This window comes from Saccoglossus kowalevskii, chromosome 5 (genome assembly GCF_978046115.1).
Source record: "Saccoglossus kowalevskii chromosome 5, keSacKowa6.1, whole genome shotgun sequence".
Classification (NCBI taxonomy): Eukaryota; Metazoa; Hemichordata; class Enteropneusta; family Harrimaniidae; genus Saccoglossus; species Saccoglossus kowalevskii.
This window is the reverse complement of record NC_140645.1, coordinates 29,136,056-29,201,637: the sequence shown is the minus strand read 5'-3', so window position 1 is coordinate 29,201,637 and position 65,582 is coordinate 29,136,056. Positions and strand designations below refer to the sequence as shown.

General features: G+C 33.6%; 2 protein-coding genes and 1 long non-coding RNA gene across 3 annotated transcripts; all 3 read right to left on the bottom strand.

Moving 5' to 3' along the window:
* Positions 1–7,958: 7,958 nt before the first annotated feature.
* Positions 7,959–14,084, bottom strand: LOC144348258 (neural cell adhesion molecule 2-like). The gene is made up of 6 exons (XM_085498875.1): positions 14,072–14,084; positions 13,830–14,030; positions 11,021–11,332; positions 9,916–10,242; positions 8,975–9,205; positions 7,959–8,242 (listed from the first exon to the last, which is right to left on the bottom strand). Exons 1-6 carry the CDS (start codon positions 14,082–14,084, stop codon positions 7,959–7,961), a joined length of 1,368 nt encoding a protein of 455 aa, XP_085355001.1.
* Positions 14,085–20,497: 6,413 nt separating this feature from the next.
* On the bottom strand, positions 20,498–21,171 carry LOC146745996 (uncharacterized). The gene is made up of 3 exons (XR_014929557.1): positions 21,080–21,171; positions 20,857–20,955; positions 20,498–20,754 (listed from the first exon to the last, which is right to left on the bottom strand). It is a non-coding gene; the product is annotated as an uncharacterized LOC146745996 (long non-coding RNA).
* A 78-nt stretch (positions 21,172–21,249) lies between these two features.
* Positions 21,250–50,375, bottom strand: LOC102809598 (neural cell adhesion molecule 2-like). Its single transcript, XM_085498874.1, has 9 exons — positions 50,007–50,375; positions 36,320–36,566; positions 27,704–27,982; positions 26,738–27,016; positions 23,416–23,697; positions 22,789–23,055; positions 22,241–22,537; positions 21,783–22,043; positions 21,250–21,416 (listed from the first exon to the last, which is right to left on the bottom strand). The coding sequence occupies exons 1-9, from the start codon at positions 50,373–50,375 to the stop codon at positions 21,250–21,252; spliced, it is 2,448 nt and encodes an 815-aa protein (XP_085355000.1).
* Positions 50,376–65,582: the final 15,207 nt, after the last annotated feature.

The window sequence follows — 65,582 nt, the reverse complement described above, 5'->3', positions numbered from 1 at the left end:
TATGCGTAGGTTTCACCACCGTTTTAGTTAAACCCATGAAGTTTGATGAACATTAAAATCCGAAATTATGACATACAACACTGATTTGACCAGGTGCTATGTCCAACTTATTAAAAGATTATGTGTTTATTATTATTTCAGTCATAAATCAATAATTAATAGAATATTTATTTGGAAAATAGAAAGATGTACCATGTCTCATCGCTTTCCCACATATTTCAATTCATTCGAACTGTTCATCATCATCCGTAGTATTACTAAAAAACAGTGATTAAATTAGATTTATGTAAATGTAAGCCGAGTCATGATAATCTGGAATGAAATAAATTAAATAAATAAACGTATTGTGACACGAACACAGGAATATTTACACGGTGTCGCAAATATACGAAAACTAATAAAGTGAATCTGGTCAGCTGATGTTTTGAGTGTACGTTTCTGATGACATAAGTGTGTATAATCTATATAAGTGTTCTTGAAACTCATTAACATATTTTAGTCGGCAAACATTGTGACATACAAATGAGATATATATTCATATATCAGAGGCTACTTGTTTATTCAATTGTTACTGTTCAATGCTTGAAAAAAATAATTGTAAATCTAAATTATTTTTTTGATAATTACTGATATTTCACTCAGTTATAATTCGTTTAAATCTAAAAAAGTATATCGTATATCATCGAAAATTGCGCTTCTATATGAGATCATCTCAATATGTGAAGCGAATACAATAAACGGAAATGAGCGATAACTTCACAATGTGAATGCAATAAATGTTTTTGACTGATTGGGCGAAAGTTATACTATATCAGAGTTTATTAGTCTCTTTGTATTTAACAATTATGTCATTGGCTTGTTTTGTTAAGAGCATTTTTCACATCAACCATGCGTGTATAAAGTAAAGCTACAAATAAACTTGAAACTCAATAATGATTTGTTTCATTCATTAAAGTGGGAAACTGACCCTAAACTAACAATTGAGTTGACAATGACCTCAATATTTTACTTATTGTATTGTTAACAATCGTGATCCCGCCAGACTATACGAACAATTTAAATTATGTATTTTATTAAAATGATGTCAATATAACAGCATTTCTCCCATAGCATCATTACATGCATTTGATATCGTCACGTGATATTGCGTAATTTACTCTATATGCATTGAAATATGTATGCAGCTTTCGTTCAATCTTTGCTCAGCAGTAAATTAGTAACGTAACTTCAGCTATGTAGTTATCAGGCGTTGATTTAAAATCAATACGAATAACAAAATAATCTTCTTGATTCGAATACAGATTATTCTCCTTAAATTTGTAATACAAACTCAATAATTATATGTCATTTTTACTAACTGGGTTCAATGTCAACGGATTGCCCATAACTCTCTATTCTGATCACGGTTTGATACACAAATTAAACAATTACTGGATGGCGTATTATGACTAATACAAATGTTTCATTTACGTTGAGATAAAACATGGAACATAATTTAAGTTCAAATGCATCTGGGTTGATTTATACAACAAAAATCAATTTGACAGTTCTCAATATGACCTGTGATTATATTCGCCATAAGATAAGTGTATTATTACCATCATATAATCGTATCATATATTAGTGTTGACTAATTTCACGTAGAAAGTACGCATTTAGAATTCACTTAACAAATGCTTTCAACCAATGCAATTGCCATGGATTGGTATTCTACACAATCTCAATTGAATCCATATTACTTGCATAATGCATTCATTTAGATTATTCCCACAATCAGAAAAAAATGTTCTCCTTGTCTACTTTTAAAATCTTCTTGTTTCGAATACAAATTATTATTAAACATCTGTCATAACGCTCATCCAAAATGGCATCCTCGCGGTTTGATATGTTGGTAGGCTTATGTTATCAAGTGGCTAAGAAATATAAGCTGTTATCAATAATCTTGTACTGATATTCTTCCTTAAGTTATTTCAATAATAAAAAGAATGTCACATGACCTCATCCCGAATTGTCGAGTGTAGAAGCTATCTCCATGAGTGATGTTCAACATCACATTTTTTTTTACTTTTTCTGTAACCAACAAATGTTTTTTTATTTCTTGACATACAACATCATCAGAATAGGTTAATCCATGCGAGCTGCGTCCTTCACAATCGGCTATTATCGACATTGCATCTTTGAGCAGAAACAAACGTAAATACAAAAAACGATCGATTGATGTAGCAGCAGACAATAAAATATGACATATATCATGTGCAGGTCTACGACTTGACCTAACTTTCACTACATAATCCTACTCACATATAAAAAATGCAGTACTGTGAATTTATTCAAATTGTTACACATTTTATATAGTCTTTGTCTGAGGTGCGTTGTATTAAAACCAACTTTCAAAATGCGAAAATGTGAACCTTTAGACACTAGTGTGTATCTTGGTCTTGTTATTTCTTCACAGATTTGATTATTTAATCCTATCGTGATCGTCTATATCAGCTCAGGAAATAGTGGTATCGAACCCTGAAGTTGCTTTAACACATTGTATACTATATATAACACTTGTTATTGTATTTATTACCATGGAACATTTTAAATCATTTCAGTAGAACATATATCCTAAAATAGTTCAGCACTAGAGCTGACCGGAATCAAAGATCGTGAAGTCTAATCCCCAAAATCAAACATAATTTAAATTGCTGCATTCACTCATGGTCACTTTATTTAATTTTAGAGACTTCCAAATTCGTTTTCAGGATTATGTGGCATAGGATCCGTACACATCCTTTATGATGCGAACATGGATCAGTGAGGTGATTCCAGTAGATCATAGAAAGTGAGAATGCAACCTAAACTCACAAATGATGATATATGCTCAGTGTAAACCGTCAACTCACTATCCTGATAACAGCAATACTACTTCAACCACGAAATTATACGATTATGACTCAAACTGCCCATAGTCGTGGCATTTCAAATGGGTTATCAATTACTTAGTGCACGATTAAGTTCTGAACCGACTGGGAATTAGCAAACTACATAAATCTATGATAAACAGTATGCCATTCTATTGTGTTTGTGGTACACATGTAAGATGCATATACGTTTTCTAGGTCATGTATTCATGAAGTAGAGACTGGCAACAATGATCCATGTCCTTAATACCTTTGATATATCAATTGAATTCCTCAACGTGTGCTCTAGGTGAGCAAAGTTTCCATTGTTTCCAACATCAAATAATTTGTATTTATATTTCAAATTTGCATACGGGGGTTTTACCCAATATATATATATATATATATATATATATATATATATATATATATATATATATATATATATATATATACAGTCATGGTGTTAGCATGTCTCACCATTTGGACAATTAAATTGGTGTTTAACTGGCAAAAAGCAAGGTGTCACTTCAGTTTAATGATAGAAAAGTCAATACTAGTCTTGTAATTAATGTTTAATTTAAATAGCGTATCGGACATGCTGTAGATGGCGTTAAATTTAACTATCTTCTCAATTTGTCATTATAATTATTATGTTTTTAAAAAATCTAGTAATTTGAATGTTTTAATAACCGTTACTCTCCCAGCCATTTCATCTTGAATGTTCCGGCGAAGCACTCCACTATCACCTTGAAGTATTTCATTTGGACTATGTGTATGTGACAATGCCCCCACAGTTTAGAATCAGTTTAACAACAGCCAATCATATAACTTCTTTCTTCAACGCGCTTGGCCAAGCTATCAAAATCTTCGAGGCGGAGCTAAGTCACTAAACGCTCCACGTTGCTATTTAAGACGCACCACTCTACCATGTATTTCTATGGACTCTGGGCGAGCTGCTGTGCACTGATCAAAAAGCCGGTGAAAATAGCTAAAATCGAGAAAACAGCACAAACTTAACTTTGAAGAAATCCAACCAAATTTAAATATGTTGCATATGTAGGGGGTGACAACAACCATCCCAAAATACCGTTTTCTGACAATTTATTGGCCTTTTTTTCACCATGATGGTTGCCAGGCGGTGAAAATGCCTGACCCGAGAATAAAGGGCTAATCTGCACTGGCTCGGAAGGTTGTAAATGATTAGCTAGTTTGAATTTGCATAACAATACTGACAATGAACGTGCATTCAACGCCACAAGTTTTTTGTTTTTTTTAGCCAATCAGAATTCATCTTCCGAGCCAGTGCAGATCAGCCGAGAATAAATGTCGCTGAGCACAGCTAAAGCTGTGTTGGCTTGGATGACGAGGCGACAATATCCATACATCACTCACTGATATTCAGACCAAAGCTATTCAAGCTTTACTTAATAATAGTGGTAATAGTGTTGTCACCACTATTGACTATTATAGAAGAGTAGGTGTTATACCCCAAAGCTCGTGATATCACTGCAACACATATCGGCAGTAATGAAGCCGAAAACATCAGAAATGCAGAGCTCCGAGTGCTTTCTGGCAGTCTTTGTAACAAAGCTTTCTATTGGTCGGTAAACTTTTTATCGCGCAACCACGTGACGTACACGGTTATGAATGGTATTACCGCACGGTGTTGTAGAGGGAGGAATGTCCGAACGGAACAACACCGTGCAGGCGGACGATGAGCCATTTAAAAATTTAAAAATAGCATTGTATTCGGATGACATGTACACACATGACTAGTATGACGCCCTCTGTGTCCACCATTTAAGATGATAAAGAATAAACAATTTTTAAATTGTGGTTGGAAATTAAGTAAACGAATTCAGATTTTGAGCGGCAGATTAACACATGAATAGTGCGCATAAGGCAAGTCAGGTCAAATGTAGTCAGAGTTGTAGATTTGGAATATTTATTTATATTATAATGTACCAAGTAGCATTTTCATGATCAATATTTTATAAATTTACACAGAGTCAAAGTTCAACCATTTTACTTCAATATCCACAACTTCTGGTATTCATAATTGTTATAGGTTTCTAAATTATTCTTTATCACTATTATATATTATATAAGAAGATAATTCATTACATTGTAAATTTACAAAATGTGTATATACATAATTGTAATAAAAAAAAAACAGATAGAAGAAAAAATTCAACGAAGTTAAAACATTGATTTACATGTTTGCAATATAAATCGAGATGTAACTACTGTACAAATTAAAAACACTTTTTTATGAGTCTTTTGATTTACATGAGATACATACTATAATTTAATATTATTGTCTCGTCATTCAACAGTTACTTTCTCGTAGTGCTGTTAGGAGATGTGATCTTTTGTGCATTATATCTTTTCTTTATGGCAACATCAACTTTCTTGTTAATGTTTCTAGTTGTGAATATTCTGTAAAAAAGATTGTAAGCAAAGAACATAAATGAGACTTATTATATATACAGAGGTGAAACATAAAAAAACGTTTCATATCGAAGTCTGCGAAATCCAAATATACTATTATGTCAAATCAGTGTTATTATTTTGCGATCACCAGTATATGTTTAAATTAACTTAATAACATGAATAAAATAAACTTGTTATTAAGGCCAGACTTTTATTATCCCTTGTTTCGCGAACCCGCCGAATATACATGAGCCGAAAATTAAATAAAAATAATATTTTATTTCAGCGTAATTTCTCACGCCCGCCGACTTGTAAGGGCAAACAATTTCTAAAAAAATATTATTTTTATCTTGAATTCTTTACCGCCCGCCTCATACCAAATCCAAGTTGCATTTTCGTGAGAGTACCGAATTCTCGCGCAGATGAGAAACAATGTTATACATGGAATAAAATTTTATTTCATTTCTTCTCTTCTATCAATGATCTCACTTACAAATTTTTAAGAATCACACAAATCCAATGGAAAAAAAGAATTTTATTTTTTTTCGCCCTCCTCAAAAAAATTGCCTTATGGAAACTCAAGAAACAAGGAATAAAAAAAGTCTGGCCTAATCTGTGAATAAAAATCTTCTCATATATTGATATAATACAATATCACTTCCTGACTGTAAATGAGTTTCAAATCATACCGTGTTGACACCCTTTAGATTTGGTAATTCATATTCTGAAGCAGGTTCCATTGTCTCTGGTGAAAGTGTCGTATAAGTATGGCCAACTGCAACACGAGGCTGTGTGATTTGAAAGGAACATATATAAAATGGAATACATTGAATATGTCTATATTCAATACTATTTGATTCGTGGAAATTTACAAGGTTAACACGTGTATCATTTAATACATTACTATAATACCTTAGATGACACTGACATCGGTATCTCATATCCAGTCTCACTTCTAATTTCAGAACTCATGGTGTACTCTCTATCTTCTTTTGGGGTCTGAAACATAGAATAGGATGATAACACATCTTATGCAAATATAAATATGAAGATTAATGCATATGTTACAGTTTGAGCTTATACATGGAATAAGAATGCCGATACTGAGTATTGTTAATACAATTAATTTGCTTTACCTGTGTTGTCGTTTTGTTCGTAACCCGCTTAATCAGGATAAAGCCGATTAAGAAACCAATTACGCAACCACCAAGTAAAGATACGAGTACACTTATACTAATTGCAGCAGTTTTAGAACATTCTACACAATCTACAATAATGAATTTATGGAATGATAATTGAAACATAGGACACACATAAGTTAGGCACGAATGTTTAGAGCTAAACGTTCTTAGCACGTTGAAATAGTTAAGCTATTAGCTACTTCCTCAACTAGTACGAATTATAAATATATATATCGATCCCATTGATTCGACTGAATAATTCCCATAACATGTCTGAATATATGTCACATTAAGCGAATCCTAGGCATAGGTGATTTAAAATGCTAAGGATCTGAAAACAATGAGCTAATTTTGAAGTATATTTGCTGCTTTTTCAAACAACATACCAATACAATTGTTCAACGTCAAACTAGAATAATACGATGATTGTTTGGAAGTGATTTCTCAATGACAGTGTCTTTCAATAACAAATAGGATGTATTATGGTCGTGAAACATTGTTTTCGCACCTGCATTTTGATATTCAGTGTTTTTTATTGCTTTAAAATGATGTCCCTCACATGTATAACCATGTGTACAATACGTCACTCTATATTCCGCGTTGCTATCTTTCACTGTATACTCCAACACATCTCTGTCTAAACAATTCTCCTCTATACTCCAATTGTCATCTCTGTTCAATTTTTCTATTTTCACACATTGATATTTCATATCTTCGTGACGTGACCAGTTTATTATACCAGTCTGGTCATTTAAATTAACTATTGGTTCACCTGTGTTAGTTTGAAAATACAGTAAATATGTCATTATTGTTGAATGAGATTTAAGTATGTATAACGCGGACTCGAATAAATACTTAATATATTCTTCTTGTACATCGCAGAAAGTATTGCCACTCCAAATTCAGTGTCATATTTTAAATATACATAGTATGAGTGCTTTCATGGCATAATTGTACTTACGATAAGTAACAAATACATATGTAGTAGAAAACTGCCCGATTCCATATATGTTGCCTGTCTTTGCTTTTATTTCATAAGCCGTGGACGGCTGTAACTGCATAATCCATATAGTGGTATTCTATGTTCCCATTCCGTCAGATGGCCAAGACTGGAATGACGCTTGTAATGCCGAACGATATTCAAAGTAATGTACTATGTCACTACTTTCTCCTCCATCATACCCAGGTGACAGATATATTGGTAAACTATCATAAGAACGGTCATTTAAAGTCATGGCTGTAGGTATTTTTGGCACACCTGTCAACAATAATTACAACATGATTACAATACACCTCGGCCAACCAAATCAATGTATGAAATCTGAAAAGTCAAAAAGTATATAGTATCTGAGTTTTATTATCTTGTATAAAATCGTTAAATCAGTTGTAAATTATCAAACAATTATTTTTATGTCTTAATAATGCTAGGTATATGTACTTTCACAACCAGATATCAAACGTTGCGCTCACCTTCACGATATAATTCTACCTGAAGTGTAACTCTACCAATGTCATTACGTGCAGTAATATTATATAAGCCAAAATGCAGTTTCGTGACTTCGTCGATAAATACCGTACTCGTGGAGATTGTATCTATTTTGTCCGTTAGAACTACGTCATCATTTATCCAATCACCAAACGTCACACGTAATGGGTTTGCATTTACAGATACATTCATTGATATTGATTCACCAATTCCACAAAAGTATTCTGTAGTACCAGTGATCACAGGTGCGTCTAGAATTAAACAATAGTGATTGCGAAAGCAACACTGTTTATTAACATTACATCCGTATTGCCCTATACCATTGCTAGCATAACATGTGTATATACCGTCATCTTCTCCTACAATATTACTAAATAACTTTCAATACACTACACATACATCAGTACTTACAATATGCAGTAACTGTAGCTGATGCACTATCTGGTTGTCCTGCACCATTACTAGCATAACATGTATATATATACCGTCATCTTCTTTTACAATATTACTAACACTAAATAACTCTCAATACACTACACATACATCAGTACTTGCAATATACAGTAACTGTAGCTGATGTGCTATCTGGTTGTCCTATACCATTACTAGCATAACATGTATATATATACCATCATCTTTTCTTACAATATTACTAACACTAAATAACTCTCAATACACTACACATACATCAGTACTTCCAATATACAGTAACTGTAGCTGATGCACTATCTGGATGTCCTATGCCATTACTAGCATAACATGTATATATACCATCATCTTCTTTTACAATATTACTAACACTAAATAACTCTCAATTCACTACACGTACATCAGTACTTACAATATACAGTAACTGTAGCTGATGCACTATCTGGTTGTCCTATACCATTACTAGCATAACATGTATATATACCATCATCTTCTTTTACAATATTACTAACACTAACTAACTCATAATACACTACACATACATCAGTACTTACAATATACGGTAACTGTTGCTGATGCACTATCTGGTTGTCCTACACCATTACTAGCATAACATGTATATACACCGTCATCTTCTCTTACAATATTATAAATATTCAATGGTCCATCATTCAGAATGTATCTACCGCTTATTTGGATGTCCCTGTTGGCTTTTCGCCACGTATATGTAACAATATCTGGTATCCCGGTAGCTTCACAATACAACGTTATTGTACTGGATTGTTCTGTCACGATTGCGTCAGACGGAAATGTGATTATGTAAGCTGAAACTAAGGGTTATTTAACAAGCGTTGGCAGATAAGTACAGTTAGTCGAAAATGAAATGGATCGAGACGACATGTTTCAATAATATGTGCTGATTATTAATTATACATCATTTATAGCTAGCTTATTGCAAGCTTGTGATGTTTTTACTATAATCAATAGTCGGTACAAACAAATAATCCCCACCCACTTCACCTACTTAATTATTAATATTAGGAATCATCTTTGTTTGTTTTGTCACATTTAACACAAAATGCAATTTGAAATAGCTTCAACACTCTTTGTTCGACTTTGTTAAATATTAAAAATATTAATTACCTTGTTTTTCTTCTCAGAAAATGTTCCATATTTCGTAACAACAGTACAAAAAAACGTAAAACGTACGCAAATTTGAAATTTTAATTTACAGACAATTTATTTGAATTTCTGGTTGTATCATAAACTGCCATTCACCAAATAATTAAATACTGGTGTTTGGGTTATGAAATGGGACAAATTTAAAATTAAATTAATTCATAATCCGTTAGTTCATTTAAACAGTGTTTTTCAAAATTTTTATTTTTAGCTGTGTAAATAATTGTAAATAGAATTTGCAATTTTTGAGGAAAAGTTTTTCTTCAGTACATTCAGTTCATCAATGTACATTTCCGCATAAATGAACAATGCTCACCATAGACATCAAGTACAATATGAGATTCTTTATATGGATCTGTGACGTCATTGCCAGCTGTACATTTTAACTGCTCATTATGATTGCTCCGTTCAGGTGTAAATGTCAATGACCTTATTGTTGTCTTCAATTTCCCATTGGAGGTTGTAGTGGGTGCGTTCGCATTCATTGGAGTACTCCCTAAATACCATGTTATAGTTGATTCAGGTCTTGATTCACCAGCAGTACATGTAAATGTATAGGATTCGCCAGATGTAACAATAACAGTAGAACCAGTAAGATAGTCATTCGTAGTGTCTGAGATAAGAGGATTGTCCGGCACGGGAACTATAGTGAAATATTTATTTTATGTAAGTATCATATACAGAAAGTTTTATAAATTATTGACAGTCTATTTTGTGAATATCTTTTCATGATATTACAGACCAGTGTAACATATAGAAGAAAGTTTTCCACCTTATTACAAAAGGCAATATCAAGTTTATCGGTTGTGTACATGTTGTTGTTTTTTCGAATACATACATCTGTATTAACATAAAATCAAAAATATAGAGGCGGTAAACAAATTGAATACTTATTTAGCAATTATTGCTCTATATGTAATCACTTGCGAATATATTTATGTATGAAACTATACCTAATAGTTGGTGATAATTATGTTATCATGTTATGCTATAGTGAGATAATGTTTACGTGACATTTCGATCATTTAGGCAATAGTTGTAAAGGAAAAATGGCATGCTACAATGCACATCATATCTTATCTCTACATAAAATTTTCTTCGCCGCGAGTCAAATTCAGGAAATATGGAAACAGCTTATGGTGGTATATAAAGGTATTTAGATATACTTTATTTTATGAAGTTATTTCCTTCAAGAGTATATGTTTGAAGTTGTGATTTGAAGATGACCAGGAAGTGATGTTATATCTCGTGAAAACAAACAAACCAATTATAAAAGGTGCGATATCCGAGGTCTGATTTAGAAAATGTAACGTGCAATTAGCATAACACATGTTATAAAATACAATAGACATATAAACGCTAAAAAATATTCCGATATTAAATTGCGAGTTGAGGTTCAATAAACCTTAGCTTAAAGTTACCTTTTACATATAACTTGACATGTGTCATCACTGGTGACCTTTCATCGGTATTACTAGCTTTGCACTGTAGTTGTTTATTATCATCATTGTCTAGGTTTGGTGTAAATGTAAACACACTTGTAGTATCACGTAGTTTACCGTCATTCTCTACACTTAGTGTGCCCTGATATAATTGTGTTCCTATAAACCAGTATATATCAGCTGATGGTTTGGTGCCTATAACACTACATGTAAATGCAGACACTGACCCGTCTACTACATATGCTGTATTACCATTTAAATGTCCAACGATATTGACGGATCTCACAGGCACTGAAATAAATTACACATGTTTTTGTGATACTATGATGTCCGAACTGTAGAATATTTGGTTATAAGAGCTAAGGCCCTTGGACGACCCATCGAAGGCCAAATCATTTGATGATAAGTAAACATCTGAATTTATTGCTAATAAAAGTATTTCTTGGGTATCAAAATATATGCCTGTTTTGACATGTTTGGACCGCCTGTAAAATGTAAAAATAATGGTTTAAAATTAAAATTATATATATTATATTATATAGTACACGACGTTAAGTTAATATGCATATATATAAGTAATTGGTTACTATTATAACATATTATAGCTCTATTTTACAATATATTACAGTAACGACAATCATAGTATTGTTTGATAGATATTAACGCTAGCCTCTCATACGAAAGTATTTCTTGCCTCTTAATACTAATAATAATAATAATAATAATAATAATAATAATAATAATAATAATAATAATAATAATAATAACAATATGAGGTTATTACGAGAATACTTCAAAATATGCACGAAGACAGTATAGCTGGAGTATGGACCGACGCGCAACAGAGGTCGGTGAGCGGCGTACTGTCTGAGTATGTATCTTTTCCTTCCAAGGATACATCATGGGAATGCCGAAATCAAACAAAAGCAAACTTTTTTTGTGGTCTGGTCAAACCCCGATGGCAGCCATGTTTCTTTTTATTATTAGAGGACGCATACACGCGTAATCATTCCATATTTGAAATTCGCATTTCCTTATATTGTAGGGTGAAAATACCTCGTAAAATATCGCAAAGTTACGGCAGCTGTAACTTATGGCGTTACGGTGACAGATGTATAACAATACACTTTATTTACCTTATCTTCCCTATTGTCCTAAAAAAAATAATACACAACTAGAGGAAGTAATTAAAATGATAAACTATATACAAATGTGATCTAAAATTGAATGTGGTTAAAATGTATTTAATAATTTCGTTAAATGTCTTTGTTTAAAAATATTCATTCTATCCGATTTACCTAATTTCCAGCTCTGATTCCACACACATGCTCCCGCAATATCTTTAGTACATGTGAACACATATAGAGGTGCTAAATTATTAAGCGACTTAGAAACTATAGTTGCTTTCCGAAAATCTACAAAATCTTACACTGTTAACCAACGAAGAGATCTAAAAAAAACTTTATGTTAGTCTCTTCCTAGAAATCAATAATCAGGCGAACTGCAAGTTCTTTTAACCGTAATAATTTTGATATACCTGAAGACAAGCCGCAAAATCCGTACAAATATGAAACAAGGGGTCAAATAAAAGTGTTGTAATATGTAATACTAGTTGGAAACGACAAATATTTATTTATGTGCCAAAGTAGCTCAATATTCTTAATTAGCACTAGACTTTCTGCAACATTTCCTAATTTGATTTGTTTTCACAATAACACCAAGAAACATTTCAGATGCTGTGTTCTTGACTGGTTTCCCCTTAATTGTGACATTGAGATCTCGACGAGAAGAAGATAAATCTCTCAACATCTGGGAGGTTGTAATCAACATAGATTTAGTTTTGTCAGTGTTTATAACCATTTTGTTTTCATCACACCACTGAATATGATATTGAAATCGTCAGTAAGCTTACAATTCATCTCAGATACAGTTTTGGACTGTGTAGTCGACCGCATAAATATAAATTTCTGCGTCACGAACTTCAAGTGACAGGTCATTATTTTAAACTGAATAGGAAATAGTAAAAGACCTAGAATGAACGCCTAAAGGGCCAAGTAGTCACAGTTCTATTTTAAGAATGGGCAACCTTGAAATTTGCAAACTAGTATCTATCTGCTAAGTATGATGTGAGGAAAGTAATAGCTTTGACATCATATTGATATAATGTTAATTTTTGACAACTTTTCTCAAACATTTAGACTCTGTTGTCGTTGTAGTCATCTACGAATTCTGCAATGCATATAATTTTAACTTTTAACTTTAATCATTGACATGTACGTTAATTTCTATTTTATAGTCATAAATTGTGTCATGTGTCATAATAAATAATGTTTTAGCTCTATAGATGAATCTAGGGGTTATATTTATACAGATATTCATAAAATATCTACATCTATGTAGAAATCTAATATATCTATACATTTTCTATAAAGCTTTATAAAGTCCCTGTGAAACACCTCGGAGGAATCTTATATAATCTTATAAACTTTTATAATTTGTTTATAAAAATATAGAATAGCTAAAAAATAAATCTTATAAGAGTCATAATATAATGGTCCAAAAACTTCACAAAATCGTATATAAGATGTCCTATACATTTTCTATATGATCGAATATATATAAAAACAAATTATAGAAATCTTGAAGAAACTTATTCAAATTTCTATAAAAAAATATTTTTGTAAGAATTGGTATAAGCTACGTGTTGTTACCCGGAACTGTTAGTGCAGCATAATATCCTAACACAGTTCTTGGAGTCTTCAATGTAGTACAAGATATGTGTTCTTACCTGTTATGCCCAGTACAGCATAATGTCCTGGTACAGTTCCCGGAGACTCTAAGGTGGAGCCACAATTGTATGTTCCTTCGTCTTCAACATTAACATTTGGAATCTTCAAATCGAAATGATTTGTCCTTGATGTGATAATAGTCCAACCATCATGTATAACATCGTCATAATCAGAGCTGTATGACCAACTACCTGTATCGTCTATTGTAAATAAGCGTAGTGGTGGTTCAGTAACTACTGACCATGCGCCAGCATATGGTGAGACAATATCAGTGATAATACAATCTAGTGTAGCGTCTTCGCCATCTACAACCGTAGTATCTGACGGTCCCACAATTTGGATAGTAATACCTGGGAAAGCATATAGACATAAAACATTCAATTCAATTATTCGTGTAATTCAATATTGAAATACAATTTGGAACTAACCGTGGCCTGGTCGATGTGGCTTCCATGCAACAAGGCAGTGTATAGACGTTTGTTTCAACCGTATATACGCATTTACAACACGCAATTGTTATACATTCACGGATTATACACAGCACGCATTATTAGATTATACTCTATCTATCATTTAAACAAAATAACTAGTTCGGGTGTAATTTGTATGAATATATTTAGTACGATATTTATATTCTCTCATTATTCCGCCACATCGTATCAATCACAGATCTAAGCTAACGGACGTGTGAATTCAGATTCAGTCACTTTGAAAAAGAAAACAACGGCATGCAAAAATGTTTCTCCGGCGAGTGGTTCGAAAACCTACGCTTTCAAATTTATAATGTTATATTTACTAATCAATACCTGCTTATATCACTCTCTACTGAAAGTTATTTAATATATAAAATATTCAGCGAGCAATGTAAGTAAAAATTTTAAATTAAATAATGTATTATATATTTGCTGTCTGTCCCGAGCTGGTATTCATGGCCACAACATCGACGACGCTCTCCCTTTCGATTCTGACATCAGAAATATTATGAGCGTGATAACCATCGCCTTCGTTTGAAATAAATCGTGTTGGTGCGTCTTCCTACACTGAAATTAACAATAACCATCTCCCGCCATCATATGGTGCAGTTTGTTACACAATCATGTACCCATATCGTTACCATCCGTTATATGCTTTTATTTATCACAAAAATCAAATTGGACAGGCAGGCATACTAAAAATAAAATAATGCATACTTACTGTCGGCAGTTTGTTTACAGAACATCTTGAAATTAATAGTTGTTATTTACATAACATTTTGACAGGCAAATCTTTTCAAACTAAAGAGAATTTAGTGCACCAATGTACATAGTATCGCCAATACGTATATGGTGTAGTTTCCTGTCAACACACAGGACAGAATAAATGGTAGCCATATTGAAATTACAAATCAATTATTCAAATATATATATATAATTTGCCTATCCCGCATCGTTACTGCTGATCACAACTAAACAACTCAATGTCATTTCGCAACGAATTAGGCATTCAGCAATACTAAAAAATACCGAAATAGACAAATTATACAAATATGTACCCGCATACACAGGCATCTCTACAATCCCAATAGTTACCATCCATGGCATATGTAACACACTTTTTTTGTGACCTTAGTATTTTTAGAACATGAATCATCGTATGGGATAATTCTTCAAAAGTATACAGACATGAGAGGTCGCTAAATTTAGTAAATAAACAAAGGATATAATATATTTTTTTTTCAAATTGAGGGTTTTAAATTCACCTTCACGTGAATTATTGTAGAGGGCGTTGTTACCTTTACCAAGTGACGTGTCGTTTTTTTTTTTTTTTTTTTTTTTGCTCAACTCACTAAGAAATGTTTACTTTTATTCGATTATTACGGCTCATTAACATATACTGACGTATTGCTATTCGATTATAAGTTTATTAACGTATGCTGACGTATTGCAGACATTATTCAAAAGAATATTTTGACCACTCCAGGCTCGCACAAGAACGAAGTTTAAATCAATCCTGACCTGTCCATACAAACATATAACACAGTACGGCGGCATTATATTATCTTGTTACTTGTTTGACCTTCTTTACAATAGCAATTGCTTGATTAGAGTAATCCTGGTCCACGAAATAGTACAGCAATGTACAATCTAAATCGTTGTTTAGTTTGAACATGCAATCAAAAACTACAAACAATACATTTATTCCCAGTATTTAGGTCACAAGTCTCTGGGCTATACACAAGTAAGGGAACAGTTACTGGTTAAACTCTGATAACATGGTTATTGTATCAAAGTCAAATGTTTGTAATCAAGTCACCATGTATGATCCATAATAACTGTGTTAATAGTCAATGATATTACGACTTACCAGTGGAAATAAGTGAAATATTAACGACAACACTGAACCAGGACGCGGTATGCGATAGTACAGGCATTGTTGTATCTTATTTCCTGGTTCATGACCTCGTACTGGTATTGAGCTGTGTAGCTGGGAAACAGCTGATAGACGTACTTAATGGTACGATTACTGACCACTTCATTCGACAGTATAGATCATTATATATAATGCTCTTTAAAAATGTTCAGGGAGCAAAGTTTCTGTTTTACTATTAATAACTGATTAGTTTTTATTAAAGCCAGAATTTATATCAGTATTTGGGTACACAAATGACGTAATTCTGCAAATCGCTTGATATTCGTTCGATATTTTAATGTAAAATTGAAATTTATATTCAAAATTATAGATAAAATTAGTAATTGTTGGGTCAAAAAGGTAATTATGTCATTTATTCATATCATATACCAAGATGAATCATATCGCTTCCTCGCAATCTGAAGTCTATGCGAAATGTCTATCATACATCCACAGTAATACTAAAACAATGAATTGACATTGATTTAGTTGCTAATTATATTGATAACAAACATGATCCTGCCAGACTGTACGAGCAATTTATATTATTATGATGTCCATATAACAGTATTTGCAACCATTTGAACTAGTCACGTTGCATTGCGTGATTCACACTGTATGAATTGAATTTGTCGATCTTGTGTATTCGGGATTGTGTACAGCTTGTGTAAGACCTTTGTACAGCAGTAAATTTGTAACACCTCTTCAGCTATGTAGTTATCAGGCGTTGATTTAAAATCAATACGAGTAACAAAATAATCGTCTTGATACATAGTCAAACTCTATATTTGGATTAAAGTTTTTACTAAATAAGACAAATGCCAACGGATGACCCATTACTTTCTATTCTGATCACAATTTGATAACGTGAAATCGTTTATACAATGACAATAGCATATATCAGAATTACTTATTATGATTAATACAAACGTTTCCTTTACGTTGAGATAAACAATGGAAAATAATAAAAATGTTTAAGTGTATATGGATTGATTCATACAAATAAAATATATTCGACAGTTTTCAGTATGGCCTGTGATTATATTCGCAATACAATAAGTGTATCATTACTATCATATATGCGTATCATATATTAATGCTGACTAATGTGATGTTATGTAGATTTCATGTATAAAGTATGCATTTAGATATTATTTAATACATGCTGTCAACCAATGCAATTGCTACTTATTGGTATTATACACAATCTCAATTAAAACCATATTACTTGCGTAATACATTCATTCAGATTACATCCACAGTCACAACACATTGTTATCCTTATCTACTTTTAAAATGAGTTGTTCATTTTGTATGGCAGCTGATCACAAAGTTAGACACGAAGACATCACAGTTTAAAGATGTAGTAGACTTTCGTTGGGCAAAACAGAAAAAAGCTTGCAAAAATAATAATAATGATTAATGACTAACAATTTTTACATGTCTGTCCAAAATGTCAAAATTAATTACGTCACGTGAACAAAATAAACCAAATCGATTGTTCTGATATGTTTACTGCTACTAGAAAATGAAAAAAAGTTAGCCAACACATTTTTATGAGAAAAGGAAGCCTGCAATGTTCTCAACAATAATTCTGTAATAAATTAGATTGCTCTGTTTTCACGGGTCAATTAGTAATAAAATATTACTGATATTTGAAAAATATTTTAGATTTTGATTTCAATTCCTCTTGAGTTCAATCTCTGAAAATATCAATAAAATCGGACTAGAACTGTTTGCGTAAAACGTCATCAGAGCAGAACTACATAATGAGATGCGAGTACTCGTAAAGCTACGCTTTACTAAATACCGGCGATGAAACTTTTGTTGCTGAATATCAATTAAAAATCGTAATTGAAGAAAAATGTGCCTACTATTTGCTGACTGAATACGCTTGGTAGCAAGTCAGTCAAGCTTGCCGACTGCACTGTCGTGAATTACAGGTCATCGTTTTTGCTCTATAACTTGTTACAATCGGAGTTAGTTTAGTTCAGTTTTGTCGACTTGCAGTACGATTGTTATACAATTATTACCAGCACAAAACAGTTTTCATTTCCAAGAGCTAAGAATGTACGTGTAACTGCTTTTTCTACGAACCACCGATGCGTCACTCAAATTTGAAAGTCAGTCTGCCGTCCCACATGACGCAATGGACCTGATTAGTCTATTTTTGACTACCCCAATCCGCGTGCATGTGTCATGTTCGAAAGACCAAATGTGCACCGGAGACTAAAGTGAGATTCCCAGCCATAACGTGATTCTTCATGGAAATTTATTTTTCCAGTTTTACACCGAGAACATTTACAGTGGTCAGCCAGATTCGAAATCAATTTATCCAGGTCGACGAGCCTCGTGTTATTCGCTTTACCGCAAGCGTTGCCAGATACTGCATACTTCGCTGGCAATATTTTTCATTTTTCTTTTCATTTTTGACATCACGGTGGCGTCTTCAGTCACCAGTGCGTCTGTCCCAATTTCTCAGGATAAACGTTCCAAGGTCGTTTTGTTTACTACAAGGAAATGGCCTTTAGAAGCATTTCTTGTTAAAATTTCCATTCCACAAAAAAGCAGCAAATAGTGTTACTGAAGCTCAGAATTTGCATGTTTTTCCCTCCAGCCATTCACGCAAACTACAAATCAAGTCATTTACTGCACTCAAAGTTGTTGACAGCCGCCATGATACACCTTGCATTTTTGCCATATTTACCATTATTTAATCCAGATTCCATGATATTTATTATTTAAAACTAAACTTCATTTCACAAGCACTCTAGGTTTCACTTTACCAAAATAATTTTACTGATCAAAAGACTTTTCACTCTTATCATGCTATCTCCCATAGTACTTCCGCAGACACAGCGGCGATCGCCAACATACTACAAATAACCTCGCTCCCAGGAGCTGAGGAATAACTCATATTCTCTTGAGATTATTATTCGAGATTTGGTAGTTAAGGCCCAGTCACTCACGAGGTTTTCGATGACTCCTATTCCAGTAATTTTCAAACAATAAAGTGGTTTTTACTTAACTGGCGACATATGCAAATGTGCGTGAAGCAAATGAACAAGTGGTTGACATCTTAAAATGCACAAAATGCTGAAGTAATTTAAAAACCGTATCGTAATTATACATAATTATTTCAACATTATGTATTGGATTTTATTCTTGACCATCAAAACAAAACACGACATATAAAATATGGCGACACAATAAACAAACTTTATTTTTGCATTGGTTTATAATGTATCTGTTTGTATCATTACATATAATTTATTCACGCACTTCCATGTCGTATGTCATGGTGTACTAAAACAGTTTACACAAATCACTACATACAAAACTGTGCGTTAAACTCTTTACAATAAATGCAAATAAGCGTTAAATACAACGGAATGTGGTGAAAAAACAAATCAACAAAAAGTACCTTCGTGAATGAGGTAGAAACTAGTAACCGAGGTGCATGTCCTCATAACCTTTCATATGTAAATTGAAATTCTACAACGTGTTTTAGGTGAGCAAAATGTCTAGTGGCTCCACAATAAAATAATTTTTATTTAAACCATAAATTTGCATACAGGGGTATAACCGAAGATATGTATTATATGCAGTAATATTGTTAGCATTGAATCTACATTTGATGATTGCAATTGTCGCACCATTTGGACAATTAAATTGTTGTTTCAACGGCGGAGCGCAATCAAAAATAGAAAAGTCAATAATTGTAGTGTAATTAGGATTTTAATTCAAATGCATGTCGGCCATGCTTTTGCTGGTGTTACATTTAACTGTCATCTCAATTTGCTGTTATAATTAATATAATTATATATTTAGTGTTTTTGTTTGTTTTTTAAATTCAGTCTGAATATTTTATTGACCGTATTGTAAAATGCCAAAATAGCATTGTTTTGGGATTTTTTTACAGACGACTAACATGGCGCCTTCAGTATTCACCATTTTAGACGATAAATAATAATGAATGTGATTGTAAACTAAGTAAATAAAATAAGATTCTGAAAACATCAATAGAGGGTAAGTCAGGATAAATTTCACAACATTGCAAGTACTAAGTGTGATTCGGAATATTTTATGTCGTGCTAAATGTACCAAGTCAGAAATGACATTCCTATAATTAATATTTTCTCCAATCACAAAAGTCAATATTCAAAAAATTCATTATATTGTACGTCTGTGATTCAATTATAAAATTCGCACAATTATTTTCGAGGTTCGTATGCATATGCTTATAATAAACACAGAAGATAATAATTCAGTTAGAGCGTTGATATACATGTTACCTCATTAGTCAAGATGAAAATACTATATAATGTAAAAACACTTTCTTTATATAAGTTTGTTATTGACACAACAGGCATAATACAATTCATTATTATTGTCCAGCCATTCAACAGTTACTATTTCGTAGTGTTGCTGATAAATGCGATCCTTTATGTAATATTCTAGTAATTTATTTTTAGTAATTTATTTTCCCTTCTCGAAACATCAAGTTCTTTGTTAATGTTGCTAGTTGCGAATAATCTGCAAGAAAAAGCAAGACAAAATAAATGAGTCGTATTATGTCGAATATACACAAAGATTAACAATTTTACTTCGTGAACGTATATTAGTTTCAAAACATACCGTATTTACACGCTTTAGATTTGGTAACTCATATTCTGAGGTAGGTTCCATTGTCTCTTGTGAAAGTGTCGTATACGTATGGTCAACTTCAACAGGTCGCTGTGCGATTCAAAAGAGAATATATATAGAATGGAACACATTGTACATGTCTATATTCAATACTATTCGATTCGTGAAATTTACCAGATTAACAGTTGTTTCTTTTAATACATTACGTTAGTACCTCAGATGCCACTGACATAGGTATCTCATATGTATGTCCAGTTTTGCTTCTATTCGCAGATTGCGTAGTGTAATTGCTGCCTACATTTGGGGTCTGAAATAATGATAGGATTATAACGTATCTTATGCAATTAAAAATATAATGAGTAATACATGTGTTGCTGTTAGACCTTATACATGCAATAAGAATGTCGATACTAAGTTTACCTGTTTTGTCTTATTTTTGGTAACCCGCTTCATCAGAATAAAGCCGATTAAGAAACCAATTACGCCACCACCAAGTAGAGATACCAACACACTAATACTAATGGCAGCAGTGTAAGAACATTCCACACAATCTACAATAATGAATATTTTGAATGATAATTGAAACATGGGATACACATAATTCAGGCACGAATATTTAGAACCAAACGTTTCTAACACGTTGAAATAGTAAGACATTATCTACTTCCTGAACTAGTACGAAGTTATGAATATATATCGATCTCATTGATTCGAATAGATTATTCCCAATGCATATCTGAATTTATATCACATGCAGCGATTCCAAGGTATGGTTAATTTAACATACTCGGAATTTGAAAAAAAAATGAGCTAATTATGAAGTTATTGTTACTTTTTAAAACAAAATGAGTTGATTGTATAAATTTTTCCACAATAAATAGGATATATTATGACCGCGGGACATTTTTTGTTCCTACCTAAATTGTGATAGTCGTTGTTTTGGATTGCTTTAAAATGACGTCTGTCGCATGTATTACGTGTACAATACGTAACTCTATATTCCACTTTGCTGTCTTTCACGATATACTCCACCACATCTCTTTCTAAACAATTCTCTTCTAGAATCCAATTGTCATCTATTTCCTGTTTTTCTATTTTCACACATTCATATTTCATATCTTCGTGACGTGACCATTTTATTATACCAGTCTGGCCATTCAAATTAACTATTGGTTCACCTGTGTAAGTTTGTAAATATAGAGAGGTAGTGGTGACTGCCAAACATGGTACTATTTTTCAGCTTTCACTATGCCAATGAACTCATTATTGAAAGACACATTATAAATGCAATTCACGTATCTATAGTGGTCACTAATGCATTATCATGTTTGAAGTACACATAATATGAATTGTTTCATCGGGATATCATACTTACGATAAGTAAAAAACACATATGTAGTAGAAAACTGTCCGATTCCATACATGTTGCCTGTCTTTGCTTTTATTTCATAAGCAGTTGACGGCTGTAACTGCATAATCAATATAGTGGTATTTCTTGTTCCCATTCCGTCAGATGGCAAGGACTGGAATGACGCTTCTAATGCCGAACGATATTCAATGTAATGTACTATGTCTCTACCATCTCCTCCATCATATCCAGGCGAGAGTAATATTGATAAACTATTATAAGAACGATGAATTATATTCATGGATGTAGGTGCGTCGGGTACGCCTGTTAACAAGAAAATGTGGCTTCACCATTACAATATATGTCGCATGTCCCATTCATGAATCCATGAACATGAATTACGAGAAGCTAAAAAGTATATAGTTTTGTAGTATAGGTTTAAATGTTAATTTACCATCATTAAATATGTATTGTATTGTAAATAATAAACATTTTCTAATTCATGAGAATGCAAGATTTATGAACTTTTTTTGTCAGAATTGAAAATAGAACACGGTTTCAAATATTACCCTTACCTGCATGATGTAAATTGACCTGAAGTACAACACTTCCAATGTCATTATGTGCGGTGATATTATATACGCCGAAATGGAGTTCCCTGACTTCGTTGATAAATACAGTACTCGTAGACAATGTATCTACTTTGTCAGTTAAAACTACGTCGTAATTTTTCCAATCGCCAAACGTAACAAGTAATGGGTTGGCCTTGACAGATACGTTCATGGATATCGAATCACCGATTCCACTATAGAAGTCTGTAATACCATTTGTCACAGGTACATCTATATAAGAAATTAGTGCGCTAACCCATTAAAGACTCTTCCATAGATTGTGAACGCATTATATTATAACATTACCTTCACGAATGCAAAGTTGCAATACTAACATTTGTATATACAAATATATATATATAATCATCTTCTTTTACAATATTACTGACTCTAAATAACTCTCAATACACTACACATAAAAAAGGACTTGCAATACACAGTAACTGTAGCTGATTGCAGTTGTTGTTGATTACTGGTTGCCCTATACCATTACTAGCATAAAATGTATATATATATAATCATCTTCTCTTACAATATTACTAACACTAAATAACTCTCAATACAATACACTACACATACAACATTACTTACAATATACAATAACTCTAGCTGATGCATTATCTGGTTGTCCTACACCATTACTAGCATAACATGTATATATACCATCATCTTCTCTTACAATATTACTGATAGTCAATGATCCACCATTGAGACTGTATCTACCACCTATAATGATATCACCATCGTCTTTCCTCCATGTATATGTAATGAATGTAGCTGGTTTACCATCAGTGGCTGTACATTGTAATGTCAATGAGATGCTGCCTTCAGTCACTGTCTCATCGGATGGTAAAGTGGTGATAGTTGGTGGATCTGTAATAAAGTACACATCATGCCTGTTTATTTTATTTTCACGTGTTATGAACGTTCTGGCGGATTAATGTAGGTTGTATTGTTATTTGTCTGGTTTATTGTAATCATGCCTAAAAATATCAGAAAATGAAAAAAATTAATAAGACACAAGTCTGACAAATTGAACTCATATCATTCCCCAATTTATTAAACGAGTTTAATTAGACAATATTATATGGAAGACTGGTGCAGCTAGCGACTTCAGTAGTAGTAAAATATCGTGTGTCACGGCTACGGCTATCTTTATTGAATGGAATGATTCAAAGAGGCAATAAATAAGATATGAATTTATTGATTTTATTGAATAATTATCCAACTCGCGCTTAATTATTTGTGTTTACTAGTATGTAATCCACCGAATTGTGATGCGTATTAGCGTGGGTTGATTTAACTTACAGTTCGAATACACCACATTAAATTATCACATTCTGTTCTTGATATAAATAACATTACATAGAATGTCCAATAACCTGTAGATGATACACTATCTGGCTGTCCCATATCATTACTAGCATAGCATGTGTGGTAGACGTGGTTTGGCTGTCTAGGCTAGGATTTCAAAATGATCACTGAAGTAGTCGGGAAGGCAAGATGGAACTTTTATAGGGGCAGACTGGCATAATAAAGCACAATACACATTCGAATAAAATGATAACAACTGGATTTATTACTAAATATCCCTATCACAATAAATATGCTAGCATATAAAGAGATCAGCTTAGTGAAAATGGTAATAAAGAGTCAGTGTCAAACTTTAGTGATGATCACGTGATGAAAGTCAAGCCCACTGTGTATACATTGTAGTGCTTCCACACAATGGAGACGAGGAGAGTAGATGTGCGCAGTTGAGTAAAGTTATTGTAGCAAGTTCAGATCGGGAGCTCAATGCGGTAGCGGACAGCAAGTAGTCAAGCAGTGACACAACGGTACTGGCAAAGATCAGGAATAGGTAGTCTCCATAGTGTATGTTCCATCATTGGACACATAATCATTTTTAACCCCTATAGTCTGTGGCCTTTCCAGCTATCGTTGACTGTATGTACAACGTACAGTGTCATCTTACAGGAGCCTCATACTTAAGCTGTTGACTGCTGAAAGTTTCACCGAGACTTACTAAACGTTAGTTTAGCAGCTGTTGGTCAAGGTCAATGCAACAATAAACACATATTTTCCCATGTGTATCTGTTTACGTAAGATGGGCAGTTTTAATTACTTTATAGGCAAACTACCCTAGAACTTGACATAATCTTGTGATATAGAATCACAGTTGTTATCTTAGTACTTGACAGTTCCCACGGCTAAAGTTGGGCCCAAAAGTGATAGAATGTAACTTAAACTAAAAGAGTGTCTTATATTAAGTTTACTCAGTACACTATCAAAGGCCTGTTTTACACATGTATATATGCCATCATCTTCTCTACAATATACAGTAACTGTAGCTGATGCACTATCTGGTTGTCCTACACCATTACTAGCATAACATGTATATATACCATCATCTTATCTTACAATATTACTAACACTAAATAACTCTCAATACACTACACATACATCATTACTTACAATGTACAGTAACTGTAGCTGATACACTATCTGGTTGTACTATACCATTACTAACAAAGCATGTATATACGCCATCATCTTCTCTTACAATATTACTAACCCTAAATAACTCCCAATACACTACATATGCAACATTACTTACAATATACAATAACTCTAGCAGATGGACTATCTGGTTGTCCTACACCATTACTAGCATAACATGTAAATATACCATCATCTTCTTTTACAATATTACTAACACTAAATAACTCTCAATACACTACACATACAACAGTACTTACAATATACAGTAACTGTAGCTGATGCACTATCTGGTTGTCCTATACCATTACTAGCATAATATGTAAATGTAAATATACCATCATCTTCTTTTACAATATTACTAACACTAAATAACTCTCAATACACTACACATACATCATTACTTACAATGTACAGTAACTGTAGCTGATACACTATCTGGCTGTCCTATACCATTACTAACATAACACGTATATACACCATCATCTTCTCTTACAATATTACTAACACTCCATAACTCTCAATACACTACACATACAACAGTACTTACAATATACAGTAACTGTAGCTGATGCACTATCTGGTTGTCCTATACCATTACTAGCATAACATGTAAATGTAAATATACCATCATCTTCTTTTACAATATTACTAACACTAAATAACTCTCAATACACTACACATACAACAGTACTTACAATATACAGTAACTGTAGCTGATGCACTATCTGGTTGTCCTATACCATTACTAGCATAATATGTAAATGTAAATATACCATCATCTTCTTTTACAATATTACTAACACTAAATAACTCTCAATACACTACACATACATCATTACTTACAATGTACAGTAACTGTAGCTGATACACTATCTGGCTGTCCTATACCATTACTAACATAACACGTATATACACCATCATCTTCTCTTACAATATTACTAACACTGCATAACTCTCAATACACTACACATAAAACAGTACTTACAATATACAGTAACTGTAGCTGATGCACTATCTTGTTGTCCTACACCATTACTAGCATAACATGTATATATACCATCATCTTCCCTTACAATATTACTAACACTAAATAACTCTCAATACACTAGACATACAACATTACTTACAATATACAGTAACTGTAGCTGATGCACTATCTAGTTGTCCTACACCATTACTAGCATAACATGTATATATACCATCATCTTATATTACAATATTACTAACACTGAATAACTCTCAATACACTACACATACAACATTACTTACAATATACAGTAACTGTAGCTGATGCACTATCTGGTTGTCCTACACCATTACTAGCATAACATGTTAATATACCATCATCTTCTTTTACAATATTACTAAAACTAAATAACACTCAATACACTACACATACAACAGTACTTACAATATACAGTAACTGTAGCTGATGCAATATCTGGTTGTCCTATACCATTACTAGCATAACATGTATATATACCATCATCTTCTTTTACAATGTTACTAATAGTCAGTGATCCGCTATTCAGACTGTATCTACCACCTATGATGATATAAGCACTGCCTTTCTTCCACGTGTACGTAATAGTAGTAGGTTTACCAGTTGTGGCTGTACACTGTAATGTTACTTGATCTGTGTATTCTGTTGCTGCCTGATCTGATGGGGAAGTGGTGATAGTTGGTGGATCTAAAGTAAAATACACATATTACTTTAATTTACAGTACGGACAAATTAATTATTACTCTGCAAATGCTATTGAAGAAACATAATATGTTATGATAGTATTAATATTGAAGATGTAATCGATGTAATTAATATGTGCATTGACATTAATTTGCAAAAACGTAGGTGGAACATGTGTGTCAAAGAAATGTTTACTCATATACAAGACAAATAAAACATTCTGGCATTTTGCAGATTTAAAAATATGGCTAAATGGCTGAAATCTAAATCAAAGGTGTTATTGTTTTGGAAAAACGTGAAAATGTCAATAAATTCACTTAACATATAGTAACATTTGTCAAATAAAACAAGTGATTTCTCCGCATATCCTCGGGACAAGGCCATTTTTACACTGAATTACCAACTTACCAACTAAGTTTCAATACCACATGGGAGCTGTGTTTGCTTAGCAAAATCAAACAAAAACAAATTCGAAAAAATGTAGTTGCTCAGAAGATTGTATTTAAAACATTGTTTCAAAAACATGCTTACATCGAATATTTCAGTCAAATCTTTTATCAATCCTAAATGATAAATATTTTTTCATTCGTTAAACAGAGACACAGGTGATATGAAATGTTAACATACTCTACACTTTCCACGGAATAATTTATTTACGAGAAAGTATATATATTTGGATACTACACTTACAATTCACTGTCACAGTAGCGGAATCACTTATAGCGTGTTGTCCTACACCATTACTAGCATAACATATATATATACCATCATCTTCTCTTACAATATTACTAATAGTCAATGATCCACCATTTAGACTGTATCTACCACCTCTGCTGATATCAGAACTGCCTTTCTTCCATGTGTATGTAATAGCATTAGGTTTACCAGTAGCTGCACACTGTAATGGTACTGTATTCGTACCTTCAGTTACTGTCTGGTCTGATGGGGAGGTGATGATTGAAGCTGGAACTAAAACACACACAAAGAAACAGACATTCAGTTACCAGATATAAGATGCATCATTTCCTGTTTATTAAATTCATTATATGTTTGTTGAATGAATAGATTATGTAATTATGGTTGTAATGTGTGTCACATTGTAAATATAAACTGAAATTGTGAAATTGACCTTACAATTCAGATTAGAAGTAAGTTCACATTCCTAAAACTATACTATATATATGGACCATGGTATGTTTGTTTCTGCACATATCAACATCACATCACATCGTTCACATCACGATTAAACACCTTACTTGACTTGGCTCAAATAATAGTGCCGTGTGAAAACGACACGTTTTCATTCCGGTCCTGTAATTTGCCCATTGCAAATACAGTTGTGAAATAAAACGTTTTTCTGACTCATCATACTACTGAGACATGGCTGGATAAACAGATGGCAATTACCCGGGTGCAATTTTGTCAGCTACAATTTGAATGACGCTACGGGATACCGGTTGTTTTTGGAACCTACATTTGTTCCTGTTCCTAGGTTTTTTTTTCTTTTTTCGTCCTTCAATACCTCAATCTCATTTAGTTCATCACCAGTCAAAATTAAAGATCGTGTTTTCTTTATTGGAGGTTGGCAATCCATTTCAAAGTCACAACACGGAGGACAAGACATGTTTTTCCAGCATTCCGTTTAGGTTTGTGTGGAGAACGACGATCACCCAACGACCGACACTCACAACTTGGATCCCGCCAATAACAATTACGTAATTTTTCAGATGTTTCTAATAAAGTAATTTCTTCAAACTTCAACCACTATATTTCCCTAAAAGTCGAATACTACCGGTTTTATGTATATTCGTTAAACATGTAGTCAATTCATGTTCCAGGGTCAACTATGCATTATCATCCAACATATCATTAATTGCATTTGCAAATTCTGTGTTTTGACCAATCATTTCGATGGATTAACACCATCAATATATTGAATTGAATTGTTTATTTATTGCAAAGCAAAAGGCGATTGGCCCGAAGAGCAAATACAGTTTCACTTAACAATGGTAACAATAAACATCATTCAAGTTCTGCTTTTAATGGCAAAATAAATATAACTCGCTAACTGATTTAAAATTACATCATTTCTTGAACTCATGAGCGAGATAAATGTGTTGTAAGTGGGGTTGGTGCAAAACCATACAGGCAAAAATTCTGCTATAATACGTTGATAACGATGGCAAATAGCTATAAAATGATATTCGTCTTCAATATAAAGTTGCTTGCGTTCAACACAGTATTCACAGTATCTATTATCGAGGAGGACATTTTAGTCTTCCCTTTTCAGTACGCAAATTGTGAGGAGACCAACGTAACCTTGACAATGCAGCTCTGTATTTGAAAACATGGATGCAAGACAAATATTTTCATTGCTCAAGTGACGACTTAAAATTAATATAGGAACGGAGTTTGGGGGATGAAGCAGTGTCGTCTTGATATACTTGTTGCGCACAATCTTTAATTCTCGTTGTGAACTGAGAAAGAACACACTTTTTGAGCCCACAACTTGGTTCAGCCATACATGACCGAACCCAAAGCGAAATAACAACATTTGTCAACGCCCAATTCACCGACCATCAATATACTGCTATAATATAATACATGGTATATCACATGGATGAAGTCACAGAAACTACTGTGCATAACAAGTTACCGCTTGCTACATTGGTGCTGTCCTGACTGTTGTTGTTTTCCGGGGTTGCTTCAAGGTTTTGAAAAAAAACGAAAGTGACAGAATGGATATTAAGTAAGATACTCCGTTTTGATGTTCAGGGTATTATTTATAAGCATCAAATATGTCTACGCTGTGAGCATTTCTACGTTTGCCCCGCCAGTGCTCATCGAGAACGTTCTGAGCTGAGTGACATTTACTGTGCATTACGCATTTTTGTCAGCAAATAATGTATATATGCTATTGATTACGGTGCCGCTTGAAATGAAATAAAATAACATGAAAGCAATTATTACATATGTACTGCAGTTTATTTTGATTCGTCCCTGAAATCAAATTCGGTATTTCCACACCTCATATGCAAATGAGGTCTGAGAGCAAACAATGTAGTCCCTTCAGGAGTACCGTTTTTCGAAACCTAGCTGAAATAAACAATATTAAGAAGTACGATATTTTTCCCTTGGGGTACATGAATATACTTGCCGAGTGAAATGAAATTTGAACAACAGTAATGGTACTTTTAGCCAGTCAATTATTTTGACAAAAACTAATTTGCATATCACCCATGCAATAATGTTTTCGGTATTTTCACGGTCGATATGCAAATGAACATGGTATTTCCATCGGCTACCGAACTATTTTTATTTTGTAAACACATTTTCGTCTGCTATTTTTGTCCGGTTCAAATCGTGAGGCAACATTTTTGGCGTGTTAGGTGTACATCACATTGAATACTACGATTGAGAGAACTTAATGTATGTTGACCACCTGGAAACTGAGTTTTATAAACCTTGAAGGGCCCTCGGAAGATCCACCAGCAGTGAAATCAGCGATTACTATGCAGCCGCAACCACCAACATCGAGATACCAGGTTTCTGCTGGCGGCGTTGCGGCGTTACTCAATTCTAAATAAAAATTAGCAACAGTTTAACCGGTAACCAAGACTCAGTCAATCCACGACCAGCAAGCAACATCACACACGAAGTTGTAGCGTGCAGCTCAGCGACAACCGCTGTCGACGAAAGTCATCCCGTCAGTGGAGTACCGCAGTTGCACGGCATGTTTGCCAATGCACAATTCAGTGACGGAACTTTTAACTTCAACATGAACTGTGTAACATAGTCGTCTAGTTCAAGTTCGGGTTCTGTCGTGGTCCCAACTAAACGTCAACGAGTTATTTATTCGGACAGTGACTCAGATTAGACGTCTGATTATTTTAATTTCAAACAATCAGTGACACTCGTTCTCCGGGCGCGTTCTACACTGAAACGCGCTGCTGGGACGTAACACTATATTGGAACATATTAATGGGCAATAGGGTTCCCCGACCTAAATTCCATCCCGGTGTGTAGCACGTTCTTTCTTTAATATAAAATATTCAAATATGGAACATATGTATTAATAACAGCACCCCACACCCTGCCCGTGGCTTTCGTTGCGTATGGAAGTTATTTTCACTCGAGATGCGGTGTATTCTGCTGTACGCTTCGCTCGTGATAGTACGGCCACAAGATACACCGCATCACTCGTGAAAATAACTTCCATACGCAACGAAAGCCACGGGCATGGTGTGGGGGTTCTGTCATAATACTGCACACTTCAAATATAAGTGTTGTTATTTTGTGGGAGAGCGGGTGTGAGATAGTAAAGTAGATGTCATTTTGCATGGTGAATGTGATAAAATAAATAACACATGGTCATTCGGGCAATATCACGATTTTGTGCCTGCTCGCGGGCTGTTGGTCATGTCCACCATCCCTTGGGCAGGCAACCAATCGTGATACTACTCTTCTATTATTTCTATTATTTTGGCCTGCTTTCAAGGTTTTGAAAAAAACTTTAGTAATTCAAAATAGACAACGAATGTGCCGGAATGGATATTAAGTAGGACACTCCGTTTGGTGTTTACAGTATACTTTATAGGAAGTAAAAATGTACGGCGAGGCCGCCACTAAGACGTCACAACTGGGATCACTGCTGAGCGTTCTACGCTGTGATCATTTCTACGCGTCCCACGCCCGTGCGCACCTCCGGCTCTGACATCATCTATATTATGGTCATCATCACTATCCTTTGGGCAGGCAATAAATCGTGATATTACCCTCACAAACATGTGTTATTATTTAAATATATGACCTACTTTATAAGCGAAACATCATCAATATTTGCATTTTTGAAATTGCTTATTGTGATGTAATCCTACTGTTTAAACATACCTAAATTATATAGAATTCACGAAAAATGCCATTTTAAATAAAAATAATCAATTACTGCATACGTGGCGCGAAAAGATACTCGGCACCTTGCTAGATGTCTCGGCAACACAATACTCAACTTGTCACCAAAGAGGCTTAACATGTGAGCCTATTGCACTCAGAACCATGAAGCCGTCCACGCTGCTTCGTTTCATTACTTTATTAGTTTTCAACCTACCGAGTACAGTTAATTGTGCACCTTGTGATTGTGGACTTGCATCAAGTACAGTACATCGCCAAGTCCCCTCATCATTTAAACTAACAGGATTTATCGTCAGATGATATTCTCCATTTGTGTAAGTGCCGGTAATACTGCATGTAGGACAAACTGAGTACACTGTTTCACCTTCAGATACTACACAATCGTGAGAATTACCTAATATGTTTTTCAATCCATATGTTATATACAATGTACAAGTAAATATCATAATACAATCAGGAAGACTTGTTTTCAGAAATTGTCGTATCACTGTGATTTGTTACCAATTTGTTGGCAAAAAGGTTCGAGTGAATTCTAAACTAAATGTGAGCATTCGCGGATTGGCAATGCAGTCGAAATGTTACATATACTGTTAATAATTCTATATTATATGTGACCAACTCTAAACAATGTGTAAGCCCAAGCTAACATTATAACGCCAACAAATGAAAGAGCGCCACCAATGCAGAAGAATGCAATTTATAGTTTTAGATATATAACTTTTTCGTCATTACATCTAGTCTACCATCTTGACTCTCCATTCTATATTCATATTCATTTTTACTTTTTTCTAATGAATGCTCAATTCTTTGTATATTTTTCAAAATGTAACGATGATCATACCTTGGACAGGTTATATACAACTCAATGACCGCACGTTTCATTCTATTTTCAAAGACCAAACTAAGAAATTTTATTTATTTATTTTACCGTTTGATGGTGGTGATATATTGTACCTATAATTTCTTGCTGGAAAAACCAAATTGTATCTAACTGTATATTGTATATTAATTAAAATGTTGATAGTATATAAAACTAAAAGTGATATAGAAAAGCTATAAATTATACTTCCTTCTAGGGCTATCTTGCTCTTGGTTGTGTTTACAAACGTATCTAGTTATAAGGAAAACTAATGTGATAGTTACATTCAACATGTAGATGATCTCGTTTTAACATACAACCCGTCGCTACAAACAATGCAATTATCAATCAACGCCCTGAAGCCATTCAGCGTGTACACGGTACCATTGGAAATGTCACTGTACTATAGTTGCAAACATGGAATTTGTACCAATGATAATTGTTTAAGTATTACCCAAATTAGTATGTGTAAGAATAGGCAATGATACTACCACATAGCTGTTAAAATAAGTGAAATACGCAGTACAACACTTAACAAGTCATGTGATATGTTTCAAAATGCTTCCTGGTTCATGACCTTTTGCTGATTATGTACGACTGTGAGTGGCAACATAGCTGGCGGTAGATCCACTTATATTGCTGCTGTTACTTTACATTGCACTAGACAATTTTAACTATGTAATTTATATATTTAGCCAGAGTTAGTTGGAATAATGATGATTATTACACACTCATACACTAATTCCTCCCAACAATCGCAAGGACCAATTAAAGACCAACTCAAGCATTGAGATGGTTAAGTCAATTATTTTGCGGGAACCGCTATTTGTTTAAGTGATTGTTGGCTTGACGTCCGTATTCTCTCAAATACGAATGTCGCAAGCCTGGTAAATGTTCAATGGTCGATAAGTCAAAAGAATTCAACTGTTTACAGGAGTAGCCACCCAAGTGGCCGATCCGTGTTCTGCCTGTGAGTGTACTACAAACTCAAGAGTACGATTGGAATTATTCCCACTCAGGCTATTTGTGTCCAGAAATATATTATGTGTTGTGTTTGTGACGTCAGAGATTCGACCCTATTATTATATTATAATAACGATATTGTCAATTTTAGGTGACACATATTTATTTAAACTCCTCAAACATAACAGAGTCAATGAGCCCAAATTAATGACCATTTCAGTGAGCCTGTCATTAGAGTAGTTACAATAATCTAACTATCCCTGTTATCAAAGCCATCTACATGATACTAAATGCGACACGTAACACTAAGCATTGATGGCAGAGTGATAGAGGGCGTACTATCACCATCCTGTTTGTCTGTGACCATTCGCGACCGCTTTAAGTCGGACATACCTTATTGCAAATGTTAGTAAAAATATAGCCTTATAACTTGGGAATTATTTATTAACTTCGACATTTTGTCGCTAAATATATTCTTCTCTTATTATACATTTTTTTAATCTTACCACATATTATGTATTCTATTGAAATGTTGGGCCACGCCTTCACAGATTCTTCTACTACAAAAGAAAATAAGCCGTCCCATAACCTTTCCTAAATACATGTACTTACACCTGGGCATCTTGAATATATACAGGCTCTGAATTCTTACGCCTTACTTATGATCTAATAAATAAAAACCTTGCAAATACTGTTAGTCATTATTTTGATCCACTATGTCATAAATATATAACAGGCTTTTTCTTCTTAATTCAGATTTTCACTGCCACAGCACAATTTTAAACACTCAGCCACTAAGTACTGTATTGAACTTCCAAATGACGTCAAAACAATAAATCTTAGACACATCTTTCAATGCAAAATTAAAACTCACTTACCACACCCCTTTCATCATAAATTTGTTTGTTTGTTTTGTTATTTTGACCATGTTATTTTGAGAATGTTGAATATGTAGTCTGTATTTGATTTTCATTTGTGTTCAGTTATTTCGTTACTCATACTGCTCAGTATATTTGTTTATTACATATACAGGCTCTAAATTGCATATATGATACATATGGACATGGACTCTCAAATACATTGAACAAACCGTTTCTCAAATTATTTTCATCACGATTATGATTGTTTACTACTTGCTATTTCTGACTATTTCTCTCCAGAGTTATTGCCATGTTTCATGTTTATATGTCAGTATTCGTCCCTGTAATTTCATAGTATGAAGCGTTTACAAACTAATATTTGAAACATACATACTTTGCATATAAAATATTTGGATGGCTAAGTGTTCAGTTTGACAAATTGTCATTATTAATGTTGATTAACTCCAGGGAGAATTCTAAGAACAATCGTACTATTCATACCAAGTAATCCGGTTAGGGAAATTCATGGAACGAGCCTAGAAATAGATTCCGGGAAATTCTCGGCGTACATAAATGCACAAAACGATTCAACTTTGTAAATATATATCAATAGTAAATATATCAATAAGTTGTGATATGTCTATTATCACGATGTGACGTCTCACCTAGGTAATAACGTGGCTGGCTACGTGTGTGCTAACGTTTAATGTCATGTATGTAAGATATTGCATGATGCAGATACGTCGTTAGGTTATACGTAAATGACGTTACGTGATGCATTTGTAGCGAAATGTAATGCATTAAGCATTATATAGATTGTAAATATAGTACTATGTGAAGTGGATATGAAAATAGGCGACATATATCCACAATTATGTGATGTGGATTTATGCCATTTGTTGTTGCTGATGGAGCATTACATAAATGTAGATATGACAGTATGTGATGTAGAACAAAAGGTGAGCAAAGTGGCTATGGAAATAGCTATGGCCTCGGTGGGCGATTGTAATAAGACAATGTAACATTATTCAATAAACGTTGTTCGACGTCGAAACACGAGTATTGTGCGATGTGTCAAATTGACATTGCAATTTGACGTTGTATCGATATTAGATATCCGTTGTGCGATGTTGCAACCAAAGATCAGCGGACAGTGTTACATTTTACTAATTTTTAATATTAGTGATTTGTTTATACAGATCTGCTTTCATTAGTCAAATCTTACCAGAATAACATAATCACTGCGAGGTATGTATTGAATTAAAACGAAATTTGCAATTGTCATCCACTGAATCTTACATTCATTATAGGCGGAACATCAATGAAGTGAGCATACCGTACCGGAATATACCGTACAATTTATAACTTCTATCTGATTAATAATATGCGTAATTCTGTCTATCAGTACAGTAACACATCCAGCAATATGATAAATGAGAGACAGATCGCTGATTTGATAAGGAACATGGTTTAATGCTGAACACAACACATGTAATGGATTGTGTCAGAAAAAATGTTATGTTTTTTAATGTATATTAAATCTAATATGTAGGTCATAAATAATAGTTTATCAATAACTCAGGAATAAGACAGTATATTACTATACTACTGTATCTCACATGATAAATTGCTTGCTGCAAGTCACACTATGTTATCATGTAAATATATATGCTGAGGCTTACCGGGCAACAAATGTCAATTTAGTTTACTCACCAGTTACTGTGAGTAGGATTGATTTCTCATCACTGCCATCACCAAATGCTGTGACGTAACACCAATATGTGCCAGCATCACTCAATTGTGTATCAGTTATAACTAAACTAGCTTGGCCTTGAATGTCATGTCTTGTGAATCCAGGTTCAGCGTAGACTACACCATTCTGCGCTTGTAAAATTATATTACCTGAATGTGTACTACTCCCTTTATACCATGCTTTTCGTCTATCATGTCCTACATCAAACTGTGGTGATATGCAACTTATGCATGTGATAAATTGAATGAATGAATGAATGAATGAATGACTTGGAATTAGTTGTTGAGTTGTTATATTGTAGATCACTGATTAACATAAACGTGTACTTACATGTAACGACATACTTAACAAGAACACCGATATACATGGTGGCCCTTCAACAAAGCCAGGTTGATTGAATTGAACTTTCCGGGTTCATGAACTTTGACATATACACACAACTCTTTTGATGGTGTGGTATAGGGCTCATACCATTAGATAGAACTCCATAGACGACAAAAATAAATATTGTTTCAATTTGTAAAAAAACACATTATGTAATACAATTCTTGCCAGAAAAATACAAAATGGCCAGCCCAAACTCCTACTAAATGGATGTCAACAAAACTCACAGATTTACCAGGCTTTCTAACTTCAATATTCTTAGAGAATTTAGATTGTTTTGAACTTTCCAAAATCCAAAGGTCATTGGTACTTGTTAACAAAGCAATACACACAAGTCTCTAACAGCTGATGTAATTGAGGTACACCGTCACACATCGCGTTTAAGATAAAACACAGTGCATGAAAACCCATTAGCTATCAACAAACATATATGTTTTGTGCTACCAACGCTGATATGATAATTCTTGATAAGAGAAGTAGAATATAGCGTAGAATATACATGCTGTGAAAGTGTTGAAACTGTCATTATAATATGATTATCCACTGTTGTCTGACGTTCATTGGTTCACACATTCACTCACACCACTACATCATCAGAAGTAAATCCAATAGTTGGTCAACAAAATGATGAGTGGGTTAGTTACTTATGTTGATAACTTACGCAAAATGAGTTTACTCATAACAATATTTGACGAAGGTGATGTAGAAATAGCACTATGTTATATTGATACGATATTTTACTGTAGATATGACATTACATCTTGCAAATAAGACATTACGTTATGTAGATGGGAAATTACGTGATGTAAATATGACATTACGCGATGTATTATGGAATTGCATGTTTTATATGTGTCGTTACATTTTATAGATATTGGAGATTACATGATGTAGATAGAGCATTATGTTCAGTGGGTATGATGTAACTTGATGTAGATATTGCATTATGTGATGTCGATAGGACATTATGTGATTGTGTTATGTTAGGTAATGTAGATGTGACATTACATAATGTTGATAATCTTCCAGTATTCCTCACTCTTGTGACACCATCGCAAATGAGTGACTCCTTGCATAGCAGCCGTATCTATATCTGAGCCATATGGAATACCAGAAGATTATTTATTTATAATAATTGTAGACACAGTTTCCGAAGCGTAGGCAAGTTTCTAGTAGTATTTGTTCTATTTTCTTAAAAAAGACATGTTTAACTAATTCTGGGCCGAAATGATATAAGGTGTAAGTAAACACAGGCACCATGTGTTCGAATCTCACGGTTAGTAGCTTCGAATCATTGTATTCTACAAACATGTTTATAATATTTAAGATAATTTGTCGCATGTATTAACACATTGTTTTAACTCGTCATGTAAATATTTCAAATTCATCACTGTTCCGGTTAGTAGCTTCAGATTTACCGTGTTTTACAATTTTTTTTCAATATTTAACATAATTGGTTCATTTATTGTATTTTAATACGTCAAGGAAATATTTCAAATTTACCACAGTTTTGTATGATAACACTACCACATATTGTGTGGTTGTCTGATCGTCTCAAAAACGCTTTATATGTGAACGATTTAGCTGACTAAGGTTTAAATAATTATTATTTCCAATACAAAAAGCATGTAGTCCTTGTTATGTCCAAATTAAAGTTTTTAAAGTGTTTGTGTGTGTCACTCTTTTGAATGGAAACGCCAGTGTGGACCTTACACCAACTACTTAACAACCATTAAATACCACGGAATGCACTACACAATACAGGTCAACACAGGGGTCAATTGTGTTTGAAGTGAAGACTGGCGGATTAGTTTAAGTAGTATAGGTTTTCTGATGACATATGGGTTGTTTAATATATTATGAACAGAGCAATCATCAACATATTTCAGTATGTATGGATATTTGATGTCTCTGTGATCTAGACAAACTAGGCAAACATTGCATTTATTTGCGAGTTGGCCGTACATACAAATTTTTTGTTTTTTTGTGATTTCATATGTCAGGGGCAAAAATTTATTCTATTGTCTATGCCCAAGACTTGAGATGACTAATTGTAAATCTAAATGATTTTTGGTAATTACCCGTTGATAATTCACTCAAATATGATTCGTTCAAATCTATAAAAGAATATTTTCTATTAATATTGTCGCTTAACATAAAAAATCGCCCAATATGTGATGCGAAAGCGATAGGCGAAAATGAACGGGTGATGCAAATGCGATAACTGCACAGTGTGCATGCACACAATTGAATTAACAATGTCCTTGACTTACTTACTCGTTATGTTGAGTATACGTAGATTTTAATAGGTTTAAGCTATGGATTTAATTACCAAATTTGCATGAAAATTAGCTAATTGTTATCTGTTCCACTACTGTTCCTCTGATATCTGAAGAACTATTCATTGGATTGTGAGGAAACTTAGTGCATAGATGACCTAGGACAATGCGCATATTTGATTAGTTTTTAGTAAAAATACTTTATTACTATATTAATTACCTAATTACCCAATCGATTCAATTTTCCGCATTCCGCTGATATTACAAGTACTAGTCATTACACTTCAATAAAACTTGTTACATACATGCCCTGGGATTATGTACAGATCTTATAGTTTTGGGGTAAAATCTGTGCACATTAGTTACCTAAATTGCATGATAATTAACGTTTTCTTTTTTTCTGTCGATATCTCAATTTCTAATCACATTTCTTGGTACATAAATGGTCTATAGCACTGCGCAGGACTTATTAATTTTACATTAAAATATGTGCATATGAATTACCTGGTTCGCATAATAATTAGTTTCTTATTTAAATAAATCTTCCGACATAATTATTCTAAGACAATCTTATTAGTTTTAGGCTTATATACATCCATATTAATTGCTAATTTTCATAATAATTTATGTTTGCGCCTTTTTCACAACACAAAGTAATAAGTAGGTATTACATTTATTTGATGTAGGCATATCGGTATGATGCTGATGGTATTATATGGTGTATATAAAACATTAAATGTTGCGGTATATCATTACGTAGTGTAGATATGATTTTATGAGATTTCGATATAGCATAACATGGCGCACATGACATTATGTGATATACGTATGATATTATGTGAAGTAGAGTTGTGTCATGGCAAATTAGGGCACAGACCCTGGAGTAGGGCTTGGCTCCAAGTCGGTCAGTTCACTGTATATATCTACACGACGTAATGATGCATTAACACTACATAATACTCTTACTGATCACATACTACTATACACACATCATGTCATGATATATTTACATGACGTAATGACATATCAACATCGCATAATATTTTTTACATCCCAGATCATTATATCCACTTTATGTCATGATGTATCCACACGAAGTAATGGTATATCAACATGATAAAACATGTTCCACAGCATATAACCGAATGTTACATCATTATATATCTCTACACGGCGTAATGAAATAAAAACATCAGATAATAAAGTTTCTACTGCACGTAATAGTATACCTACATCGCGTCATAATATATCAACATGACGTAATGTCGTAACGTGATATAACAGAAAACTATTACGTCACCCTGACGTTTGTAGTGTATTGTAGCTATTATCGCGAGTGATGCAGTGTATCCTGCGATCGTATTTATAAATCCTACAGTTGTATTCATATGATGTTGTAATTATTACTTTGGCATATTGCTTGAACCGGCATTATCTTAGCTACATAACTGTGTCATATTGTATAAACTGTCAATATAAATCAGGCTTGTAACTTGATCGCCATTCTAAATCATTAACGGAAGGGGTTTAAACTCACATAGCAACCAAAGCAGTTAGAGCATTTAACGACTGGGCTATTAAATTCCTCGTGGTGTTTCTAATACACGACACTACACATAAACATGAGCGTAAATGTTTAGTTTGTTGTGAACATTACATAAACAAGGCAGGATGTGTCTGAATATCATTCTATTGAATTGAATTGAAACGCTAAAATATATCTGGGCCTTACAACCTACACAGTTCAACAACCGCTGAATACCATGGAATGCGCTACACAGGACAGGTCAACACAGGGGTCATTTGTGTTTGAAGTAAAGACTGGCAACTTAGGTTCATGTACTCAATACCTTTGATATGCAAATTAGATTTAAACAATTCAGACACTGTGTGAGCAAAATGTTGATTACCGCCACCACAGTATGTTTGAGTTGTTTGTGCCCTTTTTGCCCATTCACTATATTTCATTGCAACCATCTTAAGCTGTTAGTATTTATTTAATTGTTATAAACTGCCAATGTATATGTAACACAACTCACGAGATCCTTGAATAAAATAGGTATACATAATGCGATGCATGATTTTGTCGCCGATATACGAATTACTGTATTTGCAGAGGAAAGTGTATCTAATCAGCTATTTTTTTTATATTTTTTTCTGATGAAATGAAGGGGTATACTTTATAGTGAATTGTGATATCAGGTAAATGAATGAGTGGAAACAATTGGAGTGTTACATCACCCGTAAAGTATTGACATGATAAAGGCATTGCCAACTCCGATGTCCGAATTATGAATGATAAAATCAGATGGCATAATTAAAATTAGAATTAAAATTTAACACGATAAGTCATTGTCAGATCCAGCATAGCAAATTGATACACTTAGTATAATGATTTTGTCAGTGGGTGAGTTGTATTTGAACGAATTTTTGACGGAGAAACTCGACAATGGGAATGCATGGGCAGTAGTGTTATGTCCGGTTCTGGTTATTTCTTCGGATATTTACTTATTTAATCCAATTGCCCGGCTTTGTGCTCGTCAGCTTAAGAAATTGTCGTATCGAATTGTGAAGTTACTTTTTCCGGCGTATTCTATATATATAACACCTTTCGATGATCACTGTTATTACCTTGAAACAATTTAAAATCAGTTGGCCACAAATCCTGAAATAGAGCCGGCCAGAAAGTCGCTACTGTAATTAGTCATGGTCACTTTAATTCATGTTATTTTTAGAGTGACTTCCAAACTTATTTTCAGGAACATGTTTAATAAGAACCGTACACATCCATTATGATGGGAACATAAGTGAGTGAAAGGTTTTCTGCAGATCATATAAAGAGGAAATGCAACTTAAAGGACTGTGGTCTTCATGCAGCGCGTATTCGAATTGCATGAAATAAACAATGTATTTTACTCGTGTTGTGTACGTCGCTGTGAGTCTTCTTTTGAACAGGACGCGGCGCGACGACCACCGACCTTTAATCTTACATGACACGATACCTGCTCAGCAAAATACAAGGATGTAGATATAATACGATACTGTTAACAACAATACGACTTTAACATAAAATTATCCGATTATGACTCAAACTCCCATTGTCTTGATATCTCAGTGTGTCATCAAGCTTCGTGAACTGACGCCATATCAACGTCAATTACGTAATCCACGAGTAATTTCTAAACCGACCGGACATTAATGAACTATATACGGTTAGCAATATGCCAGTCTAATAGTTTGTAGTACACCTGCAAGATACACATAATTGTATACATTTACTCTACGCCATAGCCTTAAAGTGAGTATCAAAATATTGTTTGCAGAAATGTTTTAGAAATTTTTCTGGGCATTACAACGTAGAAGCTCAACAACCGCTGAATAGTACGGTATGCGCTACACAATACAGGTCAACACAGGGGTCAATTCTGTTTGAATTAAAGACTGGCAACTTAGGTTCATGTCCTCAACACCTTTGAGATGCAAATTAGATTTCTACAATTCAGACACTGTGTGAGCAAAATGTTGATTACCGCCACCAGAGTGTGTTGAGTTGTTTGTGCCCTTTTGCCCATTCACTGTATTTTATGGCAACCGTCATAGGCTGCTAGTATTTATTTAATTGTTTTTAATTTTTTTTCACAAGTTTTACCGCTGAAGGTCGATAAATCCAACATGTCGGTATCTCATACAAACAAAATTATGTGTAGGTTTCACTCGTAAGTATGAACTTGTACTTTTTTAAAACGTGTAAATATGTACTTTATTGTTTTTCAAGTTCAGAAAATTACTATATAACATATTGTGATCAGTTATATTCATGTATATGTAAAACAAGTCACGAGATATGCATAATGCGATGCATTATTTTGCCTCCAATATACAAATTGTTGCATTTGCAGTAATCTATTTGGAAGAAAGTAAATTTGGTATTTTATTGACATGATAAAGGCATTGCCAACTCCGATGTCCCGAAAGTTTGAATGATAAAATCAGATGACATAATTAAAATTAGAAATAAAATTTAACTCGATAAATCATTGTCAGACCCAGCATAGCAAATTGGTTCACTTAGTATAATGATTTTATCAGTGGTTGCGTTGTATTTCAACAAATTTTCGACGAAGAAACTCGACAATGAGAATTCTTGGACAGTAGATATATGTCCGGTTCTGGTTATTTCTCCCGAGATTTACTTATTTAATCCACTTGCCTGGCATTGTGCTCGTCAGCTTAGGAAATTGTCGTATCGAATCGTGAAGTTACTTTTCCCGGTGTATTCTATATATATATAACCTTTCGATGATTACTGTTACTACTTTCAACATTTTAAAATCAGTTGGCCACAAATCCTGAAATAGTGCAGCACTATAGCTGACCAGAAGGTCGCAACTGTAATCAGTCAAGGTCATTTTACTTTATGTTATTTTAAGAGTGACTTCCAAACTCATTTTCAGAAACATGTTTAATAAAACCGTACACATCCATTATGATGGGAACATGAGTCAGTGAGATGTTTTCTGCAGATCATACAAAGTGGAAATGCAATGCGGCGAGACGACCACCGCATTTTAAACTTACATGAGACAATACCTGCTCAACCAAATCCGATCATGTAGATATAAGACGATACTGTTAACAACAATACCATTTTAACATAAAATTATCCGATTATGTCTTGGTATCTCAGTGTGTTATCAAGCTTCATGAACTGACGTCATATCAACGTCAAATACGTAATCCACGATTAAGTTCTAAACCGACCGGACATTAACGAACTATATACGGTTAACAATATGCCAGTCTAATAGTGTGTAATACACCTGTAAGATACACATAATTGTATACATTTACACTAAATGGCGGCATACATTTGTCACTTTGACGATTCAATGTGTTGATGTTATTTCATTGCTATATCCATTGCAAATGTGTTATTTATTGTATTGACTGCATTGATTTACTGTGAGTATAATTGCTTTACATATAAAATATAAGACTATATAAGACAGTGATGATCTTATTAATCTGAAGTTGTTGTTGAAGAGATAACATGCGACAACGATCTATCATTTCATGTGGACCATTTTTTTTAAACAGACTTATTATTGAAACCTTAACTTTCTCTGTACTTTGTTGACCGCAATTAAGCATTTATTATATGTTATCAAAACATGAAGCTAGCAACTCGACAACTGTTAAATAATATATAATGCGATACAAAAGTAGAAAACACTAAATTCACCCAGCATTGAATTAGTGACTGGCAACCAATGTACTTGTTGAGGCACCTTTTATATGTAAAATAGGTGTATACAACTCAGACCCTATCTGAGTAAAATCATTAATACTGCCGACAAGTTAATATAACGCAATTTTGGGAATACTCATAGAATATACATACAATTTTTGATTTGAGGCATGTGGTTACTGTATTTATAATAATCTGTGCTACACTTTCCAATATCTTTATTTACTCCATGTTTTCTACAATTATGTGACAATAGAAAATAATTATATTTTCAGATCATGATCTCATTGCATTTTTATTACATTAGTGTAAATGTATGTTGGATTTTTCACATGTCTTTATTTGCAGTCGTTTAAATACAACTCGAGTCATCGCTTTTATAAACAATTTGATAATGTGGATACCGGTTGGGAAGTCGTAAAATATAAAAGAATATGATTGAGACCAGAATATTTTTATACTTTTCAATCACGAGTCAACAAATAATATATATTTTTATTCCGTAATATATTTTTTATGAATATATAAATAAATTAAAACATTTTATTATAACTAGTATTACAATAGTTGTACAGCTGGCTAGTGAGTTATATATGTCAAGATCTTACTAATGAGATAATGCAGCACATATATAAACGTAATTCAATGTTAAATTATGAATGATTTTTTTTTAAAGCACTAATGTAGACTTTATCCAGGGTATATCACGGGTTTATGTGATTGTCCACCGCTGTTGGGGTGAACATTTGTATTATTATACCGAATAAAGCTTAAAATAAAAATTGTGGCACTTAATCATGACATTTTCAAGGTCACCCTCGCACCTTCAGCCTGATGATGAATTGAGTTTTACAAACACATCTGGCGCCATCGAGTGTGTGGCTATACGTTACATTGCGTCCCACTTTCATTAGAACATTAAAACGTGCTGCACACAGAGCTACACACTGCTTGAATATACATGTATGTTATGTCAACACAATTCTCGTTTAATAAATGTACTGTACATCATGTGATATACAACCAAAACCCGCAAAATACGTAACAAAATCAAACACATTTTTGCCGTCACAAGGCAAAGCCCACGCTTCTTAGGTAGACAAACTGCGCAATCGCAAATCGAATATCTCAAAGCAGCTGAGCGCGCTGGCAAAACGCACGGCAGCTGCGACTAAAATCACTCGAAATCGCTACAAAATCCTAGTTTTTCGCTAAAATAAAATAGTCAAATAGTGAACGCAAAGCTGTCAAACTAATCAGTTCACGAATATTGCCGCGTATCGTGTTCCCTCAACAAGTTATTGGCGCAAATCAGGTAAATTGAGGAATAAGGTATCCGGAAGGGTGTACACATACAAATATGGCAACAGGTCGACACACGAAAATGTCTACCTGCAATACGCGAATCTGATTGCTGTCATGTCATGAGGTAAAATAAAACGTGGTGTGAACATGTCACTATTTGATATATATATATATATATATATATATATATATATATATATATATATATATATATATATATATATATATATTACGTTGTATGATACAGGTAAAACATTATGTGATATGCACAAGTCTTGATGGGCTTATTATATGTTAAGAGGCATTGCATTATATGATGTAGCTATGAGATTACGCGATGTAGATATGACATAAGATGATGTTGATATAGCAATGCCTGAAGTTAGTGTTACATTACATGATGCAGTAATGACATTTGAGTCTGCATATATGACATTACGTGCTGTACTTATAACATGGCGTAATGCAGTTATAGCATTATATGATGTAGATACGTATTACATTATTTGATGTGGCATATTAGTAACAAGTGTATATGACATCATGTGATGTGGATATGACGTAATATTGTTGTTACATTACATAGTTTGGATATATCATTACGTGGTATAAATAAAACATTACGTGGTGTGATGTAGATAAGCTGCGCAGTCGTGCAGATATGATGTAAGATGGTGTAAATATAGCGTTATGTGAGGTTGATTTAACATAACGTTGTCGATATTTAAATAAAACACATGTTTGCGAGGGCAATATCACGGCTGTTGTTCATGGCCATAATATTAATATTGCTCTCGCAAATATTATTGTCAAGAGCAACAGCCCGATGACAAACAAATATTGCCCGTATGAACATGTGTTATTTATTTTATTACATCGAACAGACATTCACCTTGCATAATTACACCTAACATACAACTCTCATACCCGCTATCCCATGAATAAAAACACTATATTTATGCAGTATTTTATATTATAGCAAGTGACGCAATAGCATACATACATTGTTTGCTGAAAAATACACAGTAATGTTACTTTCATTCATTCATTCATAGTTACGCAATAGCATACATACATTGTTTGCTGAAAAATACACTGTAATGTTACTTTCATTCATTCATGCATAGTTACGTATTTTAGTAACCTTGTTTCAGTAGTGTGAATTTGTTAGGTATAATATCATTGAGATGAATTGAGTTTTTTTCACCACTCGCCGAATACTAATATCAGAGTGCCGTAGAAGTTACTGCAATAACTTTAACTAACACGAACGTACCACACCTTCTATTCACACGTAACTCAGTCCTCGTGAACATGAAGAAATGCAGACTGGAACGGCGTTGCCATGATCTTCATTTTAAATTGTTGAAAAAAGAAAGTACGCCAAGCAAAAAAGGGTGTCTGTGTGAAATTCTTTTGAATTGCGCTACACAATACAGGTCAACACCGGGGTCAATTGTGGTTTAAGACTGGCAACTAGTTAATGTCCTCAATACATTTGATATGCAGATTACGCCGTGTGCTTTAGTGCGTTACCCAAGTGCAAAGCATAGAAAGAAAAAATGACAACAATATTAACCAAAATTGAAAATGAACAAATCTAAGCGAGGTCTACTCAAGGCACATACCATACACCAAGTATCAAAGCAATCAGGCTTGTAGTTTTTATGAATTGATGCAGACAGACTGCAATGGACAATCACTCACATTGATAAGCTTTCGATGCACAGGAGAAAACACTGACGATGGACAATCACTCTTATGCTAAGCCCACTAAGCTAAGTCGACACCTGAGGGGAATTTGGACATTTACTAAAATTTCTGTGATTTTGATGCTTTGAATTTCTGCTCAAAACATTTTGCTATATACAACTTGCTAGTTTGTAAACTTGCTTAATTATTTAACAAAAAATGTATAATGATTGTTAACCTCTGACAAGCACAGGGGAGAACATCTGATTTGAGCTTTGTGGAGTGAACTTTGTCTCAAATGCTCTTTGTTTTTTCTGAAGCAAATCTGTATACTGTAAACAGTATTCTAACAAGCGACCTTGCGGTCGGTGAAACTCTGCTGTAATTGACAAAGGCACAGGGCAGTTACTATGTGGATAAGAGAAGTGGAATATATGACAGTTTAGTAATTGTGGCAATGGTCACTGGAATGTTATATCCCATAAGAAGAAACGTATTTTTGTATGTAATGCATGGATATGTAGTCCCTCCCACCCCACTGTTCAGTGTCACTCATATAAAAGCAGCAAACGCGTAAACCTTGAAATGACCTTAGCCTGAACTTGAGCATTTCTGGAAAATATTGCCCATCCAGTTTCAGACAATGTGTACTGAAAAAGCCTAGATTTCAAATGATACGGTTGTCTGCTGGAGTACAAGCATTATACATCGCTCATATAAAACGTATGGGACAGTGAAAAATTCATAACTTCTACAAAAATAGAGATATCTTCATCAAATGAACAAGCTTGAGAGAGGACCAGTCTACATTAGTAACAATAAAGTTTCGGTTTCGAAGGAGAAGTCGAAAATGCACAAAAATTATCAAAACAATTCACAAAGTTCAAAGAAGGGGAGAGTATTAGTCTAAAACACAAGACAGACAAAATATGAACCACGTTATAGGAAGAAAATTATTTGAAATGGAGATTGTGGAAGAAAGCATGATTACCACGAAAAATATAACGCATCATGAAAATTGTATTGAAATATATATAATCAATATTAAAGTCTATATATTTAAAAAAATATTGCCTAATGAAATTTTAAAAAAATGTTCAACATTAATGTATCGCTTTAAGAAAATTAAGTATCAAATAACATATATATATTTTAAGATTGACAAGTTCTATTTTAAGGTGAAGAGAAATGTAGTGATCTAGTTTACATACGAATAGCATTTCCACATGAATGAATTGTATGTAAATTAAAAGCCTATGTAAGTAATTTCAACTGGTGTTCAGCCAACTGTCTGTGTGATGGTAGCTTGAAAATGATGGTATATTGTGGTGCGACCAACATGGGAAAGACATTGAAATCGGGCAATATAAATTGTAATTATTATGCAGTCCCAGAGGGAAGAAAGCTCATGGGTCTAACAGTACTATTTTTAGTATTTAGGGTAGTTTCACATGTAACGCCAGTGTGAGGGATTCAACTTAATTTCTGGTAGTAAGAGGAAAGGGAAAGCTTTGAAACTATGTGTCTTAAAGGTATCAATGTAGCATCAATGTAGCAGTGGTAACAGATCTGGTGTCGGAGTTAAAACACCAATACCCTGATGTAAACACAGGTATAGGAAAACAGTAACATTGCACATTGACACAGCCATAATACAGGAGAGCTGCATTAAATACGAGAAATAAGGTGCACGTTGAATTGAAAGAACTGCTTGAATTAGATATCATTAGGCTAGTAAATGGGTCAACACCATGGTTTAATCCAGTAGACATAGTTCATATGATGAGTAATGGTTATATTTGCTGTGTTTAGATATGCGGATGGCATTGAGGCTATCATCTGAGGTCAACACCCAATTCCAACTTTAGATGAACTTTTGCAATGTATGTCTGGTTCAAGGAATTTTATTAAATTAGCCACTATATTTTCGTGTGCTTGTAAGTGGCATATAGTCGAAAATAGTCGCTCCATGTTTTCCATGAGTAGCTGCCCTGTACATACCTTTACATACCTTCAGAAAAGACATGCCATTTAAATTTGGTTCTAAACAGAAATCTGCATTTTAAGCTTTGAGTCTTGCCATGGCATGCATACTTGGCTCACAAGTGTAATCAAATGGGAAGCGATACTGGTGCAAGTACAAGAGTTTATACCATTATAAGGTGACATATCTAAAACATGTGCTCGAATAGAAAGATGATGAAAGTAATAAATTGCCAGTCAGAACCTTGACCTCAACTTCAACATAGTTGTCTAATAGCAGCGGCTGAAATAGCTACGCTGTTAGCAATGCACATTTCAATTAAAGAACTGAAGAAAATGGGCACATCTGAGAAAGGTCTACCTGAGGTACCTAAATGTATAGTATCAACGCAATCAGACTTGCGGTTTTTAACAATAAGTTGATGATTAAAATATTACTTATTTTGACCATAGACACATTTGCCATTTACGTATTTCTAACAGAGCAAATATAAATTATTTAAAGCATAACTGGTCTGATTAAATACAGTACAATGCAAGTTCTACCTACCATTCAGATAGTTTCAAGCTGGCATATATCTAAATTGTGCAGTAATGTCTATGAATATGTCTTATAATAGTAACATACGTGAATACTACAAACTTGGAAATATTGGTGACAGAGGAAAAGCCAGCTATTAACTATCTTGGAAGTTAAGTTATGACGAGGCTACAATGAAGGCATTCATTATTATCAATATAATACTTACAATTTACGACAAGTTCTGTGGTTATTTGACGAGTTGTACCGGTACTAATTGTATTAACAGAACACTCATACATCTTCTCATCATCAACTGATAAATTACTGATTTGTAACGATGCGTCAGAACCAGATAACGATGTCCTTCCTACATATTCAACACCTGCTTGTCCAGGATTATTACCATATTTGGTGTATACAGCAGTTTGTCCACCGTTGATTGACCATTGTATAAATGTATCTGATGAATCCAGTGGATCACTATAGGTACATTGTAGTACAACAGATTCACTTATTGTACCAGTGTGTCTTGGATTAGTTACTAACTGGAACTCGGCAACACAAACACTTGGAACAGTAGATGTGTGGTTAGGTACGTTCATACGTATTAAGATACGAGTATGTATGTGAGCAAGCCGTAGTTATGAGAGTACTAGTAAACGGATCTGAGTGTACATTTATGTGTACATTAGTACATCAATGGCGCACTCAAATTACAAAGCTTAAACCAGTCACCACATACAGAATCATGTATAAGTTACTCACGATTAAGGTAAAACAGATGAACCACCAGGAAAAGACGCCAACCACAATGCGACATATTTCATATAAATCTTGAGTTATTTCCGGGTTCATGAACCTTAGCCAGTATAGTCATGTGATTCCATTGTTAGGCGATGGTACTCTCGGTTTTCCATATCCCTCAATCAATTACAAAAGGGCTTTTAAACCGATCATTAAATCCCAATGACCCGTACTAATATACGGGTCTTCCATGACTATTCATGGTAAGTACAGATTTACGAATAGGCGGCCAACAATAGTCTATGCCAGTCAATAGTAGCACGGAATGTCGCATTTTGTTTGGTTAAAGTGAATTATTGGCTATGGTACATTTGACATTTTGGTTACATGCATCGGTTAATCATCAAGTAATTGTTTTCGTCGTGAGCCACTGCAAATGAACCCAAAACGTGCAATGAAATGTCAAATCATGGCAATTTTATTGGTTAGGAGTGGCGTTATATATATATATTAGCATGTGTTATATTGGGATAGGTGATTTTGATTACACTGCCTCTCTAGACCCAGTAGTTGGTTTATGGATTGGGAGAATGTTCATAGACACGGGATTTCTATTGAAATCTCCTAGGTGTTCATATTTATTTCGGGGATTATTATGATTATATTATTGTTGAGCCTGTACTGGCAGCTTTCATGTTAACATTTTGTAGAAGGAATGCTAGGCATTATTTTATTTTGAAACTGCACACATACATCTTGCCTCTAATTTAAATCAGTCTCTAAACCATGCTTCTGTTTCCTGTCAAAATTGGTTTATGGGTACATGTGTTCACTATGAAGAAAGTGCCGTCTTGAAAACTGTCTACCAGTTGTCCATTTTGCAGGGCAGCAGCTCTAATTTCACTACATCAAGTTTATGCATAAACACCCAGGCTAGTTGTCTGTTCAACCAAAAACAATGCCCCGACGGCGTTTTGACGATGAACACATTGTCAGTCATTTGTGAAAATTTCAAAACAAAAGGTTAAAGCGTCTAGGAGCTATTTTTGTTTAAAGTTCTGGGATGTGCACTAAAAAGAAGCTGAGATACTTGTTCACTCATTCCCATTCCCATTCAACATTCACTCTTTTTTCACCATGTTTTTTTTTATTATTTATGGATAGCCTTGCTAAATCTTGCCAAGCATTCAAAAGTAAGAATGTTTGTACCTGTTTTCTATATTTTAAAATCGTTTTTGAGTATGTTCCAGTATTCAAAATTCAAAAAAGCAAAACAAAAATTTACTCCCAAGGCGCTTTACATGTATACATTACTTGATTATCATTTCTATTTAGATTCCATATATAAGATATACTTACAGTAGACATTGAATGGTACAAGTTGACATGTTATTTGTGTAGTTTGTACAACATTAGTAGCTTTACATGTATACATTACTTAATATCATTTCTATTTAGATTCCATATATAAGATACACTTACAGTAGACATTGAATGGTTCAAGTTGACATGTTAATGGTATAGTTTGTACAACATTACTAGCTTTACATGTATACATTACTTGGTTATCATTTCTATTTAGATTCCATATATAAGATATACTTACAGTAGACATTGAATGTCCAAGTTGACATGTTAATGGTGTAGTTTGTACAACATTAGTAGCTTCACATCTATACATTTTCCCATTATAATTTCTATTCAGATTCCATGTATAATCCATTGTTACTGTGTTACCATTTGTAGATGATGATAAACCTTGTATCTGATTGTTACCACAATACCAGTATAATGTCGCTAATGAATTGCCATCAGTTGATTGACATCTTATTTTCATTTCATCTTGTAGTTGGTAGGATGGTGATGTTGTAGTCTGGTAGGAGCATACTGGGGCATCTAACATTGAATTTAACATGAATATAATGAGATTACTATATATATATTCCTATGTTTTTTTAAAGGACACGTCAACAGCATGAGATGTAACTGTCATTTCAGTTGAACTCTCTAGCAAGGAAGAGCTTCTTTGAGATTAAAGTGTTATAGATAGATATTAGCAAACTGATTCTCTTCGAGTGTAATTCGATTAAATATCATTGATTTGGTTTTTATCGATTGTTCGACATAATACTGACGTCAGTCATGCACTTTAAGGTTTAATATTAAAAAAAACTGTTGTGATGAAAGATTCGATGATTTGTAATTCAATATCAATCATTAAATCAGGTTCATACAAATTGCAGACACGGAGGAAACAATTATTTTAGTTATGATGACATATTACTTGACAACAGTGCAAACACGGTGACTTGCACCTACAATTTTATAAAAATCCCCAGTACATTGATAAAATGCAAAAGACATTTCAGAAAATTAGCCTATGTAATGAAACAATTTTGCGAATGTTTAACAAAACAATTATTATGACAATTATCAAAAAATATACCAGCCCGAGCTAACCCAGGTATGTTCAATGAACTCTCCTCAATTAACTATGTACTACCATAGTATGCAAATAAGATGCCAGAGCCTGTATTTGGGTACATGTTTCATAAAGTTTACTTACATTTAATATTCAGAGTAATATCTTCTGTTTTACTTCCTATCGTCTTTGTCACTTGTATTGATAGTTAATACAGTCCCATCTGCATTGAGTTGATATCTATTCAGCGCTGGTAATGGTTGAGTATCTCTTAACCAACTGAACACAGGTGTAGGAATACCAGTTGATGTACAAGTCAAAATAATTACGTCGCATTCATTGAATGGATTACTGCCATTATTGAATCTTACGGTAGGTTGAGGTGGTTCTATCGAACATAAGAAACAAATATAATTTAACTGGTTAATATATTTAAGAATTATAATACTGATTTGATCAAGTGATAATCTTTATGAGAATATTTAAACCTACTTAGCGTGTTTGCATTCCAGGTAATTGTGATGTTGACTGTTTGCTGGTGCTTTCTAGTAATGTGTTCTTAATTATTCCGTCCCCAAATTTACGTACTCGATTGCTAATTGTATCAGATATCAACGTCACCACTGTTTTGACGTCATCGAGTATGATCACACTATCACTGAAATCTGGTGACTTAGATTAAAGATGTGTATGCCATTATTTGTAGACATTTGCAGCTAGCGAGTAGACGTATGTCAACTATATAAAACAATACGTGAGTTTCTGAATCTTCTGGTTAAACATGATGCTCATTACACATATATAACTAAGGATAACTCGTTACTGTTCTCTGACAGTGTATGTCAAGCTTGCATCTCAGCGAATGTTGAAAAGACATTATTTTGCCTCCAGCCATTGTTGCTGGAAACGTCGTGTTAAATATGGCGGTGATCCTCATTTCTTTGATAGTGTATATAATTGTCCGAGTAAAATGCATGCGATGTGCAATTATTACTAGTACTAATAATATTATTCTTGTGATTCAAGGAAATGATCACTTGTGCTTCAAACATGAATATAACTGAATAGTTTTATTTGAATTTAGAAACTATTCACTATTATTATTATGAATCATATAGATAACTACAAAGATCACGGAATTACAGTTTGAATGCGATGGATAGCTTCGCAAGATGATCACACGCTAACCTGTGTATCACTTTGCCGGATAGAAAACTAGTATAGTAGTATGAATAGACGCAATGCGATTAGAGCAGGACGAAATAATGTAAGTCATTGACCTGTGTTTGATGAAAAATCACATATCTCAGCCGCGTCGTATTAATCAACTCACCTGTTACTGTGAGTGTGATTGATTTCACGTCACTGCCATCATCAAATGTTAAAACAGAACACCAATACATGTCAGCATCACTCACACGTGTATCAATTATAACTAAACTAGCTTGGTCTTCAATATCATGCCTTGTGAATCCAGGCTAAGGGTAGAATACTCCATTCTGTGCTTGTAAAATTATCTTGTCAGGATGTGTACTACTGCCTTTATACCATGCTATCAAAACATTAATACCACTTGTAATATATGTATCTTCCTGTAGTTGTCGTGGTTTCTATACTAGTGACAGGGGAACTAGATACAGTAATGGTAACTGCCGTTGATGCTGAAATTTATAAACACTATGTTAATGTATATTTTAAATAATTAATAATTGTGTATATGATAATTTAAAGAATGAAAAATGCACCATTTATAGTCACTCGGTCACTCTTGAGCTTTTAAAATTCATAATGTCAAGTGGTTCCAAAAATAAATCCGCCAAAACGTACTTTCACCTTCTTTTGTGGGTTCTGGTAATTGTGTGAAATGTGCGTCCTGGATACAGCATGGCCAAGTACATAACAGTGCGTCAATATATCAAGTGTGACTACAATGTACGAACGAGTTTACAAAGGATTATCTTATGGACAAGTTAATATATAGACACAAGGGACACGTTCACATTATTTACAGAACAAATATTAATTAAGCAAAGTGAACATTAAACAAATAATAGCTATGCTGGCTGAGAACGTAATGTAATGACATGTTCTTAAATTATAAAAAAATTGCTCAGGAATACAATTCGTTACAAAATACGCCTTACAAAATATCGGCCACCTGTAACATAACGCAACGATTTATTTAATCAACAGTGCTTTTCCATAATGTGACACGAATGACATTTTGATTTTTATATACATATACATATAACATATTATGTATATGGTATACACAGCAGGTTTATTTACATGACATGTTTCTGTCCTGTTTGTGAATTAAATTTAAAACTTACATAGATTCATTTGGATTGGAATGACATTTATCACTGCAGACGGCTGAATGATATAAAAGTATACTTACATGTGATAGCACACTTAACAAAAACACTGAGAGTAAACATGGCAGTCTTTCATTAAAGCACACTCCCTCCACTGTGATTAAAGCCAGGTTGGTTGATTGAGTTGAACGTTTCTGATTCATGGACTTTGACATTCACACAACAAGCTGCTTGCGTAGAATATTGGCGATCCGTTCCGCTAGGATTGGCTTTACAATCACTATGTGTGCCAGTCTCTCTCAATGTGGGTCGTCGTTACGTATTGACTTTTCAGTGATTTTTTGGGTGGGTCAATTTTTGTTCAAACGTTGCGCACCGTTGCCATGGAAAAAAGCAAACAACTGATTTGTGAATACTTTCATGCCAAATATCTCCCAACCTCCACATTATGATGTTAATATTTTAGACATGTCTCATTTCACTCAGCTTGGGTGTGGGACGGGATTTAGTATTTGTGAGGGGAGGCGGGGGTGTGATGTTTTTATTTTTATTTATTGCTGAGAAGTTTTTTTCGCCAGGACAGGTTATTTAACTTTACCTTGAATATGAGTTACACACATCATCTTTATTTAGGCACTACCCTATCATTCAACGAAGTAAGCCACGACATTTTACACATAAATATAACACATATATAAATGAGCGTAAATATTTATTTTATATGTGAACATCACATAATGAAGATTGTTTATGTTTATATGTCATTCTTGAATCGAAACGCATGTGTAAACATTATGCCAACCGCTCAATCTGATTAAAATATGATGTAGTGTACGGGCTTGAATTATTTTGGCTATAAACTTATTTTAATTTTATTTTTGATTACTTTTGTTATTAATTACTTTTTATTTTACTATTTTACTTTGATTTTGATTTTGTGATTTTTTTAAATTCCTCCCTACACACATCTGACCCGATGCCTATGTAACGAGAATTCAACGAGACCTACTATCGACGATTTTAGTCAACGAATCACAGACCTCCTTCTATAGCGCACATGATGACGTCACAGGGCAAATAAAATGGCGGACTATACCGACGTTAGCGACCGAGAAAAACACGGCTTTTCGGTAAGTTTATCATTGTCAAATGCAACGAAAGTCATTTTTTTATGTTTATATTGTGGCTCGAATGGTTCGAGTTTAGATCGTTATTTTGCGTAGTTATTCTAGGAGTGACGATTTTGTTTCCACCGCTTCGACCAAACACCGGTGTCTTTTTCCAGTCGCTTGCCCTGGAGACGGGTGGGTGATGTTTTGTTTACGACCGGGTCAAAATCGTCTACGGTATTGAAGCCGTAGCTGTAAATATTCATCAAAATGTATCAACATTTTGTACATTATACAATAACTCTTTATTAAAGTAATTGAGCTGATTTGGACTGGAATAAAATATGTTTTATCTGGAACACAAATCAGTTTGCATTGTTTACTATAGCTGTTTACAGTGTTCTAATCATTACGGTTTACTTATTTTTTTGCTTCCATTCTAGATAATTATGCTCAGTGTTTGATGTAAAATTGAAGCGATGACTGAATGAACGAATCTTGGCTGGCGAAGATGTCACGGTATCAGGAAGTGTACACATTTGTTGGAAGTGGAAAAAATATTCAATGTAATGACAAAACTTGTAAAATGCTGTGGAATTTCTTTCGTAAATAAAAATATACTAGCAATTTTCTATTAATGGTTTATTCAAGTGGGCAAAATTTAATGTACATAAAGATTGCCCGTAGAGTATCGCTACACTGAAAAGTAAGCAACCGACAGCCTGTATAAAGGGGTGGGGGCTGTGATTGGCTGTTACTTACGCGAGATTTGAACGGGACTTACATAGGCATCGGGTCAGATGTATGTAGGGCGGATTTAAAAAAATCACAAAATCAAAATCAAAGTAAAATAATAAAATAAAAAGGCATTAATAACAAAAGTAATACAAATAAAATTAAAATAGGTATATAGCCAAAATAATTAAAGCCCGTACACTACATCACATTTTAATCAAATTGGCCAACAGCTCAGCAACAGTTGAATACCACGGAATGCGCTACACAGTACAGGTCAACACAGGGGTCAATTGTGTTTGAAGTAAAGACTGGCAACTTAGGTTAATGTCCTCAATACCTTTGATATGCAGATTAGATTTTAGCAATTCAGACACTGTGTGAGCAAAATAGTCACTGCTGCCACCACGGTGTAATTTCTGTGTGCATTTTGACCTCAATTCATGGCAACCTTCTTAATCTGATGGTATTTATGGCTGTTTTAGATTCCTGACTTGTTGTTTTTTCACAACCGTACAACTAAACAAACGTCTGTAAATCTAACATGCCGGCATTCCACGTTTAACTTGCGTACATAATTATGCGTAGGTTTCACTACTCTTTTAATTAAACCATGAAGTTTGATGAATATTAAAACCCGAAAATATGACATACAACACTGATTTGACCAGGTGCTATGTCCAACTTATTAAAAGCTTATGTGTTATTATTTCAGTCATCAACCGATGAATAATAGAATATTTGTTTGGAAAATAGAAAAATGTATCATGTCTCATCGCTTTCTCGCATATTTCATTTCATTCGAACTGTCCATCATCATCCGTAGTATTACTAAAAAACAGTGATTAAGTTAGATTTATGTAAATGTAATGCGATTCATGATAATCTGGAATAAAATAAATAAACGTATTGTGACACAAACACAATAATATTTACACTGTGTCGCAAATATACGAAGACTAAGAATGTGAATCTGGTCAGCCGATGTTTTGAGTGTACGTTTCTGATGACATAAATGTGTATAATCTATATGAGTGAACTTGAAACTCATTAACATATTTTAGTCGATGAACATTGTGACATACAAATAGGATATTTGTTCATATATCAGGGGCTAATAGTTTATTCAATCGTTGCTATTCAATGCTTGCAATAATAATTGTAAATCTAAATAAATTTTTGGTGATTACTGATATTTCACTCGGTTATGATTCGTATAAATCTACAAAAGTATATCGTATATTATCAAAAATCGACCTTCTATATGAGATCACAATATGTGATGCGAATACGATAGACGGAAATGAACGGATGACGGAAACGCGATAACTGCGCAATGTGAATGCAATAAATGTTTGTAACAGATTGGACGAACGTTATACTGTATCAGAGGTTATTAGTCCCTGGGTATTTAACCATTATATTATTGGCTTGTTTTGTTTCGGATTGTCATGCCAACATTGAGTATTTTTTCACGTCAACCACATGCTCGCATCTATAAAGTAAAGTCACAAATACACTTGCAACACAGTAATGGCTTGTTTCATTCATTCAATTGAAAAACTGACCATGAGCTAACAATTGAATTGACAATGACGTCGATTTTTTACTCATTGTATTGATAACAAACGTGATCCCGCCAGACTAAACGAGCAATTTAAATATGTATTTTATTAAAATGATGTCAATATAACAGCATTTTCTCCAATAGTATTATTATGTGCATTTGATCTCGTCACGTGACATAGCGTGATTTACTATATATGCATTGAAATATGTATGATGCTTTTGTTAAACTTTCTATAGCTGTAAATTAGTATCGTCACAGCTATTATATTATCAGGTGGTGATTTAAAATCAATACGAATAACAAAATAATCTTCTGGCTTCGAATATAAATTATTATTATACATCTGTCAACGCCATAACGCAAATCTGTTCTAAACGTTTTGGGTTTCGTCATTCCCATGATGTATCCTTGGAAGGAAAAGATGTATAATAATAAGGTTATTACAAAGATATCTCAAAGTATCAGACAGAGTGTACTCAGACAGTAATGCGGCTGTACTGTCTTCGTGCACACTTTGATGTATCCTCGTAATAACTTCATATTCATACCGGATTATTACTACACAGTAAGATTCGTACATAACTCTAGAATTAGATGGCAATTTTTACTAACCGAGATAGATTACAACGGATTACCCATAACTTTCTATTCTTATCCAAAATTACATTCTCGAGGTGTGATATGTTGGTAGGCTTATTTTATCAAGTGAAATAGAAGCTGTTATCAGTAATATTGTACTGATATTCTCCCTCAAGTCATTCCAATAATAAAAAGAGTATAACATGACGTCACCGAGAATTGTTGGGTGTAGAAGATATCGCCATGTTCAACATCAGTTTTTTTTGTGTAACTTTTTTTTGTATTTACCAAATATTTTTCTATTTCTTGACATACAACATCATCGGACAAGTTTAAACCATGCGAGCTGCGTCCTTCACAATCGGGTGTTATCGTCATTGCATCTCCGAGCATAAACAAACGTAAATACAAAAAAACGGTCGATTGATGTAACAGCAGACGTGTACACATATATTACAAGTTTTCGAGTTTCCGTGAATCTATAGAATGTGACATTTGTCATGTGCAGGTCAACGACTTGACCTAACTGTCACTGCATAATCCTACTCACATATGAAAAATGCAGTACTATGAATTTATTTCGAGGCTTTATGTAGTGGGGCGTCCCTTACTAATGTAATTGTAGTTCAGAGATACTTTTTTGTTGAACGACTATGTTGTAGACATCGGAGTGAGTCGAATCAAGAGGAATGTTACAGTATGGTACCTCATTTTACTGCTTCATTGTGTAAAGTAATTACATGGTAAATGAATAACTTATGCATGCATGTTTGAATGATACAAAGAGATGACAAAATTAAAATTAGAAAAACAATTGTTATCAGTTGTTGTCAGACCAAGTATTGCAAATTGTTACACATTTTATATTTTTTTTGTCGGAGGTGCGTTGTGTTAAAACTGTGAACCTTTAGACACTAGTTCTGATTCTGGTTCTGGTTATTTCTCCACAGATTTGATTATTTAATCATATTGTGCTTGTTTATAGCAGCTCAGGAAATTGAATCGTGAAGTTGCTTTTCCACATTGTATACTATATAACACTTACTATTGTAGTTATTACTATGGAACATTGTGAATCATTTCAGTTTACTATAAATCCTGAATTAGTTCACCACTAGAGATGGCAGCAATCAAAGATCGTGGAGTCTATCCCCAAAATCAAACATAATTGTCATTGCTGTATTCACTCATGGCCACTTTTATTAATTTTAGGAGATACTTCCAAACTCTTTTTCAGGATTATGTGGATTAGGATCCGTACACATCCTTATAATGCGAACAGGGATTAGTGAGATGTTTACAGCAGGTCATAAAAAGTGGGAATGCAACCTAAACTGCTCAGTAAAATCCATCAACTCATTATCTTGATTATATATATAAGGTGATCCTGATAACAATACTACTTCAACCACGAAAATATACAATTATGACTGAATCTTCCCAATGCCTTTGCATTTCAAGTGGGTTATTAATTACTTAGTCCACGATTAAGTTCTGAACCGACTGAGAATTAGCAAACTATATAAACCTATGATAAACAGTATGTCATTCTATTGTGTTTGTGGTACACATGTAAGATGCATATACGTTCTTAAGTTCTCATGCCACTAATTAGTCGAGGTCATTTATTTATCTTTGATATATAAATTGAATTTCACAACGCGTGCTCTAGGTGAGCAAAGTGTCCACTGTCTTCACCATCAAATAATTTGTCTTGTGATTAAGGTTTAATTTAAATAGCGTATAGGATATGCTGTTGATGGCGTTACATTTAACTGTCATCTCAATATGTCATTATAATCAATATGTTTTTTTTAAAAATCCTGTAATTTGAATGTTTTAATAACCGTTGCTCTCCAGGGCATTTAAAAATGCCAAAATAGCATTGTCTTCGGATAACATGTACACACATGACTATATTTTTAAATTATGCTTGTAAATTAAGTAGATAAAATCAGATTTTGAACGGCAGATTAGCACATTAATAAGTCAGGTCAAATGTATTCAGAGTTGTAGATTTGGAATATTTATTTATATTACAATGTATCAAGTAGCATTTTCATGATTAATATTTTATCAATTTACACAGATTCAAAGTTCAACCATTTAACTTCTACACCACAATATTCACAACTTCTGGTATTCACAATTGTTATAGGTTTCTAAACAATTCTATTTCACTATTATATATTATATAAGAATATATTTCATTACATTATACATTTACAAGATGTGTATATACATAATTATAATAAAAAAAACAGATAGAAGACAATAATTCAACGAAGTTAAAACATTGATATACATGTTTGCGTAAAAACACTGTCTTTTTATAAGCCTTTTAATTTACATTAGATACATAATTTAATTTCATATTATTGTCTCGCCATTATTTTCACGTAGTGTTGTTAAGAGATGTGATCCTTTGTGCAATACTCTAGTAATCATATTACAATCTTTTCTTTATGGAAACATCAACTTTCTTGTTAATGTTTCTAGTTGTGAATATTCTGTAAGAAAAAAGATTGTAAGCAAAGAACAAAAATGAGACTTATTAACATGAATAAAATAAACTTGTTAATAAGGCAAGACTTTTATAATCCCTTTTTTCGCGAACCCGTCGAATAAACATGAGCCAAAAACAAAATAAAAAAAATATTTCAGCGTAATTTCTCGCGCCCGCAGACTTGTAAGGGCAAACAAATTGCTAAAAAATATTATTTTTGTCTTAATTTTTTTACCGCCGCCTCATACCAAATCCAAGTTGCATTTTCGTGGGAGTCCCGAATTCTCGCGCAGATGAGAAACAAGGTTTTACATGGATTCTTTGAGAATCACACAAATCTAAAGGAAAAAAAGAATTAATTTTATTTTTTCCGCCCTCCTCAAAAAAAATTGCCTCGAAAACTCGAGAAACAAGGAATAAAAAAAGTCTGGCCTAATCAGTGAATATAAATCTTCTAATATATTGATAATCAAACAATATCACTTCGTGAATGTAAATTAGTTTCAAAACATACTGTCTTGACATCCTTTAGATTTGGTAATTCATATTCTGAAGCAGGTTCCATTGTCTCTGGTGAAAGTGTCGTATACGTATGGTCAACATAAACACGTGGCTGTGTGATTCAAAAGAAATATATATAAAATTGAATACATTGAATATGTCTATATTCAATACTATTCGATTCGTGCATAATTACTAGGTTAACACGTGCTTCATTTAATACATTACGGTAGTACCTTAGATGACACTGACAAAGGTATCTCATATCCAGTCTCACTTCTAATTTCAGAACTCATGGTGAATTCGCTATCTTCTTTTGGGGTCTGAAAGATGGAATATGATGATAACACCTCTTATGCAAATATAAATATGAAGAGTAATACATATGTTGCAGTTAGAGCTTATACATGGAATAAGAATGTCGATACTGAGTATTGTTAATACAATTAATTTTCTTTACCTGATTTGCCGTTTTCTTCGTAACCCGTTTAATCAGGATAAAGCCGATTAAGAAACCAATTACGCAACCACCAAGTAGAGATACGAGTACACTAATACTAATTGCAGCAGTGTTAGAACATTCTACGCAATCTACAATATTGAATTTATGGAATGATAATTGAAACATGGGACACACATAATTTAGGCACGAATGTTTAGAGCTAAACGTTCTTCACACGTTGAAATAGTTAAGCTATTAGCTACTTCCTTAACTAGTACGAATTATAAATATATATATCAATCCCATTGATTCGACTGAATAATTCCCAATGCATGTCTGAATATATGTCACATTAAGCGAATCCTTGGCATAGGTGATTTAAAATGCTAAGGATCTGAAAACAATGAGCTAATTTTGAAGTATATTTGCTGCTTTTTCAAACTACATACAAGTACAATTGTTCAACGTGACGAGTTTATAACAAACTACAACAATATTAATCAATACGCTTTAGTGATGGGTAGGTTTTTTCATCGAAGTGAAACAAAATCTGTAACTATACACTTATTACATTACCGTCAAACTTACTGCCACATCACATTGTACGCGCCTTTGAGCTGGTTGTGTAGACGTTTTAAACACTAGTCAATCTAGAATAATACGATGATTGTTTCGAAATGATTTCTCAATGACAGTGTCTTTCAATAACAAATAGGATGTAATTTGGTCGTGAAACATTGTTTTCGTACCTGCATTTTGATATTCATTGTTTTTGATTGCTTTAAAATTGTGTCCCTCACATGTATTATCACGTGTACAATACGTCACTCTATATTCCGCATTGTTGTCTTTCACTGTATACTCCACCACATCTCTGTATAAACAATTCTCTTCTATAATCCAATTGTCATTTCTTTCCAGTTTTTCTATTTTCACACATTGATATTTCATATCTTCGTGACGTGACCATTTTATTATACCAGTCTGGTCATTTAAATTAACTATTGTTTCACCTGTGTTAGTTTGAAAATAAAGTAAATATGTCATTATTGTTGAATGAGATATAAGTATGTATAAAGTGGACCCGAATAAATACTTAAATATTGTTCTTGAACAACGCAGAAAGTATTGCCACTCCAAAATCAGTATTCATATTTTAAACATACATATTATGAGTGCTCTCATGGCATAATTGTACTTACGATAAGTAACAAATACATATGTAGTAGAAAACTGTCCGATTCCATATATGTTGTCTGTCTTTGCTTTTATTTCATATGCAGTGGTTGGCTGTAACTGCATAATCCATATAGTGGTATTCCGTGTTCCCATTCCGTCAGATGGCCAAGATTGAAATGACGCTTGTAATGCCGAACGATATTCAAAGTAATGTACCATGTCACTACTTTCTCCTCCATCATACCCAGGTGACATAAATATTGATAAACTATCATAAGAACGGTCATTTAAAGTTATGGCTGTAGGTATTTTTGGCACACCTGTCAACAATAATTACAACATGATTACAATATTCCTCGGCCAACCAAATCAATGTATGAAATCTGAGAAGTCAAAAAGTATATAGTATCTGAGTTTTACTTATCTTGTATGAAATCGTTACATCAGTTGTAAATTATCAAACAATAATTTTTATGTCATAATGCTAGGTATATGTACTTTCACAACCAGATATCTAACGTTGCGCTCACCTTCACGATGTAATTCTACCTGAAGTGCAACTCTACCAATGTCATTACGTGCAGTAATATTATATAAGCCAAAATGCAGTTCCGTGACTTCGTCGATAAATACCGTACTCGTGGAGATTGTATCTAGTTTGTCCGTTAGAACTACGTCATCATTTATCCAATCACCAAACGTCACAGGTAATGGGTTTGCATTTACAGATACATTCATTGATATTGATTCTCCAGTTTCACAATAGTATTCTGTAGTACCAGTGATCACAGGTGCGTCTAGAATTAAACAATAGTGAATGCGAAAGCAGCACTGTTTATTAACATTACATTCGTGAATGTAAGAATAAAAGGCTTGGTTACTTTTCTTCTTGTCGTTGCTCTTGGCAACTGTAGCTGATGCACTATCTGGTTGTCCTATACCATTACTAGCATAACATATATATATACCATCATCTTCTCTTACAATATTACTAACACTAAATAACTTTCAATACACTACACATACAACAATACTTACAATATACAGTAAATGTAGCTGATGCACTATATGGTTGTCTTACACCATTACTAGCATAACATGTATATATATACCATTATCTACTCTTACAATATGACTAACACTAAATAACTCGTAATACACTACACATACAACAGTACTTACATTATACAGTAACTGTAGCTGATGCACTATCTGTTTGTCCTATACCATTACTAGAATAACATGTATATATACCATCATCTTCTCTTACAATATTACTAACACTAAATAACTCTCAATACACTACACATACAACATTACTTACAATATACAGTAACTGTAGCTGATGCACTATCTGGTTGTCCTACACCATTACTAGCATAACATGTATATACACCGTCATCTTCTCTTACAATATTATTAATAATCAATGATCCATCATTCAGAATGTATCTACCGCTTATTTTGATGTCCCTGTTGGCTTTTCGCCACGTATATGTAACAATATCTGGTATCCCGGTAGCTTCACAATACAACGTTATTGTACTGGATTGTTCTGTCACGATTGCGTCAGACGGAAATGTGATTATGTAAGCTGAAACTAATGATTATTTAACAAGCGTTGGCAGATAAGTACTGTTAGTCGAAAATGAAATGGATCGAGACAACATGTTTCAATAATATGTGCTGATAATTAATTATAAA

Excerpts from the sequence above, each read along its gene's own strand:
- LOC144348258 (XM_085498875.1), bottom strand. Across the intron at positions 11,333-13,829 it reads TGCTGTACTGGGCATAACAG|TGCCTGTGAGATCCGTCAAT; the intron begins GTAAGAACACAT and ends AATTTATTTCAG. Across the intron at positions 9,206-9,915 it reads TATTGTACTTGATGTCTATG|AACAATCCAGTACAATAACG; the intron begins GTGAGCATTGTT and ends CAATCGTGACAG.
- LOC102809598 (XM_085498874.1), bottom strand. The coding sequence starts at position 50,375 with ATGAACGTACCTAACCACACATCTACTGTTCCAAGTGTTTGTGTTGCC. Across the intron at positions 36,567-50,006 it reads AAATAACCACAGAACTTGTC|TTTGATGTAGGACATGATAG; the intron begins GTAAATTGTAAG and ends ATATCACCACAG. Across the intron at positions 22,538-22,788 it reads GGTCAATTTACATCATGCAG|GCGTACCCGACGCACCTACA; the intron begins GTAAGGGTAATA and ends TCTTGTTAACAG.